This window comes from Kogia breviceps, chromosome X (genome assembly GCF_026419965.1).
Source record: "Kogia breviceps isolate mKogBre1 chromosome X, mKogBre1 haplotype 1, whole genome shotgun sequence".
NCBI classification, from domain to species: domain Eukaryota; kingdom Metazoa; phylum Chordata; class Mammalia; order Artiodactyla; family Physeteridae; genus Kogia; species Kogia breviceps.
Genome location: NC_081330.1, coordinates 92581312 through 92650637, shown reverse-complemented (window position 1 = coordinate 92650637; position 69326 = coordinate 92581312). Strand labels below are relative to the sequence as shown.

The 69326-nt window shown below is 48.7% G+C and overlaps 4 protein-coding genes and 1 long non-coding RNA gene across 14 annotated transcripts in view; 3 read left to right on the top strand and 2 right to left on the bottom strand.

Moving 5' to 3' along the window:
* GATA1 (GATA binding protein 1) overlaps positions 1-5511 on the top strand; it is a 6597-nt gene extending 1086 nt beyond the window's left edge. The window contains exons 1-6 of one of the 2 annotated variants that reach the window (XM_067023187.1): positions 2077-2093; positions 2673-2914; positions 3421-3798; positions 3908-4053; positions 4593-4718; positions 5140-5511. In XM_067023187.1, the coding sequence (XP_066879288.1) occupies positions 2077-2093; positions 2673-2914; positions 3421-3798; positions 3908-4053; positions 4593-4718; positions 5140-5511 (1281 nt within the window). Of the gene's footprint in view, positions 1-2076; positions 2094-2672; positions 2915-3420; positions 3799-3907; positions 4054-4592; positions 4719-5139 lie in introns of those variants that run through there. The other variant, XM_059051443.2, reaches the window with a different exon arrangement.
* Positions 5512-12920: 7409 nt separating this feature from the next.
* On the top strand, positions 12921-32632 carry HDAC6 (histone deacetylase 6). 8 transcript variants are annotated; one of them, XM_059051407.2, is made up of 29 exons: positions 12921-13033; positions 14082-14204; positions 14288-14416; positions 14553-14641; positions 16601-16685; positions 16774-16814; positions 17545-17641; positions 17788-17885; positions 18876-18980; positions 19105-19173; positions 22765-22891; positions 22988-23053; positions 23146-23205; positions 23284-23373; positions 23674-23780; positions 23870-23937; positions 24181-24349; positions 24444-24572; positions 24744-24912; positions 25228-25361; positions 25895-25963; positions 26073-26265; positions 28090-28239; positions 29561-29735; positions 29846-30312; positions 30396-30500; positions 30634-30780; positions 30878-31006; positions 31206-31627. In XM_059051407.2, the coding sequence occupies exons 2-29, from the start codon at positions 14112-14114 to the stop codon at positions 31272-31274; spliced, it is 3429 nt and encodes a 1142-aa protein (XP_058907390.1). In that variant the 5' UTR covers positions 12921-13033; positions 14082-14111; the 3' UTR covers positions 31275-31627. The 8 variants fall into 8 exon arrangements, with proteins under 8 accessions (XP_058907390.1, XP_066879950.1, XP_066879951.1 ...); XM_059051406.2 differs by lacking the exon at positions 12921-13033 and adding an exon at positions 13532-13690; XM_067023847.1 differs by lacking the exon at positions 12921-13033 and adding an exon at positions 13542-13652.
* On the top strand, positions 32508-36155 carry ERAS (ES cell expressed Ras). 2 transcript variants are annotated; one of them, XM_059051438.2, is made up of 2 exons: positions 32508-32588; positions 35154-36155. In XM_059051438.2, exon 2 carries the CDS (start codon positions 35198-35200, stop codon positions 35897-35899), a length of 702 nt encoding a protein of 233 aa, XP_058907421.1. In that variant the 5' UTR covers positions 32508-32588; positions 35154-35197; the 3' UTR covers positions 35900-36155. The 2 variants fall into 2 exon arrangements, with proteins under 2 accessions (XP_058907421.1, XP_066879954.1); XM_067023853.1 differs by lacking the exon at positions 32508-32588 and adding an exon at positions 32866-32889 and having other exon boundaries at positions 35154-35977.
* Positions 36156-37132: 977 nt separating this feature from the next.
* PCSK1N (proprotein convertase subtilisin/kexin type 1 inhibitor) lies at positions 37133-42182 on the bottom strand. The gene is made up of 3 exons (XM_059051435.2): positions 41816-42182; positions 37842-38314; positions 37133-37455 (listed from the first exon to the last, which is right to left on the bottom strand). The coding sequence occupies exons 1-3, from the start codon at positions 42167-42169 to the stop codon at positions 37263-37265; spliced, it is 1020 nt and encodes a 339-aa protein (XP_058907418.1). The 5' UTR covers positions 42170-42182; the 3' UTR covers positions 37133-37262.
* Positions 42183-58548: 16366 nt separating this feature from the next.
* Positions 58549-66607, bottom strand: LOC136793347 (uncharacterized). The gene is made up of 3 exons (XR_010838539.1): positions 66517-66607; positions 62716-62767; positions 58549-58612 (listed from the first exon to the last, which is right to left on the bottom strand). It is a non-coding gene; the product is annotated as an uncharacterized lncRNA (long non-coding RNA).
* Between the last annotated feature and the right edge of the window lie 2719 nt (positions 66608-69326).

Below are 69326 nucleotides of genomic sequence, written 5' to 3'. Positions count from 1 at the left end.
AGCAGACCTTTCTCTGCTCCTCAAACCCATATCTGCTTACCCCAAACTCCATAGCTGTTCTCCAAACCTCTGACTCCTCAACCCCATACCCAATCCTCCAACTCTACCAAGAGTCATCTGCCCCCATATCCCAGCTCTGCTCCCTTCAGTCCCAAGGGACCCTACCTTGAGGGCTGGGATAGGGACGTTACCTGGGGTGAGGGGCTGGGCGGAGGGAGAGTTGAGGGTGCCGGCCTGCTGCCTGCTGCCCGTTGGGGCAGCACTTACTCTAGTGGGGCAGCTGATAAGGAGCTTTCATATCCTCCAGCCTGGAGATAAACTTTATCTCTGTCCGGAGAGTGATAACTGGGGGTGGGGGGGCTGGGCCCCTGCCATGGGAGGGGTGGGCAGTCCTGGACCCGCCAAGGTACAAGGTGCAGGGATGGGGGGCAGTGGGGCTGGAGGGAGATTGGGAGTGGTGGTGAGGTGAGAATGAGGGGATAAAGGAAGAGCGGTGATAGAGACAAAAAGAGCAAGAGACAAACAGACAGAGAGAAGGGAGGAAAAACAAAGAGAGATGGAGAGAGAAAAGAAGCAAAAGACAGAGACATGAAGAGAAAGAAGAAAAACAGAGACTCAAAGAAAGAGTAAGAGAGACAGAGAGACAAGAAAGAGGGGGAGACCCAGGAACAGAAAAGGAGAGCGAGACAGGAACTCAGAGAGAGATACAGATAGAATCATGGCGAGACAGAGAGGAAGGAGATGGATGAGGAGATGAGGAGGCAAAACACTCTCCCTAGGGAGAGACAGCAGGTGACCTGGGCCCTAGAGGTTGGTGGTGGGCACACTGACAGGCCCATCTCTAGCCCAGCACAACCCCTAACCCCGGGCCCAACTCTCAGCCTGTCTATACAATGGGTCACATAAACGGGGAAGATGGTCTTCTCTATATTCATCACTCCACCCTACAGACAGGGAGACCAAGGCCTTCAGATTCACTGGGCAAGGCAGGGGCAGGGGTAAGTTTCTTGCCTCTTCATCTGGGGCTGTGTGCAGGAGGGTGTGTTCATGGGTACAGGAATAGTCAGACAGACATGGAAATAAGGCCAGAGGACCCAGAGAGAGAGACTAAGGAAGAGACAAACAAGCAGAAAGAAACAGAGTGGGAGAGATGTACAGTCATTCAGAGAGATGAATGGAGAGGGAAAAAGAAAAACAGAAAAAGATACAGAGGGCAAAGAAAGAGATAAAAAGAGAGATAAAGGAGAGAGACAATCAGACAGAGACATGGGAGGACAGAGAAAGGGAGGAGGAAAACATTAGACATTTATAAAAGCACAGAAAGAGAGAGCAAGATGTATCATGGTAGCATAGAAAAATGGGAGGGAAATACAGAGAGCCAGACCTGAGAAGAAACAGGGTCAGGGAAAGAGACACAGGGAGACAGAGATACACACAGGGAAGGACAGAGGCAAAGGGGCAGAGAGACCGAGCTGCCTTCTCCTAAGTCTTAGCTCGAGCCCTGTCACCACGTCCTATCTGGCAGATAGGGAAACTGAGGCCTGAGGATGGTGGGGACTGAAGGAACTTGAAAGCAGAACTATGGCAGACCTCCCCAGGGGACAGGGTATGGGTAGAGGGAACACCTCCCACCTGTCCCCCTCCTCGGAGGAAGCCAGTGGCCTTGGGGTGATTTCAAAAGTTGGGCGGGGATGGCAGAGATAAGCAGTGGGGGTACTGACCCCCCCCATGGAGCAGGGAGGAACTGAGGGGCCCTCAGTCTGCAGACCCAACGGAGGTGGGGGAGGGGAGAGTCAAGCCGGAAACCATGGGGTTTCTCAGAAAGTCAGAAGGCAAGATGCAACAGATAGGGATGAAGTTGGGGAGCACAGGAGGGTGAACCCCAAGGTCCAGGGGGGTGACCAAGGAGTTCAAGGGACTCTGGTCCATACCCCAGCCCACCCCACCTTGATTCTTTTAGAGGAGGAGGGGAGAAAGTGTGGGGGCAGAGGGAGAAGAGGAGGTGGAGGAGGAGGAGGAGAGGAGAAAATGAGGAGAGGGAGAAAGAATGAGCAGAAAGGGAGGGAGAGGAGAAGGATGAAGACAAAAGACGGGGAGGGGGGAAGGGAGGAGGAGAGAGGAGTGGAGCAGATACAGAAAGGGGAAGGGGGGAGGTGGCTGAGCAAAGGGGAGGTGGAGGAGGAGGAGGAAGAGATGGAGGGAGAGAAGGGGGACCAGGGAGAAGAGGAGGAGGGAGAGAGGAAGAGGGGAAGAAGAGAGAAGAGGGAGGGAGGCAGGAGTAGAAAGAGAAGGAAGAAGGGGAGGAGGAGGAGAAAGAAGGGCAGCTGAGAGGAGGGAGGAGGAAGAGGCGGGGGAGGGAGGAGGTCGAGGAGAAGAAAGGGGAGAGGAGGAAGAGGAGGGTGCGGAAGAGGGAGAGGAGGAGAGGAAAGATAAATGAGGAAGAAGGGGAAAGGAGCAGGATGGGGAGTGAGGATGGAGTGGAAGATAAGGGAGAGATGAGGGAGGGGAGACAGGAAGAGGAGGGGGAGAGGAGGCAAGAGGAGGGTACTAGGGAGATGGAAAGGGGGGATAAGAGGATTGAGGGGATGGAGTGGGAAGAGGGAGAAAGGAGGGAAGAAGGGGTGGAGAGGGGAGAGGAGGGCTTCTGTGTCTGAGGACCCCTCCTGTGCTCACAGGTCAAACCCCACAGGCCCCATGGAGTTCCCTGGCCTCGGGGCTCTGGGGACCTCTGAACCCCTGCCCCAGTTTATGGACCCTGCCTTGGTGTCCTCACCACCAGAATCGGGGGTGTTCTTCCCCTCTGGGCCTGAGGGCTTGGATACAGCAGCCTCCTCCACCGCCCCCAGCACCGCCACGGCTGCAGCTGCTGCACTGGCCTACTACAGGGATGCTGAGGCCTACAGACACTCCCCAGGTAACTTCTTTGGGTAGCTGTCTTGGCATTGGCTCTGTTTTATTGGGGTAGCCATGAAGACCCTTAGCTAAGGCAGAATCCTACTAAGAAGTCATTCTGAATATGGTCGGAAGCCTTCACATGGCTATGCTGACCCCTAGTTAAGTCCAGACCTGGGAATGCCAATGCTCCCCAGCGTGCAATCTTGGGATAACCATACTGGGAAGCAATGTTGGAAGTAGGTGGTGGCCCGAGTTGCCAACTGATCTATGGGCTACAAATCCCAACAAATCATCCTCAAAGCCCACTTGGAAATGGCTGGAGGTTATTTCAGTTGCCAGAGTGACCAGTGGGGCTCAGGACCCAGGAGTCACCCAATGGCCAGTAGCTACCCTGGTCACCTGTAGGAAGGTTGGAAACTTGGCCACCATGTTGGGGCTCTTGGACATCATTAGACCCTGAAAGCAAGATGACTTTAGACTGATTGCTCTTCTTCTTTCCTCCTCCTTTTCCATACCCCCCAATAGTCTTTCAGGTGTACCCACTGCTCAACTGTATGGAAGGCATCCCAGGGAGCTCACCATATGCTGGCTGGGCCTATGGCAAGACCGGGCTCTACCCTGCCTCGACTGCGTGCCCCACCCGCGAGGACTCCCCTTCCCAGGCCCCAGAAGATCTGGATGGGAAAGGCGGTGGCAGCTTCCTGGAGACCTTAAAGACAGAGCGGCTGAGTCCAGACCTCTTGACACTGGGGCCTGCACTGCCTTCATCAGTTCCAGTCCCCAGCAGTGCCTATGGGGGCCCCGACTTTTCCAGTACCTTCTTTTCTCCCACTGGGAGCCCCCTCAATCCAGCAGCCTATTCCTCCCCCAAGCTTCGTGGAACTCTGCCCCTAACCCCCTGTGGTGAGGTTCTCAAAAAGGGACTGGGAGGTGGAGGTTAGCAGGGGGGGGGTGGTCCAGGGCGAAGCTGGACTGAGCCTGGCTCCCTCTTCCCCTCCGTCTACCCCACCAGAGGCCAGAGAGTGTGTGAACTGTGGAGCAACGGCCACCCCGCTGTGGCGGCGGGACAGGACGGGCCATTACCTGTGCAACGCCTGTGGCCTCTATCACAAGATGAACGGGCAGAACAGGCCCCTAATCCGGCCTAAGAAGCGCCTGGTAAGACCCAGGCCCGCCTGGGTCACCCTGTGCTGTGCTCACCCTGTGCAGGGATCCTAGTCCTCATGCTCTATAAGAACCCACATCCCCCACCCCTTCCCCATCCACATAGGAAGCCAGCTTTGTACGGGACCACCTATCCTCAACCTATCCTCACAGTCTGCAAGCAGGAACCCCATCCTCTCCCTGCACCGCAGTTTTCATCCTTGGCTTCACACTGGGATCACCTTGGGGCACTTCAAAACCACTAGGGCCTGGGGTCCTCCCCACATGTGTTGGTTTAATTGGTCTGGGGTGCCGCCTGGGCATCAGGACTGTTTCTAACTCCCCAAGTGATTCCAGTGGATGGTCAAAGTTGGGTACTACTGGTGTATTCCCCAGTTTAATACCCAAAACCCCTATTCTGGCCAGGAAGTCCTGTCCCACCCACACAGGACCCCCAGCTCTTACCCTGTCGGAAACCCTGCCTTAACCTGACCCTCACCTCTTTTAGTCCTCCACCCACCAGTGTGCTCATCCTCACATTCTCTCTCCCCCAGATTGTCAGCAAACGGGCAGGTACCCAGTGCACCAACTGCCAGACAACCACCACCACACTGTGGCGGAGAAACGCCAGTGGCGACCCTGTGTGCAATGCCTGCGGCCTCTACTACAAGCTACACCAGGTGCCCCGGGGCCTCGGAGCCTCCCTCTTCTCCTCCCACTTCCCTTCCTCCTCCTCCCTTCTCCCTTCCCTTCTCCGTGTTATTCTCCCCCCTCCTCCTCCGTCCCCCGTCCCCCTCCACCTTCCCCACCCCTCCCTCCTCCACTCCTTCATCTCCTTTCTTCCACCTCCTCCCTCCTCCCTCCTCCTCCTTTGGCCATCAGGGAACTTCCACTCCCCCGTCCTAGACCAGGGGCAGCTCGCAGTAGCCTGAAAGGCTTTCCCAAGCTCAGGGCCTCACAACCTCGGGATTCTTGAGGACGATACCTTCCTAGTCCTTGAACCAATTCCGTATTAAGAAGTGGGGTGGAGAGAGTATCCCTGGAGGAGACATAGAGGCAAGATGTGGAGTTGGGAAACACCCATGACCTCCCTCTTGGCAGGTGAACCGACCACTGACCATGCGGAAGGATGGTATCCAGACTCGAAACCGCAAGGCATCTGGAAAAGGAAAAAAGAAACGGGGATCGAGTCTAGGAGGTACAGGAGCAGCTGAAGGGCCAGCTGGCAGCTTCATGGTGGTGGCTGGGGGCAGCAGTAGTGGGAATTGTGGGGAGGTGGCCTCAGGCTTGACATTGGGCCCACCTGGTACTGCCCACCTCTACCAAGGCCTGGGCCCCGTCGTGCTGTCAGGACCTGTTAGCCACCTCATGCCTTTCCCAGGGCCCCTGTTGGGCTCACCCACAGGCTCCTTCCCCACAGGCCCCATGCCTCCCACCACCACCACCACTGTGGTGGCCCCACTCAGCTCATGAGGGCACGGAGCATGGCCTCAGGGCAGGGGTTAGTGTCCCTCCCCTCTTGTAGCCAGATGTCTGTCCAACCCAACCCTCTGGGCCCCAGACAAGCCTTGGCGTGGACATTCAAAGCTTTTGTAAAATAAAACCACCAGAGTCCTGAAATTGAATGTGTGAGTCTGTGTGGGACTAAATAAAGAACAGTGGTGGGGGGTTGTGTTGTGTATCAGTGTCCGTGATTCTTTGATGACAGTGTGTGGCTGCCGTGTGTGACCATGTGAGATGGCACGCGATGCTTCACGATTGTAACAGAATATGTGACACCGCGTGTGACAGCATCCAGGTTGCATGAGACAGCACGTGCAGCCACATGTCATGGTGAGAGCCGGTGTGCAGCGGGCAGCGGGGATGAGGCTGTATGAGACGATGTGCGTGACTCCAGATGCCTGCAAGAGGCCGGGCACGAGTGACTGTGTGAGCGGACGTGGAGGTGTGCCCGCGACAGCGTGCGCTGAGGAAACACGTGGGGTTGTGCACCACTCGGGGTGACCTTTGAGACAGCACGACAGCATATGCACTGGGCACAGAAGTGGATCCATACGCATTTTGGAAAGTTGAACAAGAACTACTGTGTGACAGTGTGTGAGGCATAACAGTGTGACCGTGAGGGTCTGTGTGTCAGGATGTCTCTGTGGGTCTGGTGATGACAGTATTTCTGTGCAAGTCTGTGTGTGTGTGAGCATATTGTGTGGCATGGGCCATGTCAGTGTCTCTCAGTGACTGACAATGGGAGCAGCCCTGTGTACACATATTTATGGAAACGTCAACATGTATAGTTTCAGTCGGTGCAAGCTAGGGACCCTCTTCCAAGGGACATTAGACATGCTGAGGACAGGAAAGGGAGGAAGGGGTGGGGCAGGAATGGTAGCTGTCAAGAAGGTCAGAAGGCCAGTATGGGACCATGAGGTTGTCCGTGGGCCTTCCTGTCACTCATCTCTTATCTCTTTCAGCCCAGCTCAGCCTGCAGCCCTGTGGGAAATGGTAGAGAACGAGAGGGGTAGATTAGGAGGACAAAATAGCCTCTGGGGGTGATATTTAGACCCTGGAGGTCGGGGAGCTGCCCACAGTACCATCTCCCTCCCCAACACACCTACTCACCTGGGTGAACTGCTCCCCCCAGAGTGGAATCTTTACTTCCATTTAACAAACCCTTACACAGAAACAGTCACCCAGTCAGGTGACATCCTAAGCAAGACAGGTTAAGTGGCTCACCCGAGGCCACACAGCTGATGGCACAGGGTTAGCCAGGCTCCGTGGCTCAGACTTCCCAACGGCTCCTAACAGCAAGTAGCACCTTTAACTGAGTGCTCACTGTGGGTTCGCAATGGCTGAGGGGCTTCAGTTGCTTTAGTTCATGAATACCTGAAAAACAAAAGACTGAGGAAAGTACACTCATGCTCCTTTTACTAATGAAAAACTGAGGCTCAGAACTCGCCCTGACCACGCTGAGTTTAAGGAGTGGATTTTAGATGGGCGACCCTCCCCTACCAAAGTGAGCCTTGCTCACACTTAACTGGGCTGCTTCTCTTTACAGCTTCTCCCCCCTGAAGCCCCAGAGGTGAGGACTGTGGGCCCACACATCCTGAACACAGTATGCGTGAGCAGCTGTCCTCAACAGAACAGCACCCCTTCAGCAAGTCACCACACTAGCCCACTCGAGAATCACAGTAGTCCACACTCCTTACAGGAGCGTGCCCTGGCCCTGTAAAAGCCTCCTGCCTGTCTGCCCCATGGAACCCCAGCCCTCTTACCCTGGAGGAACCCCTATCTTCGTCTTGAACAGAAACCCCTCTCAGGGCACTTCTCTGGTGGTCCAGTGGCTAAGACCTCACGCTATCAATGCAGGGGGCCCGGGTTTGATCCCTGGTCAGGGAACTAGATCCCACATGCATGCTGCAACTAAGAGTTTGCATGCCACAACTAAAAAGCCTGCATGCCACAACTAAGGAGCCCACCTGCCGCAACTAAGACCCAGCGCAACCAAATAAAACAAATACATAAATAAATATTTTTAAAAAAGAAACCCCTCTGGGGCTTCCCTGGTGGCGCAGTGGTTAAGAATCCACCTGCCAATGCAAGGGGCTGGGTTCGAGTCCTGGCCGGGGAAGATCCCACATGCCATGGAGCAACTGAGCTCGTGTGCCACAACTGCTGAGCCTGCGCTCTAGAGCCCGCGAGCCACAACTAATGAAGCCTGCACGCTTAGAGCCCATGCTCCGCAGCAAGAGAGGCCACGGCAATGGCCCCGTGCAGCACAACAAAGAGTAGCCCCCGCTCGCTGCAACTAGAGAAAGCCCACGCACAGTAACAGAGACACAACTCAGCCAAAAATAAATAAAAGAAAATAAAAAATTTAAAAAAAAGAAACCCCTCTCAGAACCTGTGTGGAAATGTGCCTGGCCCAGCCTTATTCAGGAACCCCAGTCCTCACTCCCTATAAGAACAGATGCCCTAGCCTGGTACAGGAATCTGGTTCTGGAACTCTAAGGGAACCCTTTCTCTAATTATCAACAGGAAACCCATCCTGAGTCCAGAAAGGAACACCAGCCCTCACCTTGCACAGGAGTAACCCCAGTCCACCCATATGGCACAGGAACCTCTGCTTTACTCTGGTTAGGAATCTCTGAGCTCACACTGTAAGGAAGTCCCTGTACCACCCCTAATAGAAATGCCTGTCCTGACCCTTTCCCCAAGCCTCAATCTCTTTATAGGAATCCTGTCTTGACCTTGGACAGGACACCTCTGTCCTCACACGGTACTGGAGCCGTGCCCTCCAGGTAGCATTTTTAAAATACTTCGCTCACAAGAAAATCTAGTGAGTGTAGAAAATCTAGACTGAGTGTAGAAGCCCTTGCCTCCATGGTTGATGACTCCAGACGTCACTCTGCACAACAATCCTGATCTCGTGACTCACCCCATAGAGTACACAGGAACCCATGGTCTAACTCCCAACATGAACCTCAGTATTGAACTTACACAGAAAACCCTTTCCTGACCCTGTCAGGGACGCCTGTCCTGACCCTCTACTTAAAGCCCATATCTCATCCAATACATGCACCTATGGCCTCACCTGGCACAGGACTCCCTTCCAAGACACTGTACAGGGCTTCTCATCGTCATCCTGTGTTAGCTCCATGGCCCTGACCCTCTACAGGAAGCCTTGAATACAACGGTACTGGAACTTCTGACCAGACTCTCTGCAGAAAACCTTTTCCTGACTCTCAACAGAAATCCTTAACTTGACTCATTTACAGGAAACTCTTACCTGATCCTTTACAGGAACTCCCAACCTTCCTCGCCGGAAATACTCTCCTGACCCTGCACAGGAAGCCCTGTGACTCTCTATGACAGCCCCTGCCCTGGGCTTGTCCCAGAAGCCCCACACTCACCCTGCATAGGAGCTACTGTCCTGAGCCAACAGTAGAAACACTAACCTGAATCTCTGAAGGTGACAGTATCCTACCTCTGCACAGGATCTCTGTCCTGACCCTGTGTGGGACCACACTCTGAGTCCCAGCAGGAACCTGTGTCCTGAGCTGGTACAGAAAACCCTGCTCTCACCCTCAACAGAAACCTCTGACTTGAGAGACATCCAAGAAATGAACCAGTATAAAACCACCTGTACTGCATAGAAACCTCTGCTCTGACCTTGTTAGACAATACAGAATCTGAATCACCATGATCACCTGTCCTGAGCCTCTACAAGAACCCCAGACCTAACCCCTAATAGGATCACCTGATCTGCATCTCCAGGAACCTAGCTCTGATCCCATGCAGAAATACCTGGCCTGAGTATGTTGTGATCCTCTGGCCTGACCCTCTACAGAAAACCACCCTTCTGGCCTCTAAAGGAACAGCTAATCTTAATCTTCACGAGAAACAAATGCCTTCACATTCTTCCCTCTCACTCTACAATGTCTCCAACCTTCATATTTTTCTACAAACCTGCCTTACCAGATAATAGAATCATTCTCCTGACCCCAGACAAGAGACACTAACTTGACCCTATAGAGAAACCTCTATACCTACACAAGAACCCCTGTGCTGATACTTTAAAGAGAATTCTCTATAGCAGTGCTGTCCTAAAGAAATACAATTTGAGTCACATGTGTAATTTAAAATTTTCATGTAGCTGCATTAAAAAGCAAAAAAAAAAAAAAAACAGGTGAAGTTAATTTTAATGATATATTTTACTATACCCAATATAGTTAAATACAGTTGACCCTTTAACAACAAGAGGGTGGTTAGGGGTGCTGACACCCCTAGGCAGTAGAAAAATCCGTGTGTAACTTTATAGTCATCCCTCCATATCCTCGGTTCCTCCATATCTGCAGTTTCACATCTGTGGATTCAACCAACCTCAGGTCATGTAGTACTGTAGTATTTATTGAAAAAAAGCTGCATATAAGTGGACCCATTCAATTCAAACCCATGTTGTTCAAGGATCAATGGTAGTTCATTTCAATATAAAAGTTATTGACAGGGCTTCCCTGGTGGCGCAGTGGTTGAGAGTCCACGTGCCGATACAGGGGACGCAGGTTCGTGCCTCGGTCCGGGAGAATCCCACATGCCATGGAGCGGCTGGGCCCGTGAGCCATGGCTGCTGAGCCTACGCGTCCGGAGCCTGTGCTCCGCAACGGGAGAGGCCGCAACAGTGAGAGGCCCGCATACCGGAAAAAGAAAAGTTATTGACATATTTAATTTTTATACTATTTTTGGGGAAATCCAGTGTGTATTCTACACTTACAGCACACCTCAAGTTGGACTAGTCACATTTCAAGAGCTCAGCAGCCCCATATGGCTAGTGGCTACCACATTGGACAGCATAGCTCTGTGAAGTCTATAGAATCCTGTAGCAGGCACTGCTATAGGCTCTTCAAACCTGTCCCTTTTCTTCCTAAGCTCACACACTTTTCCAACTTCCCTTACAGTTAGATGTGGACATGTGACAGAGCTCTGACCCATGGAGTGTGGGTGTGACATATCACACTTCCAGGCCTGGCCCCTAAAAGTCTCTCACACAATCCCCCACTTTCTCTTTCCCCATCTACCGGCTGAATAGTGAGAACTCCAAGGGCTCAGAGGAGAGCAGAACTGCAAAATGGAAGCTGCCTGGGTCCATGAATGACCAGTAATAAATATTCACAGTGGATTTTGTATGAGTAAGAAACATGTATTGGGGCTTCCCTGGTGGTGCAGTGGTTAAGAATCCGCCTGCCAATGCAGGGGACACAGGTTCGAGCCCTGGTCCGGGAAGATCCCACATGCTGCGGAGCAACTAAGCCCATGTGCCACAACTACTGAGCCTGCACTCTAGAGCCTGTGAGCCACAACTACTGAGCCTCAGTGCCACAACTACTGAAGCCCGCACGCTTAGAGCCCATGCTCCACAACAAGAGAAACCACTGCAATGAGAAGCCCACGCACCACAATGAAGAGTAAACCCCACTTGATACAACTAGAGAAAGCCTGTGCGCAGCAATGAAAACCCAATGCAGCCAAAAATAAAATAAATAAATTTATTTAAAAAACAACATGTATTTGTGAAGCCCAAGATTCTGGCTTTTACAGCAGCTAACATAATTCAGCCCAATTAATAACAATATCTTAACTGAATCTCGATGTGAACACCTAATCCTAATATCTATATGAACACAGCTCTGAACCTGTACAGAAACACCTGTGCTGAACCTGAATTGGGCTGCCTAATCTCTTTATAGGAACCTGTCATGATGCAGTCTAAGGAGCCCCATCCTGAATTTGTATGGGAACCCCTAGTCTGGAGCTCCTCCCTAGAAACAACTGGTCTGCCCTGTATAGAAACCCCTGCTTAGTTCAGTAGAGGAACAACACTGTAGAAACTATAGGAATCCCTATCCTCACTCTGTCCAGGAACATTTGCTTGACCCAGTACAAGAACACCAGAAATGACCTGACCCTGTCCATGAACCCCTGTCCTCACACCTCACACAAAAGGAATACCTGTCCTCAGGAAACATGTAACCTCTGCACTCAACCTGTAAAAGAATCCCAGCCAGATAAAGGAAACCAAAGCCTGACACCCTACAGCAGGGATCAGCAAACTATGGCCTTCAGGCCAAAGCTAGACTGCAGCCTGTTTTTACATTTTTAAGGGAAAGAAAGAAAATAAAGGAGACAAAGGGGAAGGAAAGGGATGGAAGGGAAGTGGAGGGAAAGAAGGAAAAGAGGAAAACAAAGAAAGAAAGGGAGGGAGGAGGGGAGGGGAGGGAGAAAGAAAATGTCACAGCAGCAGTACGTGGCTTGCAAAGCCTAAAATATTTACTATCTGGCCCTTTATAGAAAAAGTTTGCCAACCTCGGCTCTACAGGAACCTCTCTTCTTTCTATACAGAAAAAATAGACCTTGGCCTTTACAAGACTTCCTATTCTTTTACTTTGCAGGCATCACAACCTCAGAATGTTCCTCAGTGTGTATCATTGTATATATGTTTTCTTTGGTGTATCTGGAGGTTTAAAAGTCTTAGGGCTGTGACCCTCTTCCACTGGGACAAAAAGACACGTTCAGGTAGAAAAAGAGTGGAAGGGAAGAGAAGGCTGGAACTGGGGTTTGCAAGAGGGTAAGAGGGCCCAGCTACTGGGCAGCGGGGCTGTCAATCTGTTAGTCAGCGATGCTGAACCCCAGACCGCTTATCTCTCCCACCCCAGCCTACAGCCCAGTAGGAAATGGTGAAGAATGAGAGAGGGAGATTAGGAGGACAAACCGGCCTCCTACGGGTCTGACATTTAGGCATTTAGACACGGTGTGGGGGGGTGTTGGGGGGTGGTGCACAGTGGCAACTCCCCCTACCCCCTAGGCACACACTTTCTATTACAGCTTGGGAGCAGAGGTGACCCAGTGGAGGGGGCCGACAGGGAGAGCCGCCGCCCAAAGAAAAACTTCCCTCCTGAGGTCCATTCTGGCTCCGGCACTATAATTACCACAATTTTCCATATGAGAAATTGAAGCCCAGAGATGCTCAGTAACTTGCTCAAGGTCACGTGGCTAAGTCGCATAACCTCAGTTTCCTTATCTTCAAAGCAGCCTTAAGGAACTACCTCATAGAATTCTGGCCTGAGACAATGCCTGTCACATATTACTTGCTATCATCACAGTCATTTGCCTCTACTAAGACTCTTTCCGCTCCACCATTCATTTTCACGGCAGAATATTAATAGCTAACATCTGGTAAGTGCTTCCTGTGTACCACCTTAGTGAATGTGAACTCAGAAAATCCTCACATTTGTTAACATCACCACTCCCATTTTGTCCGCCACCAGCCTTGTCCAGTTCCCACCGTGCTCCAGGCCCACCAGCCCGCCCTCACTACGTCATCACGGCACGTCGCGCGGGAAGCCACTGGGAGGAGAGAAGACGCCCCTTCCTAAAGGCCCTGCTTGCTTGCTTGCACTCTCGAGTTAATCGCACGGTACAGTTGGCGCCGGTCCGGAGGGCTCCTAAGGTAACTGGACAGGGACGGAGGGACGGCGGCCATGGCCGCTAGGACGACAGTGGCGGTGGTTGGGGGAGGGGCGAGTTTGACCCCGAGCACATCCTCCAGCCGCTGGCGCGCTCTTCATACAGGCGCAGCACGGCCTGCATTGCCAGCTCCACGCAGACCCGCAGTTTGTGAGTTCGCGGGAGGTGTGGCCCGCACTAGGGGCGCGGCCTTGCGGCAAGATCCCCAGTGTGGGAGGGATTGGGGCGGGCTGTAGAGAGCCCCGGCCCAACGGAAAAGAGGGGGCTCGGGGAATTTTGAGGCGTAAGCCAAAGGCGGAGTTTGAGAAAGGGGATGCGCCCGCGTCGACAGCGGGGGCGAGAAGGGGGAGGGGCTAGCGGGAGGTGGCTCGGAACTGGCTGAAGGGGCTTGGTGCAGCGTTAGGGATTGGGCCTGGGTAGGCGTTGGGGCGGTCTTTCTGGTGGACGGAAATGGGCAGTCTCTTGAGGAGCTGGGCTTGTTGAAACGTTAGGGGCGGGATCTAGCCAAGTGGAGGGTGCAGGTCGGGCCCGATAAAGGGTGGAGTTAAGTGGATCGTTAAGGGTGGAGTCGGGGCCCTGGCTGGGTCTGGCTGAGTGAAAGAGTGGGTGATTATCCCGGGAGATTGGCTGGAATGGGCAGGTTTGCGAAGGGGTGGGGTCTGGGCGAGGCTTTGAGGAATGAAAGGGTCTGGGAATGGGGCTTGATAGAGCGGAAGGGGCGGTGATTAGCTGGAAAGCGCAAGCTCTAGAACGCACTGAGCCTGGGGGCTAATTGCTCTGTGAAAGGGCAAGACTTTGAAAGGAGAAAGAATAGTGTTAAAGGGGTGGAGCCTAGTGGAATGGGCGGGACCAGGTAGAATGGACATCCTGCTGGAGGGAGAGAGCCTTGAGAGGCAGAGTTTAGAAGGTGGTGGGGAATAGATAGCAAAAGGGATAGAGACTAGCATAGGGGGCGGGGCCTGGGAAGGGCTAGGATGTAGGGTTTTCAGGGCATTGGGCCCCTTCAGAGTCACCTCCACCCCACCCCCCAGAAACGCGTCAGGGGTGAAGTCTCCCCAGCCATGACCTCCACCGGCCAGGATTCCACCACAACCAGACAGCGAAGGAGTAGGCACAATCCCCATTCCCCCCCGCACGACTCCAGCGTCACCTCGGTGAGGCCCCAGACCTGCCCTGATGAGGGGGAGGGGGAGCAGCGGGCGTGCGTTGGACTCTGACCCTTCTCTCTGTTTGGCAGAAGCGAGGTGTTAAAAAGGTTGCCGTACTCCGCTCCAGCCCCAATCTAGCGGAGGTAAAGAAGAAAGGCAGAATGAAGAAGCTTAGTCAAGCAGCTGAGCAAGACCTAGTCGTGGGGCTGCAAGGGCTGGTGAGAGGGGCCTGGCCGCAATTTAACCTCCTGTGACAATCAAAACCCTGAGCTTCTCCATCCTGGACAGTGTGGGATGATCCTTCTGACTCAGGCCCTCAATGCATTAGTCTCTCCCATTTTTTTTTCCTTGCAGGATCTGAACCGGGAGGCCAGGACACTGTCTGGCACTGGCTTGGTGTTCGATGAGCAGCTAAATGAATTCCACTGCCTCTGGGATGACAGGTGAGGCTGGCTCCTCCAGGCCATACCCAAGCCATACTAAGACATACACTTAGAGCCCATTAGAAGAACGAATCTTGTCTTACTCTAGCCTAGAGACTGGAAGCAGATGATTTAGGGAGATGGGGCTCAGGCTTGAATGGGTTGTTTTCATTTAGCCAACAAACATTAATTGAGTGCCTTCTGTGTGCCAGAGATGGTGATACAAATGTGTCAGACAAGACAGACAGGGAGCTGACAGGTGAGTAGGAGAGCAGGTCACTAAACCGCCATCAGCAGTGTGAGGTGTTTAATGAAGGAGGACCTAAGACCAGAGCTTTCAAGAGTGTTTAGTAGAGGACCCTAGACTAGCATCCAGGGTTCCCAGAAGGATTCCTTGAAGAAGGGATGTTTGTGCTGAAATGGAAGAATTACACTTCCCATTCAGTCACACATTACAATCCTTCAGCAAATTCTTTTGGCTCTATGTTCGAGATGTATTCAGTATCAGACCTCTCCTCACCGCCTCCACTGCCATCACCATCATCACTCACCTAGACTTGCAGAGGCCTCCCTGTTTCCACCCTCACCCCTGCTGCCTGTTCTTCACACAACAGCCTAAAACATATGTACGAGATGATATTCTCTCTCTTAAGGTCCTTCAAGGTCATGGTGTTGCCCTGAAGGTAAAGTTCAAATTCTTCATCCTGGCCTCTAAGGTTCCATGTGATCTGTCTCCATATCACAATGGTGACCTTGTCAGCCAATCCTCCCCCTCATTTGCTTCGCTTCACTTCACACACACTGATCCCCTTGCTGTTCTTCCAACATGCCAGGCACTGTCTCATCTCAGGCCTTTACCCTGGCCAATCCCTTTTCCAGAGATTCATTTCCACCTTCTCATCTCCTAGTTAACATTCACATCTCAAGGAGATCCTCGGAGAGGGCTTTGCCTAGCCACTCCCCTTCCCCCACACCTGAGCATCAAGATATTCCTAGACCATGCCATTGTTTGTCCATTATTATACTTATGTGTTTACTAGCTTAGTATCTATCTCCCCTATCCCAGTGGAAGACTCAGGATGGCAAAAGACTTCATTATTGAATACATATCTACCATCTCCTGAGGTACACAAAACAAACAAGACAGGCAGTACACAAAACAAACAAAACTCCTGCCTTTGTGGAGATTACATTTTAGAGGATTACATTTTTGCTTGTTTACAGAGAGTAAACAAGCAAAAAGCGAGTGATAATGTGTGTTAGAAAGAGAAGTGCTGTGGAGAAACACTGAAGCGGGAAGGAGAATAGCAGAAAGTGCAGTGGAGGGGACTCTTCAGTTTTAAATACGATGATCAAGGAAGGCCTTACTATCTGAGCAGGGATCTGAAGGAGGTGAGGGAGTGAGCTATGGAGACATCTGGGAGAAGATTGTCCTGGGCAGGAAGAAGAGCTAGCGGAAACGTACTTGGTTTGATTGAGGAACAGGGAGGAGCCCAGTGTAGAAGCAGAGTGAGTGAGGGGGAGAGCAGTAGAAGATAGCGGTCAAAGAGGGGATGGGGCAGGTCGTCAAAGGCCTTCTGGGGCATGGGGAGGACTTTGGCTTTTACCCTGAGTGAGCTGGGAGCCAGGAGAAGTTTTTGAGTAGAGGAGGGACGTGACCTGACTTGAGTTTTAACCAGTGTCTGGGCTGCTGTGCAGAGAAAGGACTGTTGGGGGAGCAAGGGCAGAAGCTGGGAGGTCAGCTGAGTGCAATAGCCCAGGCGAGAGGTTATGGTAGCAGCAGTGGGGGTGATAGGAGAGGGCCAGGCTCTGCATATATCATGAGAACGGAGACCAGCAGGTGACAGGGATGACTCCAAAGTTTCATGTGTCAGCAGCTATGGAAGGGCAGATGGGGAAGATGTGCAGAAGCAGATGTGGTGCTCACCAGTGTCATATATATCTATATCTATATCTGCATTTGTATCTCTGTCAACCCAGCTTCCCTGAAGGCCCTGAGCGGCTCCATGCCATCAAGGAGCAGCTGATCCAGGAGGGCCTCCTGGATCGCTGTGTGTCCTTTCAGGTGAGTCCCCCAGCCGACATCCTGGGCAGAGGGCAGCAGCTGGTGGGATAGCCAGAGCCTCAGCCCTTTATTCCTCGTGTCTTCCCAGGCCCGATTTGCCGAAAAGGAGGAGCTGATGTTGGTTCACAGGTGAAGGGTTGGGATCCTTGTGGGGTTGGGGAGGAGGCTGCCCTGGGCCAACCAGGGCAGACCAGATGCTTTGGGAAGGAATGTCATGGGCTCTGTGGTCTTGGGCAAGTCACTGAGCTCTCTGAATCTTAGTGTCATCGCCTATAACTTGGGGGCTAGTAAATGTGAGCTCCTCAGGAGAGCTTGATATGTGTCAGGTGCTTAGAATGGTGCCTGACATATCATCAGTCCCTGATGAGCTCTTTTTGTTATTATAATCTGATGTGTAGACAGATGATGGATATGTGGACAGAGTGATCAGGGGGCTCCCCCAGGGGGCTGAAGTAACCCAGAGTAAGAGGCCTGATGTGGTATGGCTCAAGGAAAGTTAGTGTGGCAGAGGGGGTATCTGAGCTGAGCTTTAAGAGGAGAAAAAGAATGAGTCCCATGAAGCAGAAGGCTGAGGAAAGGGAGATGCAGACAGCTGGAACTGTCTGGCCAAAGACCTGCAGGTAGGATTTGATGTGGCCAGAGCAGAGGGCGAAGGTTGTTACTGGAAATGAGGCAGGCTGGGGAAGAAGCAGGGAAGGTATCCTACATCCCAGCTATTGCCCGGATTGACAATTGAGGAGGCCTGACTTGTCCAGGGGTTTGGTGCATGGAGGACTCAGCTGGGAAGGGGATAGGGCCCTGGTTCAGGGCCAGGGAGGGAGGCGGGCCCTTGAATCCCATCCCCCATCTATGTACCCAGTCTAGAATACATTGATCTGATGGAGACGACCCAGTACATGAATGAGGGGGAGCTCCGTGTCCTAGCAGATACCTATGACTCAGTTTATCTGCATCCGGTATGGATGAGAACTGTGAGGGCAGAGGGTGGTGGCAATCCCAGGGTCCCCCATCCCCACATCCACCCCACCTTGGAGGGGGGCAGCTGCAGGGACAGGGCTGCTGTCTCCCTCACTCCCTCTCTGGCTCCCCACTGTCTCTCCAGAACTCATACACCTGCGCCTGCCTGGCCTCAGGCTCCGTCCTCAGGCTGGTGGATGCAGTCCTGGGGGCTGAGATCCGGAATGGCATGGCGATAATCAGGTAGGACCCACAAGCATAAGGCTTTTTTACTTTACAAAAAATTCCTTTCTCAAATGTAAAAGGTAATGGTATGGGAAGTATATTCACATGGTTCAAGAATCAAATGTTAAAAAAGGTTGGGAGTCAGGTACAAGTAAAAGTCCTCCCCACCCCTGTCTCCAGACACCTGCTTCCTCTCCTGGAGGCAGTCACTGTTACCAACGACTCTTGTGTCCTCACAGAAATAGTCTGTGCCATTCATGGAATAAATACTATATTTTGTTGATTCTAAGATGTATGTTTTTTTCATATTTGAAACATCTTGAAATCCAGATGCATCTTGTAAACAATGGTATCTCAGAATTCCTTTGGCAGCATTTTCTGCTTTGTTATTGGCATGTAAAATCACAGTACGTCTTCTCATCATTGGCATCCCAGAAGTGATGAAATGCAGAAGATGTAGCTTTTCTCCTACCTCCCCTTTTTTAGCCACAAATTATGGTAGCACTCTACACACTCCCTGTATCACGCATTTTTCACTTATATATTTTGGAAAGCTTTTCTCTTAACAGTGTATAGCCTAAACCCATGTAGAACGCCATTATACAAATGCACAGTAAGTTAACCTGCCTGCCACCACTGGGCATTTTGGTTCTCTCCAGTCATTTGCTGTTTCCAAAAAATGCTGCACCAAATATCATCCATTTATAAACATGTTATTTCACCCTTTTTGTTATATAGGTTGTGGACTAAGTCCCCAGGAGCAGAATGACTTGGTATGAGGGTGTATGCATTGATAATTTTAATGAGCATTATCAAATTTCCTTTAGAGAGAGAAGAGTAGACTGGGGGTGAGGGTCTGAGGGACCCAATTACTCAGTTCCTGGCAGATGTGCAGGCATCGGCACTGGGGGAGTTGGTGGTCCAGGATTAGAGAGCAGGGAAGAGTCCATCTCTGAAGAGGAGGACCCCTCACCACCATCAATCAGTGGCCTTCCCTGCCCTTCCCAGGCCTCCTGGACACCATGCCCAGCACAGTCTTATGGACGGTTATTGCATGTTCAACCACGTGGCTGTGGCTGCCCGCTATGCTCAACAGAAACATGACATTCAGAGGTCAGCAGCAAGCAGCAGGGCGGGTGTAATGAGGGTGGTGCAGGGTTGGGTATCTTGGTCTAGGCACTTCCCCCAGATGCTCCTTGATCTTCTTACATAGTGCCCCCCTATCTCCCACTCACAGGGTCCTTATCGTGGATTGGGATGTGCACCATGGTCAAGGAACACAGTTCACCTTTGACCAAGACCCCAGGTATGCCCGGAGTACCACCCTAGATGCTAGACTCCCAGCCACCCACCACTTTTACAGGCGCAGCCAGAAGGGCCCCAGGAGGGAAGGGGAAGCATTCACATTTGTTGGGCCTGCCCTGGCAACAGGCTCGGTACTGCCCTCTGCGTGTCTGCTGTCTCTTAATTTCAGTCTGAGGCAGGGATTGTTGGGTTCCCCATTTTACATATCAGGGAACTGAGGCTTACAGGTTAAGAGGTCATAGAAGAAGTTGAAGAGATGAGATTTGAGCCCACAAATGTTTGGAGATCTCATTCACCAATTTATCCTGCAGCTGGAGTGAATCTCAAATTACTACTTTATGTTTTCCGATTATGACAATACTGCAAATTTTATTTCTTTAAAAAATTAAAGGGAGTTAGTTCCTTGGTATCCTAGTGGTTAGGATTCCAGGCTTTAACTGCCTCTGCCAGGGTTCAATCCCTGGTCGGGGAACTGCGATCCTGTAAACCACATGGCATGGCCAAAAAACAAACAAAAAATTAAATATCGAAATGTCTAAAGCAGTGAGTCTCCTGTAATTCCTTTCACCTCAAAAGTAACTGTTGATAGTTACAGAATTTTTCCTGTAGATGTATGAATATTCATCATTATCATTATTATTATTAACATACTACCACATTTTCTTCAACAAGTTGCTTCTTGCGTTTAACAGCATGGTGTGTGCCTCCATGTTAGTGCCTCTGAAAAGCATCTCGTTCTTTGTAAGAGCTGTATAGTGTTCCACTGTATGGCTATACCTTTGGTCATTTAACCCCAGGACGTTTATAGGTCTTCCCAGTCTTTGCTATACAGATAATTCTACAGTGAATAGTCTGGTAAATATATAATTTTATACTCCTCTGAGTATATCTGTAGGATGAATTTCCAATTCATCAGAGGGTCACTGTGCTTGAAAGTCTAGAATCTAGTGCCAGACTTGCCTCCAGAAAGAGAACCACCTTACCCTTCCTGCAGAAAGTGATTGAGCCCATCCTTGTCAGTAGGGGACACTACTAAATAGTTGTTTTATCCAGCCTTTTATTGAATTGACTGCATAAATTCCACTTTTTCCCATGGTTCCTGAGCTCCTGTGGCCCATTATCTAATCTAGGTTGGTTGTTCTCCAGACATTGCTTTATTATTTTCCACCATTCAGTGTTGCTGACAGATATCTAGATGTTAGTCTGATTTTCATTCCTTTCCAATATATTTTCCTCTCTGGAAGGTTTTAGGTTCTTCTCATTATCCCTGGCGGTCTGAATTTTCACCCTGCCCCTCATTCTGCTTACCAGTGGTAGATATTTTACATCTGAAGACTCATGCCTTTCTTAAATCCTCAGAAGTTTTTTTCTATTAGATTGTTGATGATTTCTTCTACTGTATCCTCTCTGGTCTCTCTGTTAGTCAGATGTTAGACTTCCTGGGTTGATCCTCTATGTCTCATTTTTTATCTCATGTCTTCTGTCTCTTTTTTTCCTTTTGCTCAGTGTCCTAGGAGATTTCCTCAACTTTACCTTCCATTCCTTCTTTTAAGCTTCAAGAGCACTTTCTTCCTCTCTGTTTATGCTCTACTAAGCTTTAGTTTAGTTGTTTTCCTTGTCTTCATAATAGTATTTTAAGGGCTATCCAATTTGTCTCCAGCCAGTACCCTCCTGATGGAGTTAAGAGATTGAGAGATGGGGAGCTGGGAGATTGAAGGTCATGGATAGATTTTTTTCATTTATACATTCTTATTCATAAAGAATAATGCATTGAATATATTCATAATTCTTCATATCTATGCATATAGTCATATATCCACAAAATAACACAGCTATTGCCTCCAATGCACTTTTAAAACAAAAAAGAATGATTAATGATCTTAAGGAATTCTTGTTATTATGCCTAAGAAAATTAACAAGAATTCATTTAGTAAACTAAAGCTTAGTAGTTAAAAGGAACAAGTAAATTTAGTGAGTTGGTTATTCAGTGAATTGGCTATTCAGAATTGATTTTGTGAGCATTGACCTGCATCTGTGCTTGACTTCTCCAGAAGGGAAACCTCAGATTGTCTTGGGTGACGTCCCAACCTGTTCAGCATGGGAGAGGGCCTGCTGGGGCCCCTGGAGCCTCAGACTACTTTCCAGAGATTTGTTGAAGTCTCTAATTGTCTGACATCCTTTCTCCCACTCTCTGTCTTCCTGGGTTGATACTTGTTTAAAATTCCTTTACTATCTTTTGACTAGGATTGTAGGAGAATGAGGAGGTAAACCTGTGCTATCAGTCCACCATTCTTTTACTGGAAGTCAGTTGAACTTATTTTAAAATCTCCTTCTATTTGCTTTATAAACTTAATTTCCTTGGGTGTTAGTTCTTCTGTTTGTTGACTTTGGTGGCTCTCTTGTGGGGTGAACTTTCTTCAAATCTTTTCTTTATTCCTATCTTTCCCGATGATAATATTTATGTTCTACTGTATGTTTATCTGTTAGAGTCAAAAGTAAAACAATCATCCCCCATCTACTCAAGACCAGAGCTTTCACATGGTCTTTATCCCCCAATTCCAAAAATCCTTGTATACCAATTGCATTTAATTTCACAACTATATTATCAACATTTATTAAAATGTGACTGTTAAGTTTGTCTAGATTTATTGCTTACCACTATTTCTTGCATTTCTCTGAAAAAGGAAAAAAAATGCTGCCTTAAGTCCTTTCTGGAACAAGGCAAGGGGTAGATGAACAGATGGATGGAAGGATGGATGAGAGATCTTCATTTTGATCACTTCAGTCAGAATCAAGCCCTCCTACTTGGCTTACTATCAGAACATATACCATTGTGTCTTTTCAGTATCTATTCTGTGTCAGCCCCCCTCACTGCTCTGAGTGCTCAGTTTCTCACCTAGAAAATAGAAGAAATAGTAGGGGTAGCCTGTAAGGTATTGGAGACAAGGAATTGCCCCCTCACTGGCCTCATGGAGCCCCAGCCAGCATCCCCACTCCAGCACCACATACAGAACCAAGTCCCACCCCTCCTAACCCCTAGGCCCTGAGTTTCCCCACTTCCTTCAGGGAAAATACTAAGCTCCCTAGCCTCGCCTGGCATTCTTTTCAGCCTTAGCTGGCTCTGGCCAACTAAGAGCCTCATGCCTCTCTGGGCCTCCAGTGTCACAGGGTTTGTCCTGCTGTCACTATCTTGGTCACAGGGGCTGGTGGGTGGGCAGGCATGATCTAGAGTCCCCCACGGGGTCAGGAGCCCTAGGGGGTGGGATAGGCTTGATAACTCTCAGGGTCTCAGAGCTAGAACTGGGTGGGCATTGAGAGGGGCAGCAGTGTTTGCTGATGGAGCAATTTCAGTAAGAGAGCAAATGAATGAGTGAGTGAGGTAATGGATAAATAAATGGAAGAATTAATGGATGAGAGGATGAATAAGCTGGCAGCTGAATGGAAGAATGAATGAATGTATGAATCAAAGAATTCATGGGGAAATTAGTGAGAGAATGAATGAATGGTTGGGTCAACTGTGGTAGCTGTGGGTTGGGGGTTTCTAGAGGGACCGACTCCTCAACCCCCACCTCTTTTCTTTCTCTGCCTCTAGCGTCCTCTATTTCTCCATCCACCGCTACGAGCAGGGTCGGTTCTGGCCCCACCTTACAGCCTCCAACTGGTCCACCACAGGTTTTGGCCAAGGCCAGGGATACACCATCAATGTGCCTTGGAACCAGGTCAGTATCTACCCACCCTTTGCCCCCACAATGTTGCCCACCCCTGCCCTTCAGGGCAGATGGCAGGACGTCCCCATCATGCCTCCCTGTCTGCAGGTGGGGATGCGAGATGCCGACTACATCGCCGCTTTCCTGCACATCCTGCTGCCAGTTTCCCTTGAGGTCCTGGGGGTCTGGGGTGTGTTGGGGCAGAGGCGATGTTGAGGGAAGGGCCGTGAGGGCAGGTGGCCTCATGTAGTTCCTTCCCTCTTCAGTTCCAGCCCCAGCTGGTCCTGGTAGCTGCTGGATTTGATGCCCTCCAAGGGGACCCCAAGGTAAGGCAGGTGCACTGGGATGGCAGGAGGGCAGAAAGAGGCTGCACGGAGCAGGGCTGACCCTCCACGTCCCTCCAGGGTGAGATGGCCGCCACTCCGGCAGGGTTCGCCCAGCTAACCCACCTGCTCATGGGTCTGGCAGGAGGCAAGCTGATCCTCTCACTGGAGGTGAGTGACTCACTTCGTCTCTCAGCCCGTGGATCCTGGAAGACGTAAGAACAACTTTCAGTCCTGTCCCAGCAATTCCACTTACTAGCTGGACAACCTCTCCTAAGTCACTCAGCTTCCCTGTGCCTCTGCTTTCCTTATGTAAAATGGGCATTTTAATAGTAGTAATCACCCCATAATACTGTCCATCACATGAAATGAAGTCAGCCTTCAAATGCCCTGTTGCTTGACAGCACCCTACTCTTCTCTGGTAACATCGGGTTCTTTCCTGCCCTCCCTCATGTGAACTCCTTCTCCCAGGGTGGCTACAACCTCCGCTCCCTGGCTGAGGGCGTCAGCGCCTCGCTCCACACCCTTCTGGGAGACCCTTGCCCCGTGCTGGAGTTCCCTGGAGCCCCTTGCCCGAGGTGAGCCCAGGTGGAGGAGGGGAGAAGTAGGCCCCTCATTGCCCACTCAGGGGCCAGTTGGTCACATTTTCCTCTCCCTTGCCCTCCAGTGCCCAGGCTTCGATCTCCTGTGCTCTGGAAGCCCTTGAGCCCTTCTGGGAGGTCTTTATGAGATCAGGTAGTTGGCGGGGAGTGCGCTGGGTGGGGGGTTGGGCAGGGAATGAGCTGTGGGAGGAGACTCTTCCAGACCCCACTCTGACTTTCCTCACCGCCTTGGTGGGGGAGGGTCAGGCCCTCTCTCAGTGGGCCCTGGTTTCAGGCCTCTCACCCCTTTTTAGGTTTGGGTAAATTGAGTTCCAGAGTATTAAGGGGATCCAGGGTGGGGGAGTAGGAGTAGGGTGAATGTGGCCTCCCCATGCAGCTGAGACCCTGGAGGAGGACACTGTGGAGGGGGACAATGTGGAGGAGAAGGAGGAGGAGGGACCGTGGCAGCCCCCTGAGCTCCCAATCCTGACGTGGCCGGTGCTGCAGGCTCGCACAGGGCTGGTCTATGACCAACAGATGATGGATCACTACAACTTGTGGGACAAGTATGCAGTCAGAGAGCCGGGCTAAGTGGGAGGAGGGGAGGGACCCCCCCACTTAAAGCACACTAAGCCCTGCCTCCGATTCCCCAACTCCTAGCCACCACCCCGAGATGCCTCAGCGGATCAAGCGTATCATGTACCACCTGGAGGAGCTGGGTCTTGCTGGGCGCTGTCTCGCCCTGCCCGCACGTCCAGCCACGGATGCTGAGCTGCTCGCCTGCCACAGGTCAGACCCCTGTGGCCGGCTTGGGATGGGGCCTCAGAGCACGCAAGCCACCGTGGGGGCTGGAGCCTGGGCTTGCCCCTGTTACGTGGAGCTTCTGTGAGACACAGGAGAGAACATGGAGGGGACAGAGTTACCTGGCTGTCCCCTTGAGTGCCCCCTCTGTGCCTCCAGTGCTGAGCACGTGGATCGTCTGCGGGCCACGGAGAAGATGAAGACCCGGGAGCTGCACCGCGAGGGCGCCAACTATGACTCCATATACATCTGCCCCAGCACCTTCACCTGTGCGCAGCTGGCTGCTGGCGCCGCCTGCCGCCTGGTGGAGGCTGTGCTGGCGGGAGAGGTGCCTGCACTTTGGGGAGGGGACCTTGGGCTCCAGGAGAGGAAGTCCTGGGGGTGGAGGGTGGGGAAAGAGGCGGCTCTGAGAGGTGGGCCAGGCCTGAGGAAAGGGGGCATGCAATGGGAGGAGATCCCAGCTTACCAGAGGCCTGGCTCCTGGGGAAGTGCACCCAGCGGGATGGGGGCTACGGGCTTGGGGGCCCTTAGCAGCTGGTGGAATAGTAGAGGGACAGGAGAGACGGAAGAGGAGAGGAGAGGAAAGGGAAGGGAAAGCGGGGAGGGTGGGTGGTCTAATCTTTGTTCCCTGCCCCTCCCCCAGGTTTTGAATGGCATTGCTGTGGTGCGTCCCCCTGGCCACCATGCAGAGCGGGATGCTGCTTGCGGTTTCTGCTTTTTCAACTCTGTGGCTGTGGCTGCTCGCCATGCCCAGGCCATCAGTGGGCGTGCGCTGCGGTGAGGGCTCCCTGCCCCCACCGCCTGGTGCTGACACAGTAGGCCCCGTAGTGCAGCTCCCAGAGTTACCCCGAACCACCCCAAGGGTCCAATTGCCCAGCACTTCCAGAAAGGGACCAAGGATCTAGCCTCTCAGATCTTACCCAGATAGGATCCCCAGATTGTGGCACCCAGGTGCTTATAAACAGAATCCAGGGTCCCCTTCCCCAGAATTTCTGGCCCCTGATAACTATCCCAACAGAACCCAGGGTCCGGCCTCTGGTGCTTCCTCCAAAAGACCCAGGATCTAGCCCCTGGCATTTACCCACACAAGGCCCGGGATCTGGCCCTGAGCACTTGTTCAGGCCCACAGTGAAGCCCTTAGGACTCTGATAGGACCTACAAGCCTGCCACCCAGTGCTTTCCCCAGGGACCCAGGGTCCTCCCATCTGCAATAAATGCCCCTGCATACAGACTCCAGGGGTCTAGTCCCTGCCCTCCCTCAGGGGGAATGTGTCCCCGGGTAACTGAGAAGCTGTCCCTTCCCTCCTCAGGATCCTGATCGTGGACTGGGACGTCCATCATGGTAATGGAACTCAGCACATATTTGAGGAGGATCCCAGGTGAGGGGCTGGGGCAGGGGGTGGGGTGTGGTCAGGGAGGTGGGCGGGCCATGCCTCATGGGTGCCTCGCTGACCAGGCACATCCCTCCTTCCCACCGTGTTCCTGCAGCGTGCTGTACATTTCTCTGCACCGCTATGATCATGGCACCTTCTTTCCTATGGGGGACGAGGGTGCCAGCAGCCAGATAGGTCAGGCTGCAGGCACGGGCTTCACTGTCAACGTGGCCTGGAATGGGCCCCGCTTGGGTGACGCCGACTACCTGGTTGCGTGGCATCGTCTGGTGCTTCCCATTGCCTATGAGGTACGATTTAGGATGCATGTGACAAGACTCTGTGGGTGGCAGCAGGCGTGCATGTGTCCGACGTCTCAGTGACTGATCCTGTGAGAGGACCTGTGCGTGGCTGCTGTAATGGCTTTGGGGGAAGGGATGTGACTCTGATGGCCTTTGGGTATGTTTGTGCAGTGGCTGTATGTGACTGCCTTCTGTGTGTAACTGTGAGGACTTGGGAGTGTGTGGGGGTGGTCTTGCCTGGGGGTGTGCCTGGCTGTGTACCTGTCCTGTGTGTATACCATCACTAGTGCGTATCTGTGTGTGATGGTGGCCCCATGTGACTGCCATCTCTGTGGAACTGCACGTGCCAGGTGGGGAGGGGTTCAAGCAGGTGTGAAACTGCACAGGGAACTACCGCTGCTCTGTATGATGGGTGTGATATTGTACGTCACTGCACATTGCTCTCTCTGTGACAGCCAGTGTGTGACTTTCTGCATGTGGAAGGCTGTGTGTGACAGTCATCTCTCTTTCCTATGGCCTATATACATTTCCCTGACTCTGTGTGAGTGGCTGTAGGTAACTGCCTCCTTCATGTGTAAACTCTGTGTATGTGTGGCAAATCATGTGTACATGACTAACTCTGAGGGTGGATGAACGTGAGCGCCATCTCTGTGACCTCTGTGCAGACATGCGTGTTCAGATGTGTATGTGTCTGTGCACAGTTGGCTGTGACTATCTCTGTGTGTGTGTAACTCTATGAAATAGTGTATGTGTGACCATGTGCAAGTGACCACCTCCTGTGGGTGGTGCAACAGCACATGTGACTATTGTGACTGTGGTGGTGGCATGTGTATGATTGTGTTTGTGCAGGGGTAGCTGTGGATTACTGTTCCCTCTGAGAAACTGTGTGCGTGCGTGACAAGTACCATGTATAGTCTGGTCTGTGTGAGACTGTCTGATTGTGTGTGGGTGTATGTGACTGTATGTGACCATCTTCTGTGTGTGGCACTTGTGTTGTCATCTTCTGTGATGGAAACGTGTGCACCTCTCTTTGGCACTGTGTGTATAAAACCCTGTGTTGTGCCCATACGTCCCATGTTTGACCCAGGGAGGGGAGTGTGTGCCTCTTGGTCTCACCCTTGGGTGTGTCTGTGAGGACATATCTCTCCGTCTCATGTCACCGTCTCTTTTTTTAAAATTTATGTATTTATATTTATTTTTGGCTGCGTTGGGTCTTCGTTGTGTGGGGGCTTTCTCTAGTTGTGGTGAGCAGGGGCGACTCTTCGTTGTGGTGTGCGGGCTTCTCATTGTGGTGGCTTCTCTTGTTGTGGAGCATGGGCTCTAGGCACACGGGCTTCAGTAGTTGTGGCTCGCGGGCTCCAGAGCGCAGGCTCAGTAGTTGTGGCACACAGGCTTAGTTGCTCCGTGGCATGTGGGATCTTCCCGGGCCAGGGCTCAAACCCGTGTCTCCTGCATTGGCAGGCGGATTCTTAACCACTGCGCCACCAGGGAAGTCCCATGTCACTGTCTCTTGACATGAGTCTCTACACCTCACAACTCCGCCTCATGACCCCGTCCGTTTCTCACATCTCCATATCTCTGTATCTCGGGTTTCTAAATCTGTGTCTGATGTGTCCACATCTCTGAATCTCTCTTGTGTCTCCGTGTCCTCCCCTCCCTATTTTCAGGGCTCTGGTCTTGTGTCTCCCAGGCTCCAGGTCCCATATCTCCATCTCTCTGACTTGCATTGCCATGTCTTCGTTTGTCCTTGTCTGTGTCTCTGGGTCTCCCTGAACTGCTGCCTCCCCATGCCCCCACCCTCATGCTCACGTGTCTCTTCTCTCCCTGCCTCAGTTTAACCCGGAACTGGTGCTGGTCTCAGCTGGCTTCGATGCTGCCCGGGGGGACCCACTGGGAAGCTGCCAGGTGTCGCCTGAGGGCTATGCCCACCTCACCCACCTGCTGATGGGCCTGGCCAATGGCCGCATTATCCTTATCCTAGAGGTAGCTGTCTCGGTCCCTCTTCCTGCGGTGGGAGGGTGGTCGGGAAGACTTGGGTGTCCCCACCTGGGGTTGTGGGCACACACTGGGCATTAGTAATAACACCAGCATTAGCAGCTTTAATTGAGCACTCACTATGTGCAAGACACTCTTCTTGGCACTTTACGTGCATTATTAATGCATTTACTTAACAAAGCAGCCTTGTGAGGTAAGGTCTACTGACCTCATCATTTTCCTCTCTCAAGATCAGGGAAACTGAGATACAGAGAGCTGTGGTGACTAGCCGGAGGTCACACATTTAATAATGGCAGAGCCAGGCCTTGAACCCAGGCAGCCTGGCTCCAGAGTCTTTGCTTTTTACCTCTATTTGAACTACCTCCAACAAAATCCTGAGACAAAGGAAATTCACTGCCTTTTGTAAAGTACTCAGTGCCCCCGCCCCCTGTGCCTCAGTTTCCTTGTCTGTAAGGTGTGGCTGGCTAATCGTGGAGGGGTGCCTGGCACATAGTAAGCCCTGTACAAGAGCTGTGGCTTCTTATGGTTATGCGTTGTTGGTACATTTGTTTAACACACTCAGCAACCTTCTGTGCTGTCATTTGTACTCCTTCACAGATGAGGACAATAAGTCACAGAGAGATTAATTGGCTGGTAAGATGTCCCACCGTGTGCCCAGGCCTGCCTGTGGTGGAGCAGGGTGGTGGACTCTTTCCTCAGGTAGCCCAGGTTCCAACCTCAGTGCTGCCTCTTACCAGCTTTTAAGACCTCAGGCAAGTCATCTAACCACTCTGAGCCGCAGTTTCTTTATCTGGAAAAAGAGCAGAGACTGGGGTTCCTATAGATTGTGAGAAAAGGGGGTTCCCATACCAGGTCAGGATAGAGATTCATGTAGAGAGAAAGACCAGTTGTTCCTGTACCAGGGCAGGGCAGGGCCTTCTGTGTGGGTGGGGCCAGGGGTTCCCATACTGTGAAGGCAGGTTCCTGCACCGATTGAGCACATGTGGTTGTGAGGATTCAGTGCTTAGAATAGGGTCTAGCACACAGCAAGCACTTAATGAACGTCAGCGCTTACTAATGTTGCCATCAGTACTGTCATTCTTGTGGTTATTATTATCTTGCACTTTACGTCACAATTCTATCTCCCTCAACGACCACATCACACAGTGGGTGCTGTCCATCTGACAGATGTGGGTTCTACTTACTTGTCCCCAGTACCTACCCTCCAGACTTGCAGGACCCCAAGGGGAGATTGGGAGGCAGGACATCTCATCTCCCAAATTCCCTGACCCCCCCATCATACCTTTCCCTCCTCTTTTCCTTAACAAAGGGTGGTTATAACCTGACATCCATCTCGGAGTCCATGGCCGCCTGCACCCACTCCCTCCTTGGGGACCCACCACCCCTGCTGACCCTGCTGCGGCCCCCACTGTCAGGGGCCCTGGCCTCGATCACCGAGACCATCCAAGTCCATCGCAGATACTGGTGCAGCTTGCGGGTTACAAGTGAGTGGGTGAGGGGAACTGCAGGCTTTGGGGGCTCAGGGGAGGACAGGGATTAGAGGCGGGAAAAGGGATAGCACCCACACTCAAGGATCTCCCTTCCATGGTTCCAGAGGTCAAAGATAAAGAGGGACCCTCCAGTTCTAAGTTGATCACCAAGGAGGCACCCCAGCCAGCCAGTCCTGGGTCAGCCAAGGGGATGACCATGCCAGAAGGGAACATTCTGGAGGCAGGCACGGGGAAGGCCACCTCAGCAACATCTGTGAAAGAGTCCACTCCAGGCCAGACTACGTCAGAGACAGCTGTGATGGAGTTCACTCAGGACCAGTCATCAGAGACAGCCATGGGCGGAGCTGCTGTGCTGAACCAGGCCACCTCAGAGGCAGCCACAGGGGATGCCACACCGGACCAGAGCACCTCAGAGGAGGCTGTGGGGGGAGCTGAGCTGATCCAAAGCCCTCCAGCCTCATGCGCTGACAATCAGACTCCTCCAGTGTCACCCATGCAAGGAGCCACAACCCAGATATCCCCCAGTAAGCTGACCGGAAATCTCAGGACCTTGGAACTAGACAAGGCACAGGTAAGGCCCACCACACCCAGGTAGGGGGAAGAAGGGACAAGAATCAGGCCTCCTGGATACATCTCTTATCTCTGTGTGTATAGGAACCCCCAGAAGAGGAGGAGCTACTAGGAGAGGCAGCTGGAGGTCAGGACATGAATGAGTCAGTACTGATGCAGGTCACTGGATACCATGCTGACACTGACCAAGTGAGCTCTGGGAGAGGCTAGAACAGTGGCTTCCTTCTCATGCCCGTTTGTGCCTCCACGTAGGAGCATGGGCTATAGGAACATATAATGGGGAGGTGGAGTCCCTACCTTACTCAGTTTCACCCACCCCCAGGCCATGTTTTATGCTGTAACACCACTGCCCTGGTGTCCCCATTTGGTGGCAGTATGCCCCATACCTGAAGCAGGCCTGGATGTGACCCAACCTTGTCAGGACTGTGGAGCACTCCAGGAGAACTGGGTGTGTCTGTCTTGCTACCAGGTATGCAGCCGAGGAAAGGGATAGGGTGGAGGTTGGCCCAGGAGCAAACCACAGGTGGGTGCTGATTCCCCACCCAATGCTCACTCCCCAACCTCAGGTCTACTGCAGTCGTTACATCAATGCCCATATGCTCCAACACCATGAAGGCTCGGGACACCCGCTGGTACTCAGCTACACCGACCTGTCTACCTGGTGTTACCACTGTCAAGCCTATGTTCACCACGAGGTGGGCCCTGGGCAGACCCTCTAATGTGTGCACACTCACACTCCCCCCCACCTTTTGTTGTTGCATAAGGGGCAAATGGAGACCCTTCTGCATGTGGGATAGGCCAAGAGACGGCGGTTGAGGGCTGGAGTGGGGGCAGCCTCCTGGCTGACGTAGAGGGGTGCTCACTCTTAAATCCCCTCTCTTGCCTCCTCCTCAGGCTCTCCTAGCTGTGAAGAACATCGCCCACCAGATCAAGTCTGGGGAGAACATGCCCCACTCACACTAAATCCCAGAGTGCTCCTCTTCTTCACCTTCTGAGACCCAAGATAGACCAGCCTTAGTTCATTCCAAGCTATACCTTTGATGAGGGGTAGCCTCACTCCATCCCATCCTGAAGACCCTTTACAACTCCCCCAGGGTGCTGATTTAAGTGTATATATTTGTAAGAGGACTGTGATCGATTATAGATCTCCCACCGCCTGCTCAAGGGACTCCATCTACTCTGCCCCAGAAGGCAAGGGGAGCAGCTCAGTGACCCCAAGAGGGGGCTGATATAAAGATGATACTTTGGAGGGAAGGGGGATCAACTGGCAGGTATGGTGGGGTTGCATATGTAATAAAGTACAAGCTATTACAAAACTTGGAGAAAGCTTTTAATCTTGAGTGAGTAAAGAAGCCCACCCTCCTGGCCAACAGGACTGATGAGTAATGAAGGAATGAGGGTGTGGGTCTTTATCAGGTTATCCCCCTGCTCATCCAAAAACTAACTGGAAATAGAGCAAGCAGCTCGACTGGCTCCATAAGAGATTAAATGGTGGGACTCTGTGAGAAAATGAGCTCCTGCCTTAGAAATAGGAGCCTCACAGCCAGTCCCAGCTACACCCTGGGCTGGAAAGGCAAGAAAACTATCATGAAGTGTCTTACTTAGGCCTCAGTCTCCCCATCTGTCTTTGTCTTGATTGGGGGGTGGGGGGTCCAGGTTTAACATACTTGGATTTGGTGGTCATGGGTAGCTTCCTGGGAGGAGTGTCTACCACTGACCAAGGATGGGGAATTGTGGGATAATTTTAGGGTTTTATTTCTCCCACATAATGAGAATTGCTTCGGCAACTTAAAGGAGTCTGGGCTGAGGTTTCCTGGACTTTTCTTCATGGCCACCCTGTGACCCCAAGATGACCACCAGAGCCCCACCCAATCAAGAAGAGGAGAATGGGAAAGGGGAAGGGTCAGCTCGGTCATCCTCTTTGAAGGAGCATTGTGGTTGCCCCCACCCCACAACTCCTGCTTACATTTCATCGATCAGAATTGTGTCACATGAGTGCCATAGCTGCAAGGGAGTCTAAGAAATGTAGCTTGGAACACATCCACCTCAAATCAGGTTCTTTCTGCCTTTACAAAATAACCCCTCCTCTGCAACTCTCTCCCTCCAGGACCGGACGCAACTCTCTCCCATGCTACCAAAAAGCCCACTTGAGGCAACACAAGCTCCAGGGCCTCAGGCCCTCACAAAACATTTGGCAAAGTCTGGACATTCAGGTCAAAAATCTGACACACCCCCCACGCAGTAAAAACACGAAATCACGTCCCAGATGGGGATAAGGTAAGGAAGAGGTGCAGCGGGATGCACAGGGCATACAGCGGAGGTCGGTGCTCACAGCGCCCCCCCAAGAAGACCTCCTTTGCGCACACTCGCCTGGCGGGCAGTGACCCAGCACTCACCCCGGGGCCCGAGGGCAATGGCTGCGCATGCGCACTCCCTTCCCCGCCCATCCCCCCCGCCCGCCCCATATCCCCCCCCCCCCCCCCCCCCCCCCGCTGGGACCAGCATCTCCTTCCCTGTCAGTCCTGTCAGAGCAGCAGAGGGTTCGGGTCCCAGCGCCACCGGCCTTCCCGGGACACAGGTGAGCCGGTCTGCCAGGCCCCCTGGCACCGACCTGGGAAGTCCTTCCACTTAGGGCTGTGGGGGTATGGCCGAGGTCGGGTGTCGGGGACCCTCCCCTGTCGCCTCCCATCCTTAGGGGCCAGCAACCCCGGGCCGCCTTTGTGAGGACGGGCCTGGATGAGGGTGTGGGCGCCGAGCGGGGAGCAGGGAGCTGAGCGGGGAGGTCCAGGCCGAGCACGGGGTCACGGCTTTGGGGTGAAACTGGGGGTTCCCCCTCCCAGCCCCACGCTGGCCAGCCGCCCGGGCTTAGGGTACACGTGTACGGGGCCCGGGCCAGCCCTGAAGGGGGTGGGACTGCGCTTGGAGGGGGCACCCCCCGCTCCCCTCAGGTCAGGAAGGTGACACAAAGGAAGGGGTACGGGCATGGGGGAGGGGCCCCCGACAGTGCTCCACTGGCACTTGGCACTGCGGTGCTTCCATATTCCCGTGCCGCCCCGCCATGGGCTGTGAGACCTCGGGCCCGTCACCGCGGCTCACTTCCCGGAGCCTCACGGTTCCTTGTTGACGAAGCGGCCATGGCAGCGTCGGCCTAGCGCCCCCCCAGGTGCCAGGTGTTGGGAGGTCGGCCGGCGCTCCGCTGCCAGTGTCCGGTGCTTTCGGTGTCAGCCCCAGCGACGCCCCCGCCTATAGCGAGGGCCCCCTCACCATGCCCTGCCTCGGGTGATGGCACCCACCTCTCCAGTCGCCTGGACTCCCTCCCCTTCTTCCCAGTCCCTTTCCCAGTCTCTCAGCAAATCCTGTCAGGCCTGCCTTTGGAACATCTCTGAATCCCACCCTGCTCATCCTGATCCCCCACTGCTGGCCCGCACTACTGCCCTGGCCTCCTCGCTGCCCCCCTCCCCTCAGCTCTGTCCTCTGCTTACATCTCATCATGGCCCCCTTCTTCTTGGGCGAGCACATTCCACAACTCTTTTCAGGGATCCTCTCTGGGCTGAGGGCCCCACAGCTGGATCCCCACCTGGGACCTAGCCCCCCAACCCTGACCCCCGGATCCCAAACTCCACAGAACACCCCCTCCACCCCCACCCCCCGTGGATCCCTCAAACCCACCACCTGCCCCCCAGCTGCCACTGTCCCAGGGCTTCCTGGGACACTTGGGGCCGCAGCCATTATGATGCATTTCCTGAGGCCACACACCGAACCAAGACCAGGATGTGTATTGAATGGGTTAATGGTGACTTAGTATTAATACTGAACGCTAATTGAGTACCTGCTGTGTGCCCATCCTCTTCTAACTACATGGTAATTTACTTGCTTATCTTGTTTATTGTCTCTTTCTCACTCAGAATCTAACCCTCCCAAGGGCAGGGACTTTATTTTGTTCTCAGCCATATCCCTGCCCCCCACCCCACCCCCCATCCCTGCACCCATCACAATGCCTGGCACGCAGGAAGGTCCTCGAATTAATTAATGAAAATTAAATTATAATAGAAATACCTAACATTAACCAAGCACCTTCTGCCTGCTTATCACCTATTGCTGGAACATTTTTTACTGATTTATCTTTGTTGTTGTCTGTCTTCCTGACTAGAATGTCACGTTCATGAGGGCCGGGGGTTTCTTAATCTGTTTTTTCCCCACCTCTTTGTCCTTGCCCCACAGTAGGTTCTCAACAGCTGTATGTTGAATAAGTAATAAAGACTAAATTCCAATGACAATGGCTAACAGACCTCATCATTTGCTTACCTATTTGGTTTATTGTCTCCATCTTTTAAAACGTAAACTCCTGGGGGCAGGAATGTTGCTCGGCACAAACTGACTAGCAATGTGCCAGGCTGGGATCCAATGGCGACACAATCCGAAACCAAAACCCCAAAACCGACGAAATCCCTGCCCTCCCTCCGGAATGGGGAGGGGCTGCTAATGGGCAGGGGGTGTCTTTTCCGGGTGACTGGAAATGTTCTAAAATTAGACTATGGCGACGGTCACACAACTCTGGGAATGTACTAAAAAACATTGAATTGTACACTTTAGCTAGGTTAACTTTACGGTATATAAATTAATTAAGCTCTTTTTAAAATCTCACAGCGTTTATGTTGTAAAAGGAAGTGAGAGAGAATAAACAACATAAATAATGTATATAGTATATTAGGTGATTAGCACACACTAGGCGCTCAATAAATGTTGATTCGATGACACCCGGCTGTCCCCTTGCCTCTAAATGGTCTCACCTAACCTCCCAACCCCCCACCCCCATTGTCTTTCTTCTCTTTCCACCTGCAGGGCCTGCTGTCCACATCTCTTCCCTGAGCTGCCCACTTGGGGCCATGGCGCTGCCAACAAAGCCTAGCATGATTGATCTGGGCCTGGGCACCTGGAACCCTAGCTCCCAGGAGCAGAGCCACAGGGCTCGGGCACCCTCCAGGGGTGTTGGCAAGCAGCTGCCGGAGTACAAGGCCGTGGTAGTGGGCGCAAGTGGCGTGGGAAAGAGTGCGCTGACCATCCAGCTGAACCACCAGTGCTTCGTGGAAGACCACGACCCCACCATCCAGGATTCCTACTGGAAGGAGATGGCCCTGGACCACGGAGGCTGCATTCTGAATGTGCTGGACACGGCAGGGCAGGCCACTCATCGGGCCCTGCGTGACCAGTGTGTGGCGATTGGGGATGGTGTGCTGGGTGTCTTCGCCCTTGATGACCCTTCATCTCTAGCCCAGCTGCAGCAGATGCGGGCCACCTGGGGCCCGCACCACACCCAGCCCCTCGTCCTTGTGGGCAACAAGTGTGACCTTGTGACCACCACCGGAGATGCTCGTGCTGCTGCTGCAGCCCTCGCAAAGAGCTGGGGGGCCCCTTTTGTGGAGACCTCAGCCAAGACACGCCAAGGTGTGGAGGAGGCTTTTTCCCTGCTCATCCATGAGATCCAAAGAGTCCGGGAGGCCATGGCAAAGGAGGCCATGGCAGGGCCAGGTGGGGATAAAGGCCGGCACCAGAAGGCCATGTGCCGCTGTGGCTGCTCTGTGGCCTGAAGTTCTTGGTCTAGAAAAGTGGACCCTCCCCCAGACCAGGGTGGTGTTTCCTTCACTTGAGACCCGTCCCCCCTCTCCCCGACCCCAGCAACTGGCTGTGTGGGACACTGTCGGTGTACTGGGGATAGATGGACCCTTCTCCTGGGGAGGTTTTCTTTTGGTGATGGGCTTTTTGGCAATGTGGGGCCGTAGCATTGGTTATGTATTATGTCAAGTTGATTTTGTGCAAAATTAAATAGTGTTCTTAGGTTTCAAAGCTGCCTCCATGCCAAGTGTTATGTGGGTGGGAATGAGACTGGGGAGAATGTTACTTGAATTGTGAGAATTATTTCATTCAAGAAATATGGGGGAGACCCCTGTGTACCAGGCCCTGCTTTGGGTACAAAAGATATAGAGGCAAGCAAGACACTAAAAATCCCTGCCCTTGTAGATATAACATAAGGCTATGTATTAAAAGCAGGCAAAGGAATAGAGGGACAGGGAGGTCAAGGAAAGCCTTACTGAGTAGGTGACATTTGGGCAGAAACTTGTGGATAGCGAGGGGCAGAGGGAGAGGCCATGGCCACAAACCAGTTACCACACCGACTCCCAGTACCTCCAGGGCTGGGGTAGGAGTACAGATAGAGTGGCTTCTATACTATACAACTAAACATTACATATCAAACTAACAAAATACATCCTATCCTCCTACCTTAATACACTTTCTCAAGGCCCAGAGAGTTCCATTCCAGGAGGTGATGGTGTTGGGAGGGCTGACCCCTGGCCAGCAGCCCACTCCATTTCTCTTCCTGCTGGTAGCCCCTCCCCATATCAGGAGGCAGGCGCTCATGTGTGCAAGTGGTCGTGCCAGCACCGCCCAAGCTCTACTCACATGCCTCATAAACAGCCACCCCTTGACCACCATTTGGTCCCCAGGAGGATGGACCCCCAGAAGATGCCGCTGAAAGTGGCTTCAAAGCCTTCTGGGCTCCCCATTCCCAAGCGAGGCCTAAAAATGGCACAGAATCTGGGTGGGCACTGGGCACTGCCATTGTCCCTATGGGTATCTCCCCAGTGAGGAGAGGCAGAGACTGAGGTAGGGGTTGTCTCAAAAGTGAGGAGAGGCAGAGACTGAGTTAAGGGTTGTCTCAAAAGTGCAGGATGGAGGGCAGGGGCCCCCTTTTCCCTCGTCTGAGGGCAGCCGTCCCCACCCAGTCCACCGGCGGCCTAGACACTGCCACTCAAACAAGCACATAGCTGCTTCAGATCATATTTATTGTGGGGTCAGGGATCTTGGGGTTCCAGGGCAGCAACTGTGGCTGTCGGGGTGTCAGGGGCGGGGCGGTCCTGGGCCGCCGGAGTATGCGCAGGATCCAGGCGATACTCAGGGCAGGAGGCGGCGCGCTGGGGCCTGCGGTGCGGGGGTCTCCAGACGCTTTACGCGCAACAGGGCCCCCAGCACGCCCTCAGGGGGGACCTCGGGGCCCAGGTCCTGGTCAGCGGCTCGGCGGAGGCGACGCGGGGCAGCCACAGCTTCGGAGTCTGCGCTTCCCGCGAGGATCCGCCCCAACAAATACCTGCAAGGGAGCAGAGTGGAATGCAGTGAGGACGTGTCCGTGCGTCAACGCCCCGGCCCTAGGACCTGGACAGCGCCGCTACCCCTGACCGCCTGGGGACCTGGCAGCCTCCTCCCACCCACGCATCCCACTGCTTCCGGGAGACATGTCTCCGCCTCCCATCCCTGAAACTATGGTTTCCCCGCCTCCCATTCGGACGAAGGAAGCCGGTCAGGCATCTCTGCCTCCACACCCTAGGACCAGGACTAGAAAACTCCCTCCCAGGGTTCCAGGACCTAGGTGTTTGCACCTCCACTCCGTGAAGCAGGCCCCCGCCGCTCCTCGCCCTCCTCCTCCCGGGATGTAGGCGCCCGCCCCCGCCCCGACCACCCCACTGGGGGGCTGACCTCAGCAGCTCCGGATCCAGGTCCGGCGTCTCATCGCCGGCGTCCTCAGTATCTGGGCCCGTGGGGCCGTCGTCGTAGACTGGGGGCCGGGGTCTGAGTGCTGCGGCGGGGGCAGGGGCCGGAACAAGCTGGGCTGCGAGGGCGGCGGGGTCTAGGCGGGCGCGGAGCAGGGCTCGGGCGAGCTGCGCGGCTGGCGCGTCGGGGTCGTCCTCCAGGCCCAGCGCCGGGTCGTTGGTGCGGGGTGCGCCCCAGACGCGCAGCAGCTGCGCCAGGACGCGCGCTTGCTGATCCTCAGCCTCCTGCGCCTCGGCCCGCGCCCGCTCCTGCCGTTCGGCCTCCAGCAGGTGCGCCAGCGCCCGCGCCAGCTCCTGCACAGCCCCCGCCGCCTCTCCTCGAGTCGCTGCCCGCCGGAAGCGGCGGGGAGCGCTGGACTCAGCCTTGGGCGGAGAGGCCGCGCCCAGGCTGCGGGGCTCCTGTGGGAAGACAGGTGGGGAGCGAGAGGTCGTCAGCGTCCGTCAGGCCAGGGACCCCCCCCAACCCGGGAGACTCCGTGGATCTCAAATATCCCTAGATGTCAACATGCCAACAAAGGCGCCGTTGCCCCTCAAATATGAACAGACACCCCTAAGGTCAATGGAAACCCCCAAATATCTCTGGACACTCTTAGGACCACCAAAGACCCCTAGATTCACCACCCCTAACGATTTCCTAGTGACTCAGAACTTGCCCCAGGGCTGCTGAAGACCAGGGTTTTTTTTGTTTGTTTGTTTTATAGGAGTAGTGATGGTAGATAAGACAGCTATGGATTTTTCTATATTAATGTGGAAAACAGGAACCTGTATTTGCATTTTATAGATTCCTGTTGTCCACTTGTTTTACCCAAAAGGTAGCAGACTGTTCTGCACCTTGCTTTTTGGAATCTATATCTAGATCAGTACCTTAAGAGCATCCTTTCTCTCTCTCTTCCTTCCTTTCTTCTGTATTGATTTTCTTTTGTATGGATGTATAATAGTTTATTTAACCAGCCCAACTGATGAACACTTAGGGTGTTTGCAATCTTTTGCTATTCTCATAAATAATGTTGGGATGAATAATGGTGTTCATATATCATTTGGCATGTGTGCAAGCCTATCTGTAAAATAAATTACCCAATGACTAATTTTCAGTTCAGGCAGTTTTGAAGCAATTTCAATAAGTTTAAAGAAATAAAAGACTATCAAAAGTATGAGAGAGGAACTAATGACCATTAAAATGACCATGAAGATTTGAAAAAGAAACATCTAGGACATCTAGAAAAATACTTCTAATGAAATCAAAAATTAAATGGGCAAGTTAAACCGCAGATTCTATTGCAGCGGAAGGAATAGGATTGAACAGAGCTTAGAAACAGATACACACACACTGACACTTGCTACAACAGAGGGGACACTGCAGAGCAGTGGGGACAGGACCAACTCCTTCAATAAATTGTGCAGGAACAAGTGATCCAAATTTGGGAACAATGGAAAGGAAAAGACAAATAAATTTAACTACATTCAAATTAAGAATTTCTTTTTATCCAAAGACACCCTAAAAAGAACGAAAAGTAAAAGCAGAGTGAGAGAAGATGCTTGTAGCACAGTCAATAAAGGATTAATGTCCAATAAACAGAGAATGCCTAAAAAGCAGTAGGAGAAAAGCAAAATAATATAAAAATAGGCAAAATTGATGATCAAGTATTTCACGAAAGAGGAACCAAAAACAGTTACTAGGGCTTCCCTGGTGGCACAGTGGTTGAGAATCTACCTGCCAATGCAGGGGACACGGGTTCGAGCCCTGGTCTGGGAAGATCCCACATGCCAAGGAGCAACTGGACCCGTGAGCCACAACTGCTGAGCCTGCGCGTCTGGAGCCTGTGCTCCGCAACAAGAGAGGCCGCGATAGTGAGAGGCCCGCACACCGCAATGAAGAGTGGCCCCTGCTCGCCGCAACTAGAGAAAGCCCTCGCACAGAAACGAAGACCCAACACAGCCAAAAGTAAATAAATAAATTTTAAAGAAAAAAAAGTTACTAAACAAATGAAAAATAGTGAACCTCATTAGTAATCAGGAAAAATGCAAATTAAAACACCAGTGAAATACACTGTGCAGAATACGTCCAAAAGATTGCCATAATTAAAGTCTGATCATGTCAAATGTTGACATGGATGTAGAAAAAATGGAAGCTCTTGTACATTGCTGCTGGGAACTCAATTGTTAAGATAACTTTGAGGAACAATTTGGCAATGTCTTAAAAGATGCACATATCATATGCCCCACTCCTGGGGTGTTACACCCCAGAGTAGCTTTTGCACATATACTGCTGGACACAAGTGCATGAAGAACTACAGCAGCACTGTCTGTAATAACATAAAAGTGAAGGGAGGAAAAAAAAGAAAGAAAAGCTGGAAACAACCCAAATGTTGTTGCCGACGTATTAAGAATGTATCTATAAACCATGATATACTCATGGGATAAAATATTATGCAGCAATAAAAATAAATGAATTATAGCCACATACTTCAATGCGATGAATCTCACAACCAATGTAGAGAAAAAAAAAAAAAGCAAATTACAGAATTCCACTGCAGACTGCCTGCAACTAGCAGACACCCTGATGACTTCCTAGTGACCCCTAGTGACTACCAGGAGCCACACACCCAGTATGATTCCATTTCTGTGAGGAAAAACTAGACAAGATATTGTTTAGCGATACATACATATGTGATAAGCTGCAAACAAAAGTAAGGGATCAATTAACAGAAAATACAGGATAATTATGGAGGAGAGGGGCTGCCTTAGGGAGAGGCACCTAGGGGCTTCTAACGATTTGGTCATGCTCGATTTCTTAAGCTAGTTATGGGTACACAAGAGGGTTATCATTATTTCTTACATTGTATATACATACGTTTAAATGGATTATGTCATATATAAAAAATATTTAATTAAGAAAAAAACCATCCTTGACACAGACAGCCTTGAACTCTTCATGAAGAGGATGGGCTCCAAGTGCCCTTGATGCCCACTACCCCTCAGACACCCTGGGGAATCACACACATCAATCGTGGCCTCACACACACTCATTTGGACTGACAGGCCTTGAGATGTCACATATGCAACTCAACACTACCACATCCACACGCAAGGAACTGCACATGTTCATGCACACCGATGCTCATGCGGTTACAATCGCCAAGCCATCCAGATGCAAGAACAAGCACCACCCTTAAAGACATAACGCAGCACAGAAAAAGACATCATGGCTCCTCTCCCCACAATGACACAGCTCCACAAAGAAGCAGGGAGGAACAGCCTCGTGAACACACATACAAAATCCTAGTCACTCAGTTCAACAGAACCAAAAGGGGATGTGCACTCAGGGATGCAAAGACCACTCTCTCCCAAACAAAAACAAGATCACACAGACACACAGAAAGACACACCCATAAGTCACGCCATTACCATAGAATTCACAAGCACACAGTATCACTGAGAAAAGTCACACGCAGAAGCATCACACACTGCACACCCAGACCCACACTGGCACCTTTGTATAGACGCTCGGAAGCGCTTACATGAAAAGACACACACAGGGAGAGCACACCCTCACGTCCCTACCATCACATCATGCGCACACAAACCGATGCCCGCACCCCTTGCCTTAAAGCGCGCTAGTCCCCTGGACAGCGCCACAGGCGGCGGGCGGGGCGAGCCCGGGCGGACCGGCAGAGTGCGGCGGCCCGACTAGCCCCGGACACTGCCACCCGCACACCCAAGAGACCAACCCCGGCATGGCCTGGGTGCAGACTGGCGGCTGGACCCCGGGCCACCCTGGCCGACCTCTCCACACGTCCCGGGAGCAGGACCAGCGAGAATGAGGAGCCAGAGGCCGGGCACCGACCCTCGCCGGTGGCATCCTCCACCCCACCCCCACCCCGCGCCCGACCCGGGTCGCACCTTTACCGGCCTTGCGCAGAGCGCGGGGGGCGGCTCGAGTAAGCCCAAAAGCAGCAGCACCAAAAGGCCGACGCCCCCGGCCCGCGGCCCGCGGAGCAGCGGCGACCCCGCCATGCTGCCCCAGCGAGCCGGGCTCCGGACGGGCGGACTGGCTGGCAAGTGCGCAGCGCCTGGGATAACGGACACGGATGCGGTGCTCTGCGGCTGCGCACGCCTGGGAACCCTGCCCACCCCCTCCCGCCACTCTATGGAGGCGCAGCCTAGGAGCTCCCGCAGCCCTTCCATCCCGCCCGTTGCCATGGAGATATCCAAGGGACAAGGTGGCGAGCTGGAGACTGCGATGGCTGTTGCCATGGCGGTCAGAGGGCAGTTGCCAGGGCAACAGACCTTGCTGTCGCCTCAGCAGACAGGCAGGAAAAATTGACGCAGTGGAGGGGAATGAGGGTCTGGTGTCCGCCTCTCCCTCCTTGGGGAGGAGATATATGACTTTGTTCATTGGATAAACAGTTACGGTTGCCCTATGGACCAGGGCCTTTACAGGGTGATGGGTTCATTCCAGGTGATGTGACCATACATAGGTCAGTTCACCATTCTAATGTGAAGCCCCTTACCTGCATAAAGGGGTTACTGGGAACTGCTTCCCAGAGTGGCTTTGAAGGTTTAATAAGAATGACATTCAGCAGGAGCTCAATAAAAATTCCTTTCTATCCTCTCCTTGTCTGTTTGCCAGTATCTTCATCTCTCCATGGCTTTGTGTTTCTCTTTCTGACCCTATGTGTCCATAGCTCTCTCTGTCTTCCCCTCCCATCTGTGTCTCCCTGCCTCTGATTCTTTCTCTCCCTTAATCTCCACAACACTCCTCCCGTCTGCCTTTATTTTGTTGTCTGTATCTACTTGTTTTTCCTTAGATATATAGATAGAAACATGGATAGATTTTACTCATATATTGTTCCAAAAGGATTTCAAGCATCAAAAGGATTCAAAGGATTTCTTTGCATTCCTTCATCAAAGGAAAAAAAACTTTGGTAAAATTTGTGTAGCCACAGGGGGAAAAATGTTAGGAAGGGCATGTCAGTGGTATGGAAGGGCATGTCACTGGGGGGCAGGGAGAGATAACTGATGGTTTGCCACGTTCTCCTTTACACTTTTCTCAGTTGTCTGGAAAAAAAAAGATTCAGTGAATAGGTATTACTATTATAATCATATAAAAAATAAAGATATTTTCATTTTGGTTGGAATTAAACAAAGTATGGTAACATGACATAAATCAAAAGTGAGGAAAAGAAAGATCCATTTATGTTGTGAATATATCTAATCCATTTATTCTAACTGCCTCTATCTCCTCAGTATTACACACAACTTTACAGTGAAAATCCTTATATACATCCCCTTTGGACCTGAAGAGTATATACCCAGGGATGATATAATGGACATGCAATTAAGATGACTCCCATGATCCTTGCCTTCTGATGTTCACATCCTTGGGTAATCCCCTCCCTTTGAGTGTGTGTGTGTGTGTGTGTGTGTGTGTATGCCCAAAGGTGACCAGATATACATGATTACATGTAGATAATTATGTTAAAAATGAGGTTGAAATGATCAACATGTGAGGCAACTCCCACTCCCTTGCTGGCTTTGATGAAACAAGTGGTCACTTTGGGGAACCTCACATGGCAAGAAACAGAGGGTGGCTTTTAGGAACCTAGGGTGGCCTCCAGCTGACTGCCAGCAAGAAATTGAAGTCTTCAGTCCTATGACTTCAAGGAATTGAATTCTGCCAACAACCTGAGTGAGCTTGGAAACAGATCCTTCCCCAGTCAAGCATCAGATGAGATTGCAGCCTGGTAAACACCTTCATTTCAATCTTGTGAGACCCTAAGCAGAGAACCAAGTTAAGCCACACCCTGACTCCTGACCCACAGAAACTGTGAGTTAATGTTTTTTCAAGTTAAGAAGCCTATGGTAATATTGTTACACAGCAATAGAAAACTAGTATAAATGGGATAATAAGACTTCTATAGAGGGACTTCCCTGGCGGTCCAGTGGTTAAGACTCTATGCTTCCAATGCAGGGGGCATGGGTTCGATCCCTGGTTGAGGAACTAAGATCCCACATGCTGCACAGTGTGGCCCAAAAAAAAAAAGATTTCTATAGAGACAATGTTAAACTTCACTAATAGTTATAAAAGATGATCTGAATAAATGAAGACACATTTCATGCTCTTGGATGAGACTGTTTCATATTATAAATATTTCAATTATATCCAAATTAATATATAATTTCAATATAATCTTAATTTAAATCCCAGCTGAATATTTTAAAGAAAATCAATAAAACATTTCAAAATGTATATAAAGAGTCCACACAAAGCTTATACATGAATGTTCAAAGCAGCATTTTTCATAACAGCCCCCAAATAGAAACAACTCAAATGTCTACCAACTGATGAATGGATAGACAAAATGAGGTACATCCATACAATGGAATATTACTTGTCCATAAAAAGAAATGAAGTACTGATACATGCTACAATATGGATGAAACTTGAAAATATGCTAAGTGAAAAAAGCCAGACACAAAAAGCCACATATTGCATGATTCCGTTTATGTGAAATGCCCAGAATAGGCAAATCCATGGGGACAGAAAGTTAATTAGTGCTTGCCAGGGGTTGAGGGGGAGAAGAGAATGGAATGGCAGTGGGTGCGGAGGGCAGTTACTGCAAATAAGTACAGGGTGTCTTTTTGAGGTGATGAAAATGTTTTGGTGTTAGATAGTGGTGATGGCTGAATATACTAAAAACCATTGAATTGTACACTTTTTTAAGGGAAATATATGACTTATCTTCATTTCAAGTAAAGATATCTTTATCTAACAATTAACAATGTCCTTTTATTCAAAAGTACCTTTAAAATACCATTTAATCCCAATGAAAATTTCTTGAGATGGAATTGTTCTCTTTACAGAGGAAGACATTAATGCTCTGAGAGAATATATTGAATTGTACACTTTAAAATGATGAACTTTATAGTATGTGAATTATACCTCAATAAATAAATATCTATATAAAAGAATAAAGGTCTGTGAAGAGCTAAATTAATTCTGAAAAAGAGAAGTAAAGGAGGTAGACTTTACTTACCAGGTATTAGGATGTGATCTAAGGCCAGAAAGTTAGATGGAGCTTGGAAAACTGGAAGAAAATAAGCTGAAGCCCTACCTCACACAATATACAAACAGTAACTCCAGACGGGTTAAAGACCTTCATGTAAAAGGAAACACTATAAATTAATAGAAAAAAATAGCCTATGTGACCTTGATATGGGGAGGGACTTCCTGACCAAAACTTCAAAAGCACAAACCACAAAGGAAGAATGTTTTTTTGTTTTTTTAAACATCTTTATTGCAGTATCAGGAAGAATGTTAATGACAGTATACACATCAAAACTTACAATTTATGGGGGATTTCCTGGTGGTCCAGTGGCTAGGACTCCCTGCTTCCACTGCAGGGGGCATGAGTTCAATCCCTCGTCGGCGAACTAAGACCCAACAAGCCGCACGGCACGGCCAAAAAAATTTTACAATTTCTGTTTAATGAAAGACCCTATACACAAAGTTAACAGACATAACAGCAAATATCTACTTGCTATGGCTGAAATCACCAGAGGTTAAACATCCGGAATATAAAGGTGCTTTGGGAAATCAGCAAGAAAAAGACAGGAACCCCAAAGAGAAATGGACAAAGGATAGGAACAGACAGATCACAAAAGAGGAAACCCATGGGGTTATCAGGCATATGAAGACATGCTCAATTTTACTAATGATTAGAGAAGTGCAAATTTTAGAAACAAAACAGTGAAATATTACTTTACACCAATCATATTTGCAAAAATTAGAAAACCAAATCACACGAAGTGCTGGCAGTCATGTGGGGATACAAGAACCTTCATGTACTGTTGGTGAGAGTCTGGGCTTGAGCCACCATTCTGGACAGTTGTCTGGCAGTACTCAACCAAATTTAGCCTCCACACAAGAGTTGTCAAGTGCCCAGTGGTAAGAGGGTCTACCACCCATAGTGAAGGGGGGCTGGGAAAATTTCCCCTGAGAAAGTGTATCTATGCTGAGAACTAAAGGTCCAGGAGGAGTTACCCAGGAAGTTGGGTATAAGGGAAAAGCATTTCAGGCAGAGGGAACTGCACAAGAAACGGATCTAAGATGAGAAGCAGCATGGCACATAAAGTAAGGCCAGTGAGCCTGAAGCACAGCAGGGACATGTTCTGATTTGCCATATTTTTTTAACATCTTTATTGGAGTATAATTACTTTACAATGGTGGGTTAGTTTCTTCTTTATAACAAAGTGAATCAGTTATACATATACACATGTTGCCATATCTCTTGCCTCTTGTGTCTGCCTCCCTCGACCCTCCCTATCCCACCCCTGTAGGTGGTCACAAAGCACTGAGCTGATCTGCCTGTGCTATGCGGCTGCTTCCCACTAGCTATCTATTCTACGTTTGGTAGTGTATATATGTCCATGTCACTCTCTCACTTTGTCACAGCTTACCCTTCCCCCCTCCCCACATCCTCAAGTCCATTCTCTAGTAGGTCTGCATCTCCATTCCCATCTTACCCCTAGGTTCTTCATGACCATTTTTTTTAGACTCCATATATATGTGTTAGCATACGGTATTTGTTTTTCTCTTTCTGACTTATTTCACTCTGTATGACAGACTCTAGGTCCATCCACCTCACTACAAATAACTCAATTTCATTTCTTTTTATGGCTGAGTAATATTCCATGGTATATATGTGCTACATCTTCTTTATCCATTCATCTGTTGATGGACACTTAGGTTGCTTCCATATTCTGGCTATTGTAAATAGACCTGCAATGAACATTTTGGTACATGACTCTTTTTGAATTACGATTTTCTCAGGGTATATGCCCAGGAGTGGGATTGCTGGGTCGTATGGTAGTTCTATTTGTAGGGTTTTTTTTAACATCTTTATTGGAGTATAATTGCTTTACAATGGTGTGTTAGTTTCTGCTTTACAACAAAGTGAATCAGTTATACATATACATATGTTCCCATATCTCTTCCCTCTTGCATTTCCCTCTATTTGTAGTTTTTTAAGGAACCTCCATACTGTTCTCCATAGTGGCTGTATCAATTTATATTCCCACCAACAGTGCAAGAGTGTTCCCTTTTCTCCAAACCCTCTCCAGCATTTATTGTTTCTAGATTTTTTGATGATGGCCATTCTGACCACTGTGAGATGATATCTCATTGTAGTTTTGATTTGCATTTCTCTAATGATAAATGATGTTGAGGATTCTTTCATGTGTTTGTTGGCATTCTGTATATCTTCTTTAGAGAAATGTCTATTTAGGTATTCTGCCCATTTTTGGATTGGGTTGTTTGTTTTTTTGATATTCAGCTGCATGAGCTGCTTGTAAATTTTGGAGATTAACCCTTTGTCAGTTGCTTCATTTGCAAATAATTTCTCCCGTTCTGAGGGTTGTATTTTGGTGTTGTTTATGGTTTCCTTTGCAGTGCAAAAGCTATTAAGTTTCATTAGGTCCCATTTGTTTATTTTTGGTTTTATTTCCATTTCTCTAGGAGGTGGATCAAAAAGGATCTTGCTGTGATTTATGTCATAGAGTGTTCTGCCTATGTTTTCCTCTAAGAGTTTGATAGTTTCTGGCCTTACATTCCGGTCTTTAATCCATTTTGAGCTTATTTTTGTGTATGGTGCTAGGGAGTGTTCTAATCTCATACCTTTATATGTACCTGTCCAGTTTTCCCAGCACCACTTATGGAAGAGGCTGTCTTTTCTCCACTGTATATTCTTGCCTCCTTTATCAAAGATAAGGTGACCATATGTGCGTGTATTTCTGTTTTTGTGCCAGTACCATAGTGTCTTGATTACTGCAGCTTTGTAGTATAATCTGAAGTCAGGGAGCCTGACTCCTCCAGCTCCATTTTTCGTTCTCAAGATTGCTTTGGCTAATCAGGGTCTTTTGTGTTTCCATACAAATTGTGAATTTTTTTGTTCTAGTTCTGTGAAAAAAGCCAGTGGTAGTTTGATAGGGATTGCGTTGAATGTGTAGATTGCTTTGAGTAGTAGAGCCATTTTCACAATGTTCATTCTTCCAATCCAAGAACATGGTATATCTCTCCATCTATTTGTATCATCTTTAATTCCTTTCATCAGTGTCTTATAATTTTCTGCATACAGGTCTTTTGTCTCCTTAGGTAGATTTATTCCTAGATATTTTATTCTTTGTGTTGCAATGGTAAATGAGAGTTTTTCCTTAATTTCACTTTCAGATTTTTCATCATTAGTGTATAGGAATGCCAGAGTGCATTTCTGTGCATTAATTTTGTATCCTGCTACTTTACCAAACTCATTTATTAGCTGTAATAGTTTTCTGGTAGCATCTTTAGGATTCTCTATGTATAGTATCATGTCATCTGCAAACAGTGAGAGCTTTACTTCTTCTTTTCCGATTTGGATTCCTTTTATTTCCTTTTCTTCTCTGATTGCTGTGGCTAAAAATTCCAAAACTATGTTGAATAAGAGTGGTGAGAGTGGGCAACCTTGTCTTGCTCCTGATCTTCGTGGAAATGGTTTCAGTTTTTCACCATTGAGGACGATGTTGGCTGTGGGTTTGTCATATATGGCCTTTATTATGTTGAGGAAAGTTCCCTCTATACCTACTTTCTGGTGGGTTTTTATCATAAGTGGGTGTTGAAATGTGTCGAAAGCTTTCTCTGCATCTATTGAGATGATCATATGGTTTTTCTCCTTCTGTTTGTTAATATGGTGTATCACGTTGATTGATTTGCATATATTGAAGAATCCTTGCTTTCCTGGAATAAACCCCACTTGATCATGGTATATGATCCTTTTAATGTGCTGTTGGATTCTGTTTGCTAGTATTTTGTTGAGGATTTTTGCATCTATATTCATCAGTGATATTGGCCTTTAGTTTTCTTTCTTTGTGACATCTTTGTCTGGCTTTGGTATCAGGGTGATTGGTGGCCTCATAGAATGAGTTTGGGAGTGTTCCTCCCTCTGCTATCTTTTGGAAGAGTTTGAGAAGGATAGGTGTTAGCTCTTCTCTAAATGTTTGATAGAATTCACCTGTGAAGCCATCTGGTCCTGGGCTTTTGTTTGTTGGAAGGTTTTTAATCACAGTTTCAATTTCAGTGCTTGTGATTGGTCTGTTCATATTTTCTATTTCTCCCTGGTTCAGTCTTGGCAGGTTGTGCATTTCTATGAATTTGTGCATTTCTTCCAGGTTGTCCATTTTATTGGCATAGAGTTGCTTGTAGTAATCTCTCATGATCTTTTGTATTTCTGCAGTGTCAGTTGTTACTTCTCCTTTTTCATTTCTAATTATATTGATTTGAGTCTTCGTCCTTACTTTATTGATGAGTCTGGCTAATGGTTTATCAATCTTGTTTATCTTCTCAAAGAACCAGCTTTCAGTTTATTGATCTTTGCTATCGTTTCCTTCATTTCTTTTTCATTTATTTCTGATCTGATCTTTATGATTTCTTTCCTTCTGTTAACTTTGGGTTGTTTTTGTTCTTCTTTCTCTAACTGCTTTAGGTGCAAGGTTAGGTTGTTTTTCGAGATGTTTCCTGTTTCTTAAAATAGGATTGTGTTGCTATAAACTTCCCTCTTAGAACTGCTTTTGCTGCATCTCATAGGTTTTGGGTCGTTGTGTCTCCATTGTCATTTGTTTCTAGGTATTTTTTGATTTCCTCTTTGATTTCTTCAGTGATCACTTCGTTAGTAAGTAGTGTATTGTTTAGCATCCATGTGTTTGTATTTTTTACAGATCTGTTCCTGTACTTGATATCTAATCTCATAGCATTGTGGTGGGAAAAGATACTTGATACTATTTCAATTTTCTTAAATTTACCAAGGCTTGATTTCTGACCCAAGATACGATCTATCCTGGAGCACTACTCATCTACCCATGAGCACTTGAGAAAAATGAGTATTCTGTTGTTTTTGGATGGAATGTCCTGTAAATATCACTTAAGTCCATCTTCCTTAATGTATCATTTAAAGCTTGTGTTTCCTTATCTATTTTCATTTTGGATGATCTGTCCATTGGTGAAAGTGGGGTGTTAAAGTCCCCTACTATGAATGTGTTACTGTCGATTTCCGCTCTTATGGTTGTTAGTATTTGCCTTATGTATTGAGGTGCTCCTATGTTGGGTACATAAATATTTACAATTGTCATATCTTCTTGGATCGACCCCTTGATCATTATGTAGTGTCCTTCTGTGTCTTTTGTAATAGTCTTTATTTTCAAGTCTATTCTGTCTGATATGAGAACTGCTACTCCAGCTTTCTTCTGATTTCCATTTGCATGGAATATCTTTTTCCATCCCCTCACTTTCAGTCTGTATGTGTCTCTAGGTCTGAAGTGGGTCTCCTGTAGACAGCATATATATGGGTCTTGTTTTTGTATCCATTCGGCCAGTCTGTGTCTTTTGGTGGGAGCATTTAATCAATTTACATTTAAGGTAATTATCAATATGTATGTTCCTATTCATATTTTCTTAATTGTTTTGCATTTGTTATTATAGATCTTTTCCTTCTCTTGTGTTTCTTGCCTAGAGAAGTTCCTTTAGCATTCGTTGTAAGGCTGGTTTGGTGGTGCTGAACTCTCTCAGCTTTTGCTTGTCTGTAAAGGTTTTAATTTTTCCATCAAATCTGAATGAGGTCCTTGCTGGGTAGAGTAATCTTGGTTGTAGGTTTTTCTCCTTCATCACTTTAAATATGTCCTGCCACTCCCTTCTGGCTTGCAGAGTTTCTGCTGAAAGATCAGCTGTTAACCTTATGGGGATTCCCTTGTGTGTTATTTGTTGTTTTTCCCTTGCTGCTTTTAATGTTTTCTTTGTATTTAATTTTTGACAGTTTGATTAATATGTGTCTTGGCGTGTTTCTCCTTGGATTTATCCTGTATGGGACTCTCTGTGCTTCCTGGACTTGATTAACTATTTCCTTTCCCATAGTAGGGAAGTTTTCAGTATAATCTCTTCAAATATTTTCTCAGTCTCTTTCTTTTTCTCTTCTTCTTCTGGAACCCCTATAATTCGAATGTTGGTGTGTTTAATGTTGTCCCAGAGGTCTCTGAGACTGTCCTCAGTTCTTTTCATTCTTTTTTCTTTATTCTGCTCTGCAGTAGTTACTTCCACTATTTTATCTTCCAGGTCACTTATTCGTTCTTCTGCCTCAGTTATTCTGTTATGGATCCCATCTAGAGTATTTTTAATTTCATTTATTGTGTTGTTCATCATTGCTTGTTTCCTCTTTAGTTCTTCTACATTCTTGTTAAATGTTTCTTGCATTTTCTCTATTCTATTTCCAAGATTTTGGATCATCTTTACTATCATTATTCTGAATTCTCTTTCAGGTAGACGGCCTATTTCCTCTTCATTTGTTAGGTCAGGTGGGTTTTTATCTTGCTCCTTCATCTGCTGTGTGTTTTTCTGTCTTCTCATTTTGCTTATCTTACTATGTTAGGGGTCTCCTTTTTGCAGGGTGCAGGTTCATAGTTCCCATTGTTTTTGGTGTCTGTCCCCAGTGGCTAAAGTTGGTTCAGTGGGCTGTGTAGGCTTCCTGGTGGAGGGGACTAGTGCCTGTGTTCTGGTGGATGAGGCTGGATCTTGTCTTTCTGGTGGGCAGGTCCACGTCTGGTGGTGTGTTTTGTGGTGTCTGTGGCCTTATTATGTTTTTAGGCAGCCTCTCTGCTAATGGGTGGGGTTGTGTTCCTGTCTTGCTAGTTGTTTGGTATAGGGTGTCCAGCACTGTTGCTTGCTAGTCGTTGAGTGAAGCTGGGTGTTGGTGTTGAGATGGAGATCTCAGGGAGATTTTTGCCGTTTGATATTATGTGGAGCTGGGAGGTCTCCTGTGGACCAGTGTCCTGAAGTTGGCTCTCCTACCGTAGAGGCACAGCACTGACTCCTGGCTGCAGCACCAAGAGCCTTTCATCCACACGGCTCAGAATAAAAGGGAGGAAAAGAAGAAAGAAAGAAAGAAAGAAAGAAAGAAAGAAAGAAAGAAAGAAAGAAAGAAAGAAAGAAAGAAAGAAAGAAAGAAAGAAAGAAAGAAAGAAAGAAAGAAAGAAAGAAAGAAAGAAAGAAAGAAAATAAAGTAAGATAAAATAAAATAAAATAATTAAAATAAAAAATAATTATTAAGAAAAAAATTAAGTAAAAAAAATGGATGGACAGAACCCTAGGACAAATGGTGAAAGCAAAGCTATACAGATGAAATCTCACACAGAATCATACATATACACACTCACAAAAAGAGGAAAAGGAAAAAAAAAACATATGTATCATTTCTCCCAAAGTCCACCTCCTCAATTTGGGATGATTCGTTGTCTATTCGGGTTTTCCACAGATGCAGGGTACATCAAGTTGATTGTGGAGATTTAATCCGCTGCTCCTGAGGCTGCTGGGAGAGATTTCCCTTTCTCTTATTTGTTCGCACAGCTCCCGGGGTTCAGCTTTGGATTTGGCCCCGCCTCTGCGTGAAGGTGGCCTGAGGGCGTCTGCGCTCAGACAGGACGGGATTAAAGGAGCAGCTGATTCGGGGGCTCTGGCTCACTCAGGACGGGAGGAGGGAGGGGTACGGATGTGGGGTGAGCCTGCGGTGGCAGAGGCCGGCATGACGTTGCACCATCCTGAGGCGCGCTGTCCGTGCGTTCTCCCAGGGAAGTTGTCCCTCGATCCCGGGACCCTGGCGGTGGCGGGCTGCACAGGCTCCCGGGAGGGGAGGTGTGGAGAGTGACCTGAGCTCGCACACAGGCTTCTTGGTGGCAGCAGCAGCGGCCTTAGCGTCTCACGCCCGTCTCTGGGGTCCACGCTGATAGACGCGGCTCGCACCCGTCTCTGGAGCTCCTTTAAGCAGCGTGCTTAATCCCCTCTCCTCTCACACCAGGAAACAAGGAGGCAAGAAAAAGTCTCTTCGGCAGGTCCAGACTTTTTCCCAGACTCCCTCCCGGCCAGCCATGGTGCACTAGCCCCCTTCAGGCTGTGTTCACGCTGCCAGTCCTCTCCCTGTGATCCGACTGAAGCCCGAGGCTCAGCTCCCAGCCCCGCCCACCCTGGCGAGTGAGCACACAAGCCTCTCGGGCTGGTGAGTGCTGATCGGCACCGATCCTCTGTGCGGGAATCTCTCTGCTTTGCCCTCCGCACCCTGTGGCTGCGCTCTCCTCCGCGGCTCCGAAGCTCCCCACTCCGCCACCCACAATCTCTGCCCGCGAAGGGGCTCCTAGTGTGTGGAAACCTTTCGTCCTTCACATCTCCCTCCCACTGGTACAGTTCCCGTCCCTATTCTTTTGTCTCTGTTTATTCTTTTTTCTCTTGCCCTACCCAGGTACGTGGGGAGTTTCTTGCCTTTTGGGAGGTCTGCGGTCTTCTGCCAGCGTTCGGTGGGTGTTCTGTAGGAGTTGTTCCACGTGTAGATGTATTTCTGATGTATCTGTGAGGAGGAAGGTGATCTCTGGGTCTTATTCTTCTGCCATCCTGATTTGCTGTATTTTGAAGCCTTCTGGGAGAGTGTAGCAAATTGGTCTAACGAGTACACACATCTGTTGATACCTCCCTTCCTTCCCCAAATTCTCCCAAAGCAACCCAAAAAATACCCTGAAAAGACAATCTTCAGTGGTACCTTTCTTTCTCTCCTTCTTTCTCTATTTCATTCATTCTTTCTTTAATTTTTAGTTTATATTGAACTATAGTTGGTTTACAATGCTGTGTTAGTTTCAGGTGTACAGCAAAGTGATTCAGTTTTATATATATATATATATTCTTTTTCCAATTCTTTTCCCATTTAGGTTATTACAGAATATTGAGCGGAGTTACCTGTGCTATACAGTAGGTTCTTGTTGGTTACCTATTTAAAATATAGTAGTGTGTATATGTCAATCCCAAACTCCCAATTTATCCCCCCCCAACCTTTCCCCTTTGGTAACCATAAGTTTGTTTTCTAAGTCTGTAGGTCTATTTCTGTTTTGTAAATAAGTTCATTTGTATCATTTTTTTAGATTCCACATATAAGTGATATCATATATTTGTCTTTCTCTGTCTGACTTACTTCACTTGTATAATAATCTCCAGGTCCATCCATGTTGCCAGTGGTGCTTTTCAAGGGCGCCATCAGGGGACCGAATATTCTCTAGGAGACTGCAGATGGAGTCAAGCCATATGGAAAAAAGAGCTAAGGGAACCACAATCTAAATACAAGGGGCAAGGATGGCTGAGTGGAAGCAGACTGTGTGGCTTCAGACTGGAGCACTTAATTGCCAGTATGAACTCCTCCAGAGCTCTGTCATTCTAATTCCTTTATTTTTATTTATTTATTTATTTATTTATTTATTTATTTATTTATTTATTTATTTATTTATTATTTTTGCGGTACGCGGGCCTCTCACTGCTGTGGCCTCTCCCGTTGCGGAGCACAGACTCCGGATGTGCAGGCTCAGCGGCCATGGCTCACGGGCTCAGCTGCTCCGCGGCATGTGGGATCTTCCTGTACCAGGGCACGAACCCGTGTCCCCTGCATCGGCAGGCGGACTCTCAACCCCTGAGCCACCAGGGAAGCCCTAATTCCTTTATTTAAAAAAATATTTATTTATTTAGGCTGTGCTGGGTCTTAGTTGCAGCATGCATGCAGAATGTAGTTCCCTGACCAGGGATCAAACCCAAGGGCCCCTGCATTGGAAGCATGGAGTCTTACCCACTGGACCACCAGGGAAGTCACTCTAATTCCTTTAAATAGCCTGTATTCACTGTAACTCCCAAATTCACATCTCTAGCCTGGGCATCTCCAGATTCAAAATCCAGCTGCCTCCTCAACATTTCCACTTTGGTGTTTCATAGGCATCTCAATGCTAACTTCCCCAAAATCGAACTATTGAGTTACTGCTTCCAAGGCCTGCCCTTCCACGACAAAGACAAAAACAAAACAAACAAAAACTCTATTCCTCTCTCAGTTTCCCCCATCTCTGTAAATGGTCCCTCATTCACCCAGCTTCTCAGGTCAAAAACCATAAAGCATCCTTTGTTTTACACTTTTATTGGAGTATAGTTGATTTACTGTGTTGTGTTAGTTTCAAGTGTACAGCAAAGTGAATCAGTATACATATATATTTTTATATATAGTAATGTGTATATGTTAATCCTAATCTCCTAATTTATCACCTCCCCCCATGTTTCCCCTTTGGTAACCATAAGTTTGATTTTGAGATCTGTGAGTCGGTTTCTGTTTTGTAAAACGTTCATTTGTATCATTTTTAAATTGGATTCCACATAAGTGATATCATATGATATTTGTCTTTGACTTACTTCATTTAGTATGATAATCTCTAGGTCCATCCATGTCGCTGCAAATGGCATTATTTCATTCTTTTAAAAACCATAAAGCATCCTTGATGCCTCTCTTTTTCTCACCCCCACATCTAGTCTCTGAAGAAGTCCTTTTGGCTCCACTTCAGAATAGATCCATAATCCAACCCCTTCGCATCCCCTCCATTGCCAGCACTGTCATCAGTCATTTGGACCCTTGCAGTAGCTCCCTCACTAGTCTCCCTGCTTCTTTCCTTGCCTCCTTATAGTTTCTTTTCCTCATAGCAGCCAGAGGTATCCTACTCTAACTCAAGTAATTTCTCTTATGTACTCAGAATTCCCTTCTGGCTCCCATCGGAATAAAAGCTAAAGTCCATGGTCCCACATAAAGCCTATGGTCTACAAGGCGCTGTGAGATCTAGTCCTTGTTACCTCTCTGACCTCAATTCCTACCACTGTCCCCCTCACTCTCTCTGCACCTGCACTGGTCTCCTTTCTGCTCTTCATACATGCTGAGTGTGCTCACAACTTCAGGCTCTTCGCTATTTGCTATTCTCTTTGCACGTGCCTTGTTCCCTCATTTCATCCTGGTCTGTTTAGATATCGCTCCTTCAGAGAGGCCTTCCTTGATATTTCTATCTCAAGTTTTCTGTCTCTAGAGTCTGCTTTATTTTACACTGTAGCACTTAACACTTCCCTTCATCATATTACCTCCATAATGCTTTATATACTGTCTCCCCAACTACAGTGTAAGTTTCACGGGGACAGAGCCTTCAATCTCTTCACCATTGCATCCTCACACCTGGAATATAGTAAGAATTCAATAAGTATGTATAAAGCATTGAGTTAATTTAAGAATAACCAGTAATACAAAACATATGGACTAAGAACAAATGGAACAGGAAAAAAATGAGAGGAAACAAAAGTAATCAAAGGAGTATGGAATCTTCTTAAATACTGATGATACTACACTTGGAAAATCTTTGTATCTTTCTCTCAGTTTTTCTGTGAACCTAAAGCTGCTCTAAAAAAAGTCTTGGACTTCCCTGGTGGCACAGTGGTTAAGAATGCTCCTGCCAGGACACGGGTTCGAGCCCTGGTCTGGGAAGATCCCACATGCTGCGGAGCAACTAGGCCCGGGAGCCACTACTGAGCCTGTGCATCTGGAGCCTGTGCTCCACAACAAGAGAGGCCGCAACAGTGAGAGGCCCACGCACTGCAATGAAGAGTGGCCACCGCTCGCCACAACTAGAGAAAGCCCTTGCACAGAAACGAAGACCCAACACAGTCAAAAATAAATAAGTTTATTAAAAAAAAAAAAGAATCCTCCTGCCAATGCAGGGGACACGGGTTCGAGCCCTGGTCCAGGAAGATCCCACATGCTGCGGAGCAACTAAACCCGTGCACAACTACTGAGCCTGCGCTCTACAGCCCACGAGCCACAACTACTGAGCCTGCGTGCCACAACTACTGAAGCTTGCGCGCCTAGAGCCCATGCTCCATGACAAGAGAAGCCACTGCAATGAGAAGCCCGCGCACCGCAACGAAGACCCAACGCAGCCAAAAAAAAAAAAATTATAGTCTTGGGACTTCCCTGGTGGTCCAGCGGCTAAGACTCTGTGCTCCCAATATAGGGGGCCTAGGTTAGATCTCTGGTCAGGGAACTAGATCCAACACGCCGCAACTAAGAGTTTGCATGCTGCAAGGAAGATCCCGCACACAGCAACTAATATCCATGCCACAACTAAGACCCAGCACAGCCAAATAAATAAATAAATATGTAAAAATTTTAAAGTATAGTCTTTTTTTTTTTTCTTTGCTGCACCACAGGGTTTGCGGGATTTTAATTTCCCGACCAGGGTTTGAACCTGGGTCCTGGCAGTGAAAGAGCCGAGTCCCAACCATTGGACCACCAGGGAATTCCCCAAAGTATAGTCTTTAAAAAGAAAAGCAGGGCTTCCCTGGTGGTGCAGTGGTTGAGAGTCCGCCTGCCGATGCAGGGGACACGGGTTCGTGCCCCGGTCCGGGAAGATCCCACATGCCACAGAGCGGCTGGGCCCGTGAGCCATGGCCGCTGAGCCTGCGCGTCCGGAGCCTGTGTTCTGCAACGGAAGAGGTCACAATGGTGAGAGGCCCGCGTACCACACAAAACAAAACAAAAAAAGAAAGAATAACAGAGACTGCTGTGAAAAGAGCAATCAGCAGACACAGGGCTGAATAAATAGAATGGCCATAACTGAAAACAGAATTAGTAATTTTAAAAATAATTTTGAAAAAGTCTTTCAAGCATGAGGATCCAAAAAGACCAAGAGATAGACAATGGAAAAGGGAAGTTAAGGGCTATGAAATATTGATGTTGAAAATTCAACATGCATCCTCCTTTCCTCAGTGCATTTGCAAATGCTATACTTATTTAGAAACAGCTGCTCCCTTGAGCACCTTGTATAAATATCAGCCCTGTCCTGCAGACATTACTCTCTAACATTACACCCTGTTCATTCCCTTTATTGCATTTATTGCAACCTGTATTTATGTATTTGTGGATTGTCTACCTCCTTCCCCCATTAGAATGAAAGTTCTATAAATAAGAGCAGGGGGAATTCCCTGGCAGTCCAGTGGTTAGGACTCAGCACTCTCACTGCTGTGGCCCGGGTTCAACCCCTGGTTAGGGAAATAAGATCCCAAAAAGCCATGCAGCTCTGCCATAAATAAATAAATAAATAAATAAATAGCAGGGATGCCATCTGTAATGTTCATGGCTGCATCCCCCTGTCACTATGTCCAACATAAAGTATGCATGTTGTATTTGATTAATTAATTGATTGATTGATCCTGGGGAAATTTAGAACTCCAAAGGTAAAGAAGAAGCTTCAAAAGATGTAAAATAGGTCACATAAAATATTACAGGAGTATCAGAGTTTTCTCAGTCAGCACAGTACTCTAACACAATGGTGCAGTATCTTAAAAGCTATGAGAGGCAATTTTTATGCTAAAACTCTTTACTCAGTCAACCTAGTATTCAAGTATGAAGGCAAAATAAAGATCTTTTAGGATATCTACAATTTTAAAAAAATAAATTTATTTATTTATTTTTGGCTGTGTTGGGTGTTTGTTTCTGTGCGAGGGCTTTCTCCAGTTGCAGTGAGCGGGGGCCACTCTTCATCGCGGTGCATGGGCCTCTCACTGTCACGGCCTCTCCCCTTGCGGAGCACAGGCTCCAGACGCGCAGGCTCAGTAGTTGTGGCTCACGGGCTTAGTTGCTCCACGGCATGTGGGATCTTCCCAGACCAGGTCTTGAACCTGTGTCCCCTGCATTGGCAGGCAGATTCTTAACCACTGTGACACCAGGGAAGCCCAGGATATCTACAATTTTGATTATTATGTACAAACCATCTCTGAAAGAATCGCAAAAGCGTGAACTGAAAGAAAAAGAACAGAAACAATGACAAGAAACTTCCCAATTTGGTGAAAAACAGGAATCTATACATCTAAGAGCTCAACAAACATCACATAGGATAAACTAAAGGAGATCCATATCTATACGCATAGTAGTCAAACTGTTGAAAGCTAAAGACAGAGAAAATCTTGAAAGCAACATGAGAAAAATGACTCATCATGTACAAGGGTATCACAGGAAGATTAACATCTGACTTCTCAATAGAAACCATAGAGACCAGGAGGCAGAGAGGTGACATATTCAAAGTGCTTCAAGAGGGAATTCCCTGCTGATCCAGTGGTTAGGACTCTGTGCTTTCACTGCCAATGCCCCGGGTCCAATCCCTGAAATGACTGTCAACCACGAATTCTATATCCAGAAGAGATATCCTTTAAAAATAAAGGAGTAGATTTATGTTATGTGTATTTTACCACAAGTAAAAAAAAAATTAATAAATTTATTTATTTATTTTGGCTGCATTGGGTTTTCATTGCTGGGCATGGGCTTTCTCTAGCTGTGGCAAGCGGGGGCTACTCTTCGTTGCGGTGCACAGGCTTCTTATTGAGGTGGCTTCTTTTGTTGTGAAGCACAGGCTCTAGGCGCATGGCCTTCAGTAGTTGTGGCACGCAGGCTCAGTAGTCGTGGCTTATGGGCTCTAGAGCACAGTTTCAGTAGTTGTGACATGTGGGCTTAGTAGCTCGACGGCATGTGGGATCTTCCCGGACCAGGGCTCGAACCCATGTTCCCTGCATTGGCAGGTGGATTCTTAACCACTGCGCCATCAGGGAAGTCCCAATTTTTAAAGAAAATTTAAATGAGGGAGAAAGTGAAGACATTTTGTTTAGTAAACAAAAACATCACTAAACAGACCCACAAGAAATACTAAAGAGAGTCCTTCAAGCTGAATTGAAAGGACACCAGGGGACTTCCCTGGTGGTCCAGTGGTTAGGACTCTGCCCTTCCACTGCAGGGGACACGGGTTCAAGCCCTGGTTGGGGAACTAAGATCCTGCAAGCAGTGGTGCGGCAAAAAAATTAAAAAAGAAAAGAAAGGACACCAGGTAGTCACTTGAATCCGCATGAAGAAACAAAGAACACTGCTAAAGGTAACTACAGAGGTAAATATAAAAGACGGTATAAATATGTATTTTGTAACTCTTTTCTTCTGTTATCTGATTTAGATGACAAATACATAAAGCAATAATTATAAAACTGTTGATGGACTTATAATGTATAAAGATGTAATTTACCTAATGAAAATAGGGCAAAGGAGGAGAAAAGGAACAGAGCTATATTGGAGCAAAGTCTCTGTATGTTATTGAAATTAATGAATAATAATTTAAATTAATTATTAATTACTCAATAATTTGAAAACTTCCCACAGAGATGCCCAGATCAAGATGACTTCACTGGCAAATTCTACCAAGCATTTAAAGAAGAATTAATAGCAAATTTTCACAAACTCTTCCCCAAAATTGAAGAGGAGAGAACATTTTTCAACTCATTCTATGAGGCCAAAAGCAAAACCAGACAAAGGCAACCCTACAAAAGTACAGACCAATATCTCTTATGAATGTAAACTCAAAACTCCTCTTCAAAATTCTAGCAAACTAGGGGTGGTGGTGTGATGAATTGGGTGATTGGGATTGACATGTCTACACTGATGTGTATAAAATGGATGACTAATAAGAACCTGCTGTATAAAAAAATTAAATTAAATTCAAAAAAAAATTCTAGCAAACTAAAGCCAATGACATATAAAAAGGATTATACACCATGACCAAGTGGGATTTATCCTAGGAATGTAAGGTTGCTTAATATCTGAAATCAATTAATATAGTAGGCCATAACGATAGAATAAAGTACAAGAACCACACGATCAACTCAACAGAAGCAGGAAAAGCATTTGACAAAATTCAACACCCCTTCATATGTTTTTATTGTGAATCAACATATCGTCAACAACCTAGGAGTAGAAGAAAACTTCCTCGACATGATAAAGGACAAAAGCCCCACAGCTAATATCACACTTCTTTTTTTTTTTGTCACAAGAAACTGATCTTTACTCAACAAAGTTCTACACAAGTGGAATCTCATGCCACCTCGGTGCCAATCCCCAGCACAACACAGTGACAAGTGGACAGACCCTGGAGGAAGTGGGGGGAGGGACATGGGAATGAGAGGGATTGCAGATCCAGGCCAGTCTGGGTCCACAGCCCTTGGCAGGGGAAAAGGTTGAGAAGCTGAAACTTCACTGTGCAAAAATCAACCAAAATATTTTAAAAATTAAATAGTTTCTTAAAAAAAGAAAGAAGAAAAGGAAAGATAACTAGAACACCTTTCCTGAAGGTGGTTGGAGCCACCCATCCTGGATGGAAAAGGGGTTACCAATTCCATCAGACAGCCAATCCATCCACACACCCCAAGACCCAGCAGAGAATGCTCCGAAGAATCTAACATCATACTTAATGGTGAAAGACTGAAAGCTTTTCCCCCAAGGATCAGGATTAAGACAAAGATGTTTGTTCTACCACTTCTATTTAACATTGTGCTGAAGGTGCTAGCCAGGGCAATTAGGCAAGAAAGGGAGATAAAAGGCATTCATATTGGAAAGGCAGAAGTGAAATCATTTCTGTTAGCAAATGACATGATCTTGTACATGGATAATCTTAAAGAATCCACAAGAAAACCATTAGACCTAATAAATGAGACCAGCAAGGTTTCAGGATACAAAGTCAATATTACAAAATTCAATTGTATTTCCATACACTGGCAATGAACAATCCAAAAATGAAATTAAGAAAACAATTCCAGGACTTCCCTGGAGGTCCAGTGGTTAAGGCTCCACACTTCCACTGCAGGGGGCATGGGTTCCATCCGTGGCCAGGGAACTAAGATCCCACATGCCACGCTGTGCGGCCAAAAAACAACAATACAAGAGCATCAAAAAGAATAAAAATGGGCTTCCCTGGTGGCATGGTGGTTGAGAATCTGCCTGCCAATGCAGGGGGCACGGGTTCGAGCCCTGGTCCGAGAAGAGCCCACATGCCATGGAGCAACTAAGCCCGTGTGCCACAACTACTGAACATGCGCTCTAGAGCCCGTGAGCCACAAGTACTGAGCCCGCGTGCCACAACTACTGAAGCCCATGCACCTAGAGCCGGTACTCCACAACGAAAGAAGCCACTGCAATGAGAAGCCCGCGCACCGTAACGAAGAGTAGCCCCCTCCTGCCGCAACTAGAGAAAGCCTGCACGCAGCAACAAAGACCCAACACAGACAAAAATAAATAAATTAAATAAATATTTTTTTAAAAAAATAAACACTGAAAAATAAGTGCAAGATTCGTACATTGAAAACTATAAAACCACCTAACACGATCTCAAATCCAATAACTTTTTTTTAAACGCAGTAGTTCACACATCTGTAACCCCTCGTGCCTTCAGCTAATTGAGTTACACCTCCTTGCCAGTGTCTGGGAGTAAGTACACAGTGAATTGAATATAGAACTTTCTGCCTTGGATTTCTTTGTTTTCCTAGGAAAAAGGTTCCCTGGGACTTTGGTTATCTGATCAGATATGCTGTTATATGGTAAAGTTGTTTTCTACCTTTCTACCACTGCTCCTATAGTCTGTCCACTTGTATAGTATGAGTGTTATATTTAGTTACACAGATGAGTGTTATTTTGCAACAAGTGGGAAAGTCTATAGGAAGAAAATGAGCATATCTGTGATACTCTATTCTCCAGCTGGCCCTGGGGGCTGAAGAAGTCAAAAAGTCTTCTCAGACCAGCGTCCTTTGGACAAACCTGCTTTGGATCACATCATATGGAAGCAGGGTCTTGAAGAGCTATACCTCTGTTCATAGCAGCATTATTCACAATAGCTAAAATGTGGAAGCAACCCAAGCATCCAATGGTGGATGAATAGATAAGCAAAATGTGGTATATACATAAGATAGAATATTATTCAGCTTTAAAAAGGAAGGATATTCTGACACATGCTACAACATGGATGAACCTTGTGGTTGTTATGCAAAGTGCAATAAGCCAGTCAAAAAAAGACAAATACTGTATGATCCCACTTACACGAGGTAGTCACATTCATAGAGACAGAAAGTAGAATGGTGGGTGCCAGGAGCTGGGGGGAAGAGAGAATGGAGAGTTATTGTTTAAGGAGTACAGAATTTCAGTTTCACAAGATGAAAAGAGTTAGGAAGATAGATGGTGGTGATAGTTGAACAACATTATGAATGTATTTAATACCATCGAACTGTGCACTTAAAAATGGTTGCGGTTGGGCTTCCCTGGTGGCGCGGTGGTTGGGCGTCTGCCTGCCGATGCAGGGGATGCGGGTTCGTGCCCCAGTCCGGGAAGATCCCACGTGCCGCGGAGCAGCTGGGCCAGTGAGCCATGGCCGCTGAGCCTGTGCGTCCGGAGCCTGTGCTCCGCAACGGGAGAGGCCACAACAGTGAGGCCCGCGTACCACAAAAAAAATAATAATAATAATTTTAAAAAAACTGTGCCCCTTGCAGGCCAAGCACTTCCTTCCTTCATGTTTTCTCACTGTAATGTCAACACATTATCTCTCTAAGTGGCAATTTTCACCAGGGAAATTTTGGAATTGAAATAACCACTTTGAGAAACTTTTGCCATGAACAAGATTGTCCATTTGAGAGATTCCTTAGAACAAAAAGGGCAGAAAAACCACACGAAGAGCTTGCTTGTTTTATTTTTTTAATATTTATTTATTTATTTGGCTGCACCAGGTCTTAGTTGCAGTACTCAGGATCTTTGTTGAGGCCTGCAGGATCTTTAGTTGCGGCATGTGGGGTCTAGTTCCCTGACCAGGTATGGAACCCCAGCCCCCTGCATTGGGAGTGTGGAGTGTTAACCGCTGGACCACCAGAGGAGTCCCGAGCTTGCTTGTTTTATGTCTCAAGGAGAGAGATAATTTTGTTTAACATAGGACACACCCTCCTCTTCATTTCTGTATTTGGGGATTAAGAAGTGCTGATTTTTTAATAGTATGCCTTGATAAAATTGTCAAGGGCCTGAATTATTGTTTAAATCAGCTGTAATAACTCTCTTTTGAGTATGTTTATGTCAAATCCCATTTTCCTGCAGCCAAAATTCTTCCCTTCTCCTTTCATAGGGAAATGTAACTAAACTTTTACAGTGATCATTTCATATTCATCTGAAGCCACTACAAAACCCTTATCAAAAGAAGGAATTTCTATATAGCTTTCCATTACTTGTGTAAACAAAGAATGTTGCCTATCATTCCAATTCTACAAGGATCAAGTCATTAGCAGTTGCAATCACTTACCTACAAGCATACCCTGAAAGGAATTCAGGGGGAAGCATTATATGTTTGGGATATATGGGCCTCTAGATAGTTAAGATGCATATCTAAAGAAGAATTTCAATGACCCCAGATTCTTGCATCTTCCCATATATAGATAAGCACTAAAATCCTTAACTGAGATATGGTGTGTGTGTGTGTGTGTGTGTGTGTGTGATTAGCACTAATCTTTTACCAAGATGCATGCTTGACTACATGTATTTCCCAGCCAAAAAAATTATACATTTACTAGTTCCTCCCCTACCTCTTTGAAGCAGTTCCCAGTTCCCAGAAACACTGAATAAAACTCAATTCACAGCTCTTATGTTGTGTTTTTTTTCTCCAACTGACACTTGAGATCACCATAAGAAGAGTGGAGGTTAACAAAAATGCTTCATGATGATAGACACAATAGCAGAGATAAATTGGCCTTGACACTGAACCAACATTGATGGGGTAACTTTAAGGGTCTTGCTGAGATGGTTCCCTTGCATGTCACACCTCATAACAATCATGATAAGGACTGAAAAGGTAGGGTGTGGATAGAAACCAACAGCTGGAGGCCCTTTTGAACACCTCCAAAGGGTTATGAGCAAGTTCTGGCTGTGGTTTATTTTCCAGATGAACTGAGTTTTTCCTACCGGTCAGAGATTTATCACTGTAAAGGTAGGGAAACTGCTTGCCTTTGTACTCACGACTCAACTTACCTCTCCAGCAGCAGGGACAGCATTGCACTTATTTAAAGAACTCCTGTTATTTAAAAACTCTGTAAAATTTTAACTTCCTCAGAAACTCTACAGTAATTATCACCTATAATCTTCAGAAAAAGTAGAGAGACCTAATGGAATTTGGAAAGTAAAATCAACAAACTTCTAACCCTAACCCTCAAACTTCCAGGGACTAAAGTATTGCCATTAGCCTTGATGGCAATAAGCTCTAACCCCTCTGGGGACCACCTATAGTTAGCTACTTCTGAGTTAATAACAGACTACCCTAAGTGTTTTGTAATTGCACCTCAAATCCTAGATTCTACCCTCTTACAGGCCAATGTGACTTCATACTACTAGAGACTCCTGTGATGCCTCCAGATGTCTCCATAATAGGTTCATGCTGCATTTCCAAAAAAGTCTGCATGATCAAAGGGAAAACTGTCCTTGAGCCTCAGTGGAAAATACCTTTTTTTTTGTGGTACGTGGGCCTCTCACTGTTGTGGCCTCTCCCGTTGTGGAGCACAGGCTCTGGACGCGCAGGCTCAGTGGCCATGGCTCACGGGCCCAGCTGCTCCGCGGCATGTGGGATCTTCCCGGACTGGGGCACGAACCCGTGTCCCCTGCATCGGCAGGCGGACTCTCAACCACTGCGCCACCAGAGAAGCCCGAAAAGACCTTATTAATAGGCTTCAAACTGAGGATTATTAGGAATTGTCCAGAAGCTGATGACTGCAGACTTGGATGGCTTCTGCTCAAGGTGACAGAACAAGATTAATTTTCTGATTCTTCAGCACCTTTTTAAAATTTTTACTTCACTATTAATCTTGACTATTACTGTACCTTGACACCTTCTAGTAACCAAGTAAAATATCTCTCACCCTGTTACTTTTGACCTGCTATGGATTCCCTCTGTCACTTAGGGAAAAAATGAAACTATCTTGTATGTTTTCTCAGACTACAGCTACTATGAATTTGATTGTTGGATCTCTCCCCCCCCCACCTCTCTCTCTCTCTCTCTCTCTCACATGCAGACTCACACGCCTACCTGAAACTGACAAAAATGTAATAGCTCTTCTTTTAAATACCTCAGAAGGTAGTTTTCTTTCTATAGGTCCTCTCACATTTCCCTTAAAAAAATAATCCCAAACCTTGATCTTGTAAAAATTGGCTGTTGGCCTCAGAGAAAGCTTCTGCTGAAGTCATTGCAACCCTATCAGCAAGACCCAGCCCATCAGGAATGGGAGCTAACAGTTGGAGTAGCTTGTTCTCTTCAAACACACTCTAGCCTGTTTTGCTGCTACTGTTTAATTCCACTCAAGAAATCCACTCTAGAGGACTTCCTTGGTGGTGCAATGGTTAAGAATCCGCCTTCCAATGCAGGGGACACGGGTTCCAGCCCTGGTCCGGGAAGATCTCACATGTCGAAGAGCAACTAAGCCCCTGCGCCACAACTATTGAGCCTGCACTCCAGAGCCTGCGAGCCACAACTACTGAAGCCCGTGCACCTAGAGCCCATGCTCTGCAACAAGAGAAGCCACTGCAATGAGAAGCCCATGCACTGCAACAAAAAGTAGACCCCGCTCGCCGCAAATAGAGAAAGCCTGCACACAGCAACAAAGACCCAATGCAGCCAAAAATAAATAAATAAATTTATTTAAAAAAATAGTTCACACCATCCATGAAAACCTTCAAGTAACACCCATAATTAGGCTGGATAATGTGTTGTCCCGGAAATTATGTTGCAAGTGACCTCTGAAATTCTATACACTGTAAATAAGACTATAAATCCCAGCTTTGCCACTTTCAGGCAGTATTACCATGGGCAAGTTGCTTTACCTTTTTGTGCTTTCAGTTTCCTCGTATGTATAATGAGTGTAAGGAAAGGAAGGTTCCTCTGTCACCTCCGAAGTGATCACTGGCATATCCTTCCTCTTCTACGGGCTTGCAGGTAATCTGATGACACTGCAGATCCCCTGGAGATGGCCCCGATCGGTCAGTTCCAGAGGTTGGCCCTAAATGGGCTCCCTGAGATGGTTGCCAGGTCCCAACATCAGAGCTTAGATCCCTAAAGGTGTATCCCTGGGGAAGGCAGCCCTCCCACCCCCCTGGAGGACCTGGGATGGTAGGGGTGGAGCTATCAGGGCTGTCCTGCCCAGCCAGGTCCTGTTCTCCAACTGCTACTAAGAGAACAGAGGAAATGAGAACACTCAGAGCAGCAACTCCCAGACTCAGAGTAAGGTATGCACCCAACTCTTCTGTCTTTCTCTCTCTCTCCCACTTCTCTTTTTCTTTCTCTGCCCCTCAGCTTCTCTCTTTTTTCCTTTGCTATCTCTGTCTCTCCCAATATCTGTCTCTATCTCCTCACTTTCATTCCCTCTTTTCCTTTTAATCTCTTTCTCTGCATCTCCATTTCTCCTTTGATGGCTCTGTAAACTGGCTATCTGTCTCTCTCCCTATCTTTTCTGTCTGTCTGTCTGTCTTTGATTTCCCCTTGTCTCTCTCCCCAGCCTCTCAGGGTCTCTGCCTGAGGAAGTGGACAAAGGGATTTCCCCACTCCACTGTCAGGGCTGGAACCTGTTGCTCTTCTCTGATTCTGTCCACCTCTCTAACCCTCCTCATCCACCAAATATTTTCCCTTCCCCACCGCATGCAGACAGGTGGATGGCAAGCCCCAGGACTCAGGGAGGGTGAGAGCCACCAGCCAGAGAAATCAAAGCAGAGAAATGAGGAAGAAGAGCTGAGAGACAGATCAAGACATAGAGGCAGAGTTGGGGCTCAGGTGGGCAGGGAGACCGGAAGGAAGAGCCTGAGGGAGAGGCACTGAAATCCTTATTAGAAACAGATGGGATTAAGTTGGAAAGAGAGAGAGGAGACAGGAGAGAGGAGAGAGGAGAGAGGAGAGAGGAGGAGGGAGGAGAGAGGAGAGAGGAGAGAGAATGCAGTTTGGGCATCTCTCTGCCTCTCTGAGGTCCCTGAGCTGGAGGGTAAGTGGGCAGGCAGCCTGAGGAGGCCTGGTCTGACAATCCTTGTCGGTTCAGCCCCTCAAACCAGCTCAGAACTCTACACCACCACTTCACCTTCTCTCCCGCCTTGGCCTCCACTTGACGCTGAGGGCCTTCCCACCTGCATTTCTGACCCTCAAACAGCTTCTTCTTGCTCCTCTTCCTGTCTCTACCCTTTCTCCTCATCTCTCTTCTCCTTTATTTCTTGTATGTCTCTCTGCCTCTATCTCTGTCTTTCTACGTGTCCATTAGTGTCTCTATGTCCCTCTGTGTATGTCCCTCAATTCCTATTTCTCTCACCATGTTTGTCTCACTCTTGCCTTATCTGTCTCCTGCCTTTTCTGGGTCTCTGCAATCCCCCTCACCCCCCCGTAGAAATCATCCGGGGTCTGACCCCACATTCCCTTCTTTTGGGAAGAGCAGCAGGCCCACGGTCAGGTCAGGGGGCGGGGCCTGAGGACTCGCCCTGGCCCCAACTCCCCCCAACTCCGGAGACCTGCACGACACCGGACGCCCCAGCCCCACCTAGGAGCCGGGTGACGCCGCGGCAGCTAGGCTCCCACGAAGCCCCACCACCACTCGATGCCGCTCTACAACTCTCAGCCGAAGCCCAGTCCTCCGCTACTAAACCCAGTATTGGTCCCGACCGGCCCAGCCAGCAGCCCCAGGAGCCAGAGCACAAGGCCCTGAACTTCACCATGAACCGTTCCACGGCCCCACGGCTCTTACAGCCTTCCAGACCCGGAGACCTTGAGCGGGGTCCCAAAGGTGGGAGGAGGGCGGGGCGCCCTAGCGTTTGAGGTTCCCGAAGCGGCGGGACCTTAAGGAGCAGGAGAGGGCGGGGCCTAAAGACGGGAAGAGGTAGGGTCTAGAGGCTGCAAAGGGCAGGAAACCTGGGCCTGCAGGAGGCTTAAAGGACAGGGCTGAAACATAGGGAGGGGGTGGGCCTGGGGGAGGGGCCTGGAGACATAAGGGTCTGTGGACAGCACAGCAGCCAGACGTGGGCGGAACCTGACGGCTCAAGGAAGGAAAAGGCTCAGAAGAGCTAGTGGGCCTGTGTTTGATAGGAGCAGGGTGGGGTCTGGAAACACAGTGGGGATGGGGCCTGGAGGTGAGGAAGGGCGCGGCCTAGGTGTACCGAATGGGCAGGACCAAAGAAAGTGGCCTGGAAATACAAGGGTTGCAGCCTGGGATACCCAGGGTCTGACTGGCATCCCGGTCCTACCCAGGCTGGCGTGGCCATGGAGTCGGCAAGTTCGAGGCCAGGGCCCTGCTGGGGCACTGAGAGTAGCTGTGTGCACGGGGCCTGCTACCCGCGCCTGGCACTGAGTCCATCAAGCAGTGTTGCAGCTCTACTACCTCCGAGGACCACTAGGACCTCATTGAGGCCTTGGGAGGCCTGTGAACTCCGCATTTGCACCCCCAGGGAGCGAGTCTGTATAAGAGAGAGGGCATTTCCACCTCTTTGCAATGGCTTGCATAAAAGGGCCAGTTGGTGTGTCTCCCATGAGGCCATCTGCACCCCAGTGGAGGCGTCTGCCCCACACATGTAGGTGTTTGCATGCAAGAGACAATGTTTGGAGCCGATGTCCATCCGGGAAAATCTCTTTCCCATAACCCCCACTCCACCTCCCAAAATGAAAA

Coding starts and splice junctions, on each gene's coding strand:
- HDAC6 (XM_059051407.2), top strand. CDS start 14,112: ATGACCTCCACCGGCCAGGATTCCACCACAACCAGACAGCGAAGGAGT. Junction 29,736..29,845: donor GTGCAGCTTGCGGGTTACAA/GTGAGTGGGTGA, acceptor CCATGGTTCCAG/AGGTCAAAGATAAAGAGGGA. Junction 30,501..30,633: donor ACCATGCTGACACTGACCAA/GTGAGCTCTGGG, acceptor ACCCACCCCCAG/GCCATGTTTTATGCTGTAAC.
- ERAS (XM_059051438.2), top strand. CDS start 35,198: ATGGCGCTGCCAACAAAGCCTAGCATGATTGATCTGGGCCTGGGCACC.
- PCSK1N (XM_059051435.2), bottom strand. CDS start 42,169: ATGGCAACAGCCATCGCAGTCTCCAGCTCGCCACCTTGTCCCTTGGAT. Junction 38,315..41,815: donor TCTGCGCAAGGCCGGTAAAG/GTGCGACCCGGG, acceptor GTCTTCCCACAG/GAGCCCCGCAGCCTGGGCGC. Junction 37,456..37,841: donor CTGGATCCGGAGCTGCTGAG/GTCAGCCCCCCA, acceptor GCTCCCTTGCAG/GTATTTGTTGGGGCGGATCC.